Source organism: Chelmon rostratus, chromosome 19, assembly GCF_017976325.1.
Source record: "Chelmon rostratus isolate fCheRos1 chromosome 19, fCheRos1.pri, whole genome shotgun sequence".
Taxonomy (NCBI): domain Eukaryota; kingdom Metazoa; phylum Chordata; class Actinopteri; order Chaetodontiformes; family Chaetodontidae; genus Chelmon; species Chelmon rostratus.
The window spans coordinates 10,892,485-10,943,052 of record NC_055676.1 but is presented as its reverse complement, the minus strand read 5'-3'; the positions used below and the strand labels follow the sequence as shown (position 1 = coordinate 10,943,052).

Below are 50,568 nucleotides of genomic sequence, written 5' to 3'. Positions count from 1 at the left end.
CCTTTTAAAACGTTTTTTTTTTTAAATTAGATTGTTATCACGCAGTTCAGAATTAGACAGTTCAAAACAAAAGAGGCTGGAAAATTATGTCAGGCTTTGTTTGCACCTTGTTTCACGAGGGCAAGCTTCTTACAAGTGCAGTTTGTACTGCTGCCATGCTGCAATCACACACACCAAACACATGCACTTTAACATATTATTACTTCTTTTACACTGACATGATAAGAGCCTTTAGCTGAGCAGTGATGTGACTAATAAAAGCACCCTCATTATGTGATTTTGTCCAGGAGCTGATTACAGCACTTAACTGGGAAACAATCCATGTCCTGTAATATTTCTGTGCGAAATATTAGAGATAACTGCTGCTGCCATGGACTCAGGTATATACAGGTGACAATTACAGCAGATCCCACATTGGTTTATGAACGCTGAAGTGCATTACTCACAAAAGTGATTTACAGCTAAGAGGGAGAAGAGCGCAGATGACGTGAGACTGTTTTGCTTCGAAAGAACCGTCTAGTGGCTCACCAAAGCAACATTCAGAAAGAGATTCAAATCTATTCAAAATGTGTCCCACTGTCTGCAAACAATAACAGAGGAGGAGTGCTCACTGAATGCTGTAAACAAATATTAAGTAGCAGATCCATTTCATCAGAGGTTTTCTGTACTGAAAGTGTTCACACTGACTCCAAATGACAAGTTCAGCAGTTTTTCTTCACTGGAATATTGTAGAGGAAACATTAATTTCCCTTAAATGATTATGATTTGTTACCTTTAGTGGCTTAATCCAAAGACTGAGACAAAACCCATAGTGGCAGGTGATGATACTTTGAAAAGGCTTAATTTACTTCAATTTCACATTTTCATTTGTGCCACAACATTACCAAACAGTCCTGAAAATGGACTGGGAACTCAGAGGAGCATCTAATTAGACATTGTCTAAAAATAAAGTATGGCATGCACAAGGAAGGCTGCTTCCAGTGCACACACAACACGTTTAACATTACAGCAGCACCTCTTACATCAGCATGCAATTTGAACTGGAAAGAACATCCAAGCAAGGTCATTCAGATGGATGAGAGACATTTAGAGAGCTCTATAATTGAATGAAGGGACCCCCAGGTCACTGTAAAGCTCTTTCCAAACGTCCTCATGGTGCTATATTCATACTAGCCGAGAGACATTTTTGTGATATATCATTCACAGAGGATCACTAATTACAGAAATGTTGCCCAGGCAATGCAAGCACACATGAGAGGGATAAAAAAAAAACAATTCCTGTGTTCCAGCTATCGCTACACAAGAAAGCTAGTCCTTCTCTTTTCTGCATCCTGAACTCTCCCTTTTCCTCCCTGTATGACAGCCTTTGGGATTTCCCAGACAGCTTGCTCAAGGTCAGAATCTGGGGTGAGTGAAGCCGGGCGGTGCCTTTCAGTAGAGGGGAGAGGAGGGAGAGTTTTACCTGAGGCCCGCTCTGTGTTGTCATTATTCTTGGAGGTGGGTGCAGGGACATAAAGAAAGGGGAACAAAGGAAATTTTTGTGTGTGTGGTGAAATTTTATGCTGGAACAGGGAGAGCCAGGAGCCAGAGAGGGGGAATCAAGTGGTGCTGCAGTCAGGGTCAGTGCAGCCAGACAGGGTAATATTGTGACAGGGCTTAAGGAGGAATTTGCAAGCTTATTAAAAAATGTGTACTTCAGTCTATCAGTGTGGAAGATGTGGGTTTGTGAAAATTTCTTTGGGTCTATATATATTACCACTTGTATTGAGACTTAATAGATATTTAAAAAGAAATACACATAAAGTCAAAAGAATATTACACCATAGTATCATAGCTAAAGCTCATTTTCATGAATTTAACGTCTCCGTCATGTTAAAATGTTTAGTGAGCTCGTCTTCGTCCTCTTGGGGAACACTTGCACATGCGCACAGCCTTCAGCATCATTTGTGTTCTAAATTGTATCGACACACTGACATTTCATGCATATTCCAGCCTCGAAATTAGCAAATCAATTTAATTACAATTCATTAATCAGAATTAATTTCCTTCATTTAGAAGTGAAGATTGAATTTTTCAGAATTCAAGTGTTTGCCAGTGAAAACCCTCTCCTCGCCCTGCACTGTGCAGGAATGTCGAACACTTATTTCATCCGACAAAAGAGGGAATGATTTCAGTTAGTGAAGTCTTACAGGGAAGGGTCTACAATTTGGCAAATGCCCTTATTCCCTTTCTTTCAGAGAGCGTGGTAAGAAGACTGATTGATGCCACTCTCATGTCCGTGTGCCAAGTACAGAGGAATCAGGGGGCCATTGCTTAGCTTAGCATAAAGACTCAACGCTGGAAGAAACAGCTGGTCTGCCTCATTAGTGTACAAACACAAATGTAAAAATAATTTGCTTTAGGGGGATTTTCATGCTGTAGCTATTTCTTGGCAAACAGCAGTCGGGCAGTGATTTCCTGCAGTTTTGTCATCACGGTGGAGATCAGCACAGATGTGCCATGTGGACTTGATAAACGGTTAATCATGAAGAAATAGTTTGAGCATGAAACTTGCTCTGAAACCATTTCTCTTTGTTGTTGCAGGGAGCCAGGTTAGCTGCTCCCCCCTGCTTTCATTCTTTATGCTAAGCTAAGATAACCTCCTGGCTATAGTGCCACACTCACCTCTCAAATCAGAGTAAACTTGGTAATCTCATCTAGCCAGAAAGCGAATAACCACATTTCCCAAAATTTTGAACGGCTCCTTTAAAGCTGCACAGCTGCATGATGAGCACATCACAGCAGGGCAGGTTGTGCTCCAAAGAAACAGTAATGAAGTGTACAAAGTGGATCACAGTGGCACTTCATTATCTTCATGATGGTGCATATACTGCATGTATTGCACATCAGTATGGAAGTGATGGTAGAGGAGATGAATGTTGCGTAATAGAAATCTGAATTCATTTTAATTTCCTCGGCAAAAGATGACGCACACTGTAGGTGGAAGTTATGTAAGATGTGAATTATTTTGGCAAATACTAGTTGAATACCCACTGATTGCAGTTTATTAGAGGGTAGACAAAGACTAATCGAGGACAAAATGCTGCAATTCAACAGATTTTGGCACAACACTTAATGAAGCATGGGCCATTGTGCCTTCCTTTATATTAAAAGATTGGTACTCTGTTTCCTGTTTGTGAGCTTGAACTCTCCAGAAACTTTGAAGGATGTCATTCACTGAACTTTTAAGCACAGATTTTTAGTGCTGTTGGGCTTGTGTCATTTCCTTAGAGACCCATGTATGTGCGTGTGCCGTGCCTTTGTGCATGGCTGTGAATATATGTGTGAAATCACTCTTTGACAGCTACAGCTGTAATGGAGCTCATCCCATTGTTCTCGGGGTATGTTATTGTCTCCTGTGTATGACTCGAACCCGCCACCTACTGCGTGCTTCTTCCCCGTTCAGCTGAAAGCCTGTCAACAGCCATTATTCCAAGCAGGACCTCTGCTGTGATCCCTGCCATGTTTCATCAAAGCGTGCCAGTTTATTCCAAAGCCCACTGTCTGGGCATGTTAGCTAGTACTGAAATTATTGCATGTGAGTGTTTGTGTGTGTTTGTGTGTGCATGTGTCCGCTGCTATTCTTCTTCCGCCCCTAACCTCTTGTCATTCCCGTGGACGAACACCAGCAAAAGGAGCTGAGCAGACAAGTTTGCCTTTCTCCAGTACTATTTCACAATGGAGTCTGGATGGCGTGTTTGCTTGTGTGTGTGTGTGTGTGTGTGTGTGTGTGTGTGTGTGTGTGTGTGTGTGTGGTTAAATAATTAACGCTGTACGTCGCCTTGCTGCAACACATCCCTCACACACTGTTCTGATTAAGGGAGCCCTAGGAGATACACATTGCCTGCCTACCCTGCACAATGACTAATGCATGTACGTGTGTGTTTGTGTGTGTGTGCGCACATACTGGAGGATGGTTAAGAATTAAGAGTGTGTGCACAGATTTTTCCTTGCATTAGTGTGTGTGTGTTCTGAGAGGTTGTTTTGCAGCAGTAATACACAGACATCCTGTAGCGTACATGCTAAATATTATTGTGCAATGTGGCTGTTTTGTGTTGTATCTCTTCATTGCACGTGTGTGTGTGTGTGTGTGTGTGTGTTTTGTGCAATCTATTCCTATTTGTGCACTAATTGGAGAAGGGTCAGAGGTAAACGAGTAGAACCAATTTTCTACAGAAACAGCTCAATACCAAGACAGGAATTGCTGCTCATAACATGGGCAAACAGGTTTTTAGATAATATGTTTCACCTGCATGATATATGTCAACATTACACTACATCCTCGATTTGTATGTTTTATTAAAAATCAATACATGGAAGACCGTCTCATCAGCTGTATTCTTTATTTAAAGTATTATAATGATATAAATATAATAGTATAACACTGAAAAAACACTTTTTTTTCAGAAATGCCACCAAATTATACATTTTTGTTGTGTATGTAAAGCAGCAATAATGCACTTTTCTACCACTTGGGGACAGTGGAACAAGCTGCAAACATAACATTCACATAATGCGCCAGTCAGTGACAACCTTATAAAGTTGGCGTGGCCACCTTGTTAGTCAACAGCTGCCTCTTTACACCTTTAGCAGACAGTGAGTCACATTAGCATTCATGTAGTGTATTGTGTCTGACCACCTTGTGAATGTAAATCTCTCCCCTTTTAGCCCTATTTTTGTCCATACCAGCTCCTGAGGGAAATATGCAGCTCTTCAGCTGCTAAATGCTCCACTGTGCTCATCTGCTAGCTGCTAACTTCGTCCGCCCTCCGTTTGGTGCTGAGCGGGCAGCGGGTTTTTAAACGTTTGCCAATGAAAACAGCTGCCTGCTGCTGCCGGAAACAATGTTGAACCAGAACAGTAAATGTGCAGGTTGCAAAACCAAAACAATGAGCTGAAAGATGCTAAAACGCGCCATTGAGCTGAGGGGAACTGCAGACTCGGATGAAAATTCTCTGTGGGTTTGTCACCGCAGTCGACCCCTTCAATATAACATACAGTCATTTGATTCATTGTTAACATAAAATATTGATTGATTCAGGCCGTGTGCTTGTCTGTCTCACATGTCTTAATATTTAATAAAGCTTTATTTGAAACCTGTTTTAACCTGTTACATTGTTGTACATCGGGCAGACACAGAGCAACATTGGCATTCATCTGGAGTTGTGTGTCTGTCCACTTGATGAATGTAAGTCCAGTATTCACTCTCCTTTTTGCTCTGTTTTTGGTCACCACCAATCTTTGGGGAAGATATCTGTCTCTTTAGCTGCTAAATGTTTCACTTTGTTCACTGGCTAGTCGCTAATTTTGTCTGCCTGCTGTTTGGTGATGGACAGGTGGCAGACAGAGGGTTTTCAAAACACTGATTGGAGCAGTAAGAGTCAAACTAAACTGAAAAAAAAAAAACAAGACACTAAACTAAACACTCCATAGAGTTAATTCTCTGAGGGTTTGTCACTACAAGTGAGCTTTTGCACATCACACATTGTCATTTGATCCATTATTAATATGGAAAATATTGATTAGTGCAGCTTGAAGGTCATCATTAGACAGATTATTCATAGCTCTAATTTAAGTAATACATACAGACTTTATTGGAGTCCTGCAGTGCATTCCATCAACAACTCTCAGCTTCATCTAAATGTCAGACAAACTCTTCAATTTCAAACTCTGCTCCTTGATTTCTCTTTTCCTGGCATCAAAAATGTCCAAACTCCTTTGAGTCTAAAACAGTCTGTTCTTGTTGTTCCTTGATATTGATTTGGTTGGTGGCCTGCAGATTGGATTAGAGTCCAGCTGTGTTCCAGCTTCAGGGGAGAGTAGCTGTGCTGTGTTTGCAGACAGGACAGACAGCCACTGTGGAGACAGTTTGATCCATTCTAACTTTATCGAGCATCTCTGGAGAGACATATCACAATGTAATCTAATAAGGTTTAGACAAGTTACCCACAAAGGAATTCAGGGTGGTTTTCAGGTGTTTCAGGTCAGAGCTGTCAGTCACTTGGTGATAGTACTCCCTCTGTCTTACAGTACAGTGTATGTGAGTAGGCTGAGTGATGCTGATGGAGAACATTGTTTACACCAGGATGTGCAAGTGGAAGCTGGAGCACAGTCAATGTAAACTGCGCACTGTGTGAGCAGGAATTAGTGTGACTGTTTGCATTTACGTCACAATGCTCCATTATGTGTCAGCAATCCTGTTTTTTTTCCCCACTAGTTCTATTTTAGGGTGTGTCCATGTCACAGTTGAGTTAGATCTGTACAACGCAGGCCTATACTGCTGTGTGCTAGCTGCTGATAATGGCTTGCACCATTGAGTCATAGCTTAGCAACAAGCCTGCTGGCCTATTTTTGGTTTCAGGCAATTATCCACAATGTAGTGTGATGGTGTGGTCCTGTGACACTTCCAGATTGTGGATGTAATGAAGGGAAACAGGTCTGTACCCACATCTGTCAAGTATCTGCAGGGTTTTCCACAAATACACAAGGATGTTACTAAACCTGGGAACTGGGTGACGACTTTGTTATTTCTATTTTTTTATCAGTGTGTGGTGATATCTCTGCACAGACAGTACATTTTTTAATCAGTGACACATGCAAGGCACAGGAGGGCAAGAGGTCACACTATGTGCACAATTTTCTTTCTTTTTTTTTTTTTTTTTACCTTTTTTAAATATTTGCATCATTCTTGTAGCATACTAATACTCTTGGTGGTAGTTTTTGTGTTTTTATTGTTGATTTATTTTATTTGTGCCCGATTTAAGCAACACTATGTGCTATTGCATCTCAACTATCCTTTTCTTTACTGTCATATTAGGATTAGTATGCTCAAAATGACAATAATTGATTTCTTAGAATGTGCAATGCGTCATATAAATATATATATGAAACTGGAGGCCATACGAAATCAAATGAAATGCATGAAATGCAATTAAAGCATTGCAGAAACAGCTTCTCGTGGCTGTTAATGCAAATGTAATGTGGGACATTGTGCATTTTTCAAGTAAGGCTCCAGTGATTATAAAAACAACAGTAACGTCAATAAAATTCATAATTCAAATTCTGGGTTTAAGAGGCCAGTATCGTAACAGCAACCACACAACTGGGCTGAAATCCTGCTCCCTTGCTGTCGATGCTGCAAGATCTGTCATTTCATAATGTATTGTGTGATGCCACATAAGGGCTAGGTGTCATCAGAAGTACCACACCCATCTATAACTGCAGCAGACCACACATGACCACGCTCAGCTGTGATGTTGACCTACTGAGGTCAGGGCAGCGTTCCTCATGCTGTTGTTATACTGCACATTATCATACAAGTGAGTAATGTCTCAGTGCATCATTGATGGACTCTGGCTCTTGCACAGACCAAGCTCCTCGGTCATGTGACAACCTCGACTACATTTCCTGCTTTACAGTGAAGGGAAGATAGAACAAAGGAATAACTTTTTAAAATTTTGAATGACATCACTTTAAAGTAAAATGAATATTTAAATCCTCCAGGCTCGAGGCTTGTTCCGGTAATCCAGCTGCTGTAGGGACTGAGAAGAGGTAATTAAAGGGAGGCATTGATCTAATAAACTGAGAATGAGGTCAGTTCAGTCTTAAGTCAGTCGTACTCCTGCAAATGTTCTTATGATGTACTGTAGCATTCATCCCCCCGAGTCATTTCTGTCTGCACTTGATTTCCCAATGTTCAGACTGTGTCAAATGTCAATTACCTGAAATGACAAAATCAACAAATATTTAATCTCATAGACTGCGTGAAGGTAATGGCTTGGATTTTGTGACTCACACAAAAGGACAGCATGCTGAAGAAACAACTACATAACCTGGAATAGATTACATGATATAAAAATGACTTTGTATTTGCATATAACTTTTTCAAAAAGAAGTCACGCAATCACACAGAAGCAAGACAGAAGGCCAACAATAAAGGTAGATCTGCGCTGCGGTTCTGCAGAGCTTGATGAATGAGCTCCGAGCACATGGGTCAGCATCTCCATTTGTCTTTGTTGTGAGCTCAGAGTTCACAGGTCACCCACGGCTGTCCGGATGGATGTTTCCTGCTGATTGATGCAATAAAGGTCATCTTTCTTTCTGTCTGCTCTGCACAGTACCTCGCATTACTCTGTTCCTGACGTGGTTTCTTTTCTTTATCTGCTCAATGTTGGACCACTGCAAAATGATGCATATTTTACTTAATACCGCGTTCGTCAGGAGATGCATCTGGTTGAGGAAGCAATGCTCTCAAAATTCAGTTTCACTGTGACTTTGAAAGCCCTCTCATGATGACCAAGGAGGTCTCTCCACCTGTACCTGTTACACATCTACCCATAAGATCTCCAGTCAGTGTCTTGGTATACATTGTTCTATGTTATGCAGTTCATTTTTGGATTCTGACCGTTCAGCCTTTTAAACACAGATATTTTGTATATATATGTACAGCATTTTTATTTAATGCGGTTTAATCTTACTTAAAGCATTTTTTTTTCATATGGTGTTGCTGGCTTTCAAATGGTATTAATACAAATACCACATGTCGCTGTTTTGCTGTTGACTATTTGTTTGCAGCCTTCCACACATCTGTTTTGACTGTCATTCACACATGGGCTTGGCTTAACGCAAGATCTCAGCAAAATCTCTTTTCCCATTGCTTGTTCTGTTTCGTTTTATCTTTTTAGTCACACAACCACCCTGTTTTCCTTCGTCATCATCCCATCCGCTCCTCCTCATTTCCACGTACGCTCTATTTATGCGTCACCTCTCCCCATCTCTCTCTCTCTCGCACCACCTTCTTCATTCCCTCCCTTTCATATCCATTCATCAAACCCCTTTCTATGCCTGTTTTAAAGCTCATCTTGACCTCTTTCTCCCTCTCGCTCCATGTCAATTCACTGCTCGTGCCGTCTTTGTGTCTCTCACCTGCCTCAGTCGCTCCACCTCTCGTCACTCCCACCGTCCATTTATCTCTTTGCTTTCGTGTCTCATTTTTATTGCTGTTCTGCTTCTGATTGCTGCTTTCCTCTTCTCCCTCTCTCTCTCCCTCTCTCTCTCTCTCACTTCTTTTTTCTATATGTTCCGGTCTGAGATCCCGTCTGTATTATGAGCAGCGTTTGTAGGATGATTCTATTACATGTCTCCTAACTGCTGGATAATTCAATAAGCACCGCTGAGATGACACACAGTTATAATCTACTTAATGAAGCCACTGTACTCATGAATTGTGTGCTTTCTCCTCCATCATTTCTTCTTTCACTCACTTCCTACCCTCCACTCTCTCTACCCTCCCTCTACTCTTTTCCACTCTCCTCCCAACCCTCCTCTTTCTCTCTGCAGGGTGTTGATGGAGAGCCATTCGAATGACAGCCGGGACAGTGGTCATCACTGGTGGAATTCTAGCTACTGTTATATTACTCCTTATCATCGCAGTATTGTGCTACTGTAGGCTGCAGGTGAGGCCACAGCTGCTTTCAGTCTCTGTTGCATTCTGTGAATTTCCTCTGAATGATTGCAGAGCTTCAAGGAAGGGATTACAGCACTTTGTTGATGGTCACAGGATGGTGTTAAATAACAATAAGTATGGCTGCTTTAATCTGTGAAATTGTGTTTTTGACCCCAATTACCAAGGATAACAAGATCAATAATAAGAGGATGAGAGCATACTCTGTTAACTCAAGAGAAAATGTTTTTACTGCAGTTGGATTCAGAATTGCACCAAATACAGTGATAGACAGGAAATGATTGATGATTGCTGTAAACTATTTAAAATAAAATAATGTGAAAATGGCATCAGATTTTGCAAGATTGCTCAGGATACGCATCAACAAAATTTGGTTGCAAGCCAAAACATTTAGTGGTTTGCATACGGCCACATGGTGATACATTCAGCACTTAAAACAAATAATTCAGTACTTGGCTCATGGCAAAAACCTCTCACCAGATTTCTGTGAAGTGTGTTGAGTTGTTTTTGAGACTCCAGATAAACAAAGTGAAACAGAATTCAACAAAGCTGAGAGACTACAGCCATGCTACTGGCTCTGTGGGGCTGCTGATGTTATAGCAGGTAATCTTTGCAATAATCAACATCTTAATTTAGTGTTAGCATGCTAACATTTGCTCATTAGCACTAAACACAGACTAGCCTACAGCTGAGGCTGATGGGAATGTCATTCATTATGCACTTAGCATTTTTCATTAATAAAAGTACTGGACAAATGAAAATTTGGACCTGATGAAGGCGCCAGAAGGAAAGTCATGTGATCAGCAAAGTTATCACAGTTCGATCAAATTAAGGTCAGATCATTGTTGGAACTTCAGGTGAATCATCTGTTCTGCAGCCAGTAGAATCGAAAGTTTAATAGAAACTAGAAAAATAGAGGATTGATGCAACACTGCCAGGAGTGAAAGCCATTCGTATCTGCACTGACAAGAATAAGCTCCAATGCTTTTAACTTTACTCGAGTAAGGAAAAAACGTGTGTTAGCGCTTTGCTTTCAGCAGCACTTCTGCCTCATTCTGAACCCAGTCTCTTTCTACAACGTCTGAAAGTTTAGCAACTCAGTCCTTTGATTCTTATCTCACATTATTTGCAGACTTCCGTTTCATTTCTGACTAAGTAGATCACATCGTGTTCATTTTTAAAAAGTCATTATGTTCTCCATCTTTCTGTGGGGTTGTGCACTGATGTTCAGATCTGCGGTCTTGGTCAGGAGCTCTGGGCTGTGTATGAAAACAATGAAAATGGAATTAGACGAGAAGAACTGCTTTGCGTTTTCCTGCTTGACGAAGTTGAAACATCACACTAATAACACCACCAGGAGGCATTACTGCAGTTAGTGGATTGCTATTCCAGCATGTGGTTTTGTTTCTGTTTTACACTACACTGTAAACTTACAACTCAACTGTACTTGAACTAATTCCCTGTGCATTTCACAGCTTGCACTTGTGATGATGCATCAAAAACATTTTACAGAAAATGCAGCAAATTGAGTTACAATTGGACCAAGGATTATCACATTATAGTCCATTTCTTAGAGACATAGTTCAACATTTTGTGGAGTATGCTTTCTGGTCGAGTTAGATGAGAAGATTGATACCACTCAACCGACGGCTGCCGGTTAGCTTAGCATAGCACAAAGACTGGAGACATGGGGAAACAGCTAGCTTGGCTCTGGGAAACGTGACAAAATCCACCTACCAGCACCTGTAAAGCTCACTAATTCAAATGTTATATCTAGCTGATTAATTGATACAAAAACCATTTTATGGATGGTTATGTGCTGGACTGTTTCTTGGCCAAGACTGTCAACTTCCTGGAGTCTCTACTGGTTGCATGGCAACCGCTGAGAGCCAAGAATTGTCTCCTTAAAGGTCCAGTGTGTAGGATTTAGAGGGATCTATTGGTAGACAACAGAAATGGAAGGTAGAAATGGAATTTAATACTCGTAGTAATGTTTTCAATAATGTATAATGACCGGAAAATAAGATTGATGTTTTCTTTACCTTAGAAAGAGCTTTTTATATCTTCAGAGGGAGCAGGTCCTCTTTCCCAGAGTCCACCATGTTGCACTGCCATGCACAGAACAGACAGACCAAACACCGGCTCTAGAGAGCATTTCACATTTTTCGTGAGTTTCTTGGCCACCGTAACTTCTCCTAAATGCTTGGGGAGGGGTGTTGAGTTGGTTGCAATCTACAGCCTCACAGCTACATGGTACTTAATCCTGCACACTGGTCCTTTAAAATGAAAAAAAAAAAAAAATTCACATCAGCTTTTGTACGGATTAAACAAACAAGATAGAATATGTTGATTTTATAGGTGCTGGTAGAGAGATTTTGTTAGTATTTCATGCTAACTCAAGATAGCCAGCTGCTGGTTGTAGGCTTATATTTACTTTACAGACATGAGAGTGGTATCAATCTTCTTATCTAACTCTCCACCACAAATGAAATCAGCGTATTTCCCACAATGCTGAAGTTTTGCTGTAATTTATCAACTTCTACCCTGAATCTGCTTCATCTTGTACAATCTGTCTAAATGCTCTCAAAGAGAAAGCTGGAAATCACAATGCATTACACCGACTCAGGCCAAAGTGGTTTGAATTGACAAAATGACTGAGCAGCTGCACCAACCGCTCTCAGTGCTCTCAGTAGCAGAGCAAAAATCGACTTACAGTTTGCTGCTATCACACCTTTTAATACCTTTACTGAGCTATTTCTTAACACTGAAGACTGAAACTCATCCTTGGTATCAGAAAATACACGTGAGAGCAACTTAATCTCGTTATCACGTAGCTCCTAATTTGAACATCTGGGAATCACGAATTACTATCATAACTTTATCTTTAATTTTTCAGGATTTGGATCTGAATAAGTTAGTCAAGGGACATGAAAGATACATAATTTTCCTCAAGGGAACATAATAATAATTTCATCAAAGAATTCCAAATTCCTGCACAAGCTCAGTTTCAGAAGCCCCTTTGAGTATTTTTATAGATTTTGCTCCAAATGTTCAAATTTATTTAACAGGAAACATTACAAGAGCCCTGTTCAAGTATATTTGAGTCAGCCCATCTTAACTGAGGGAAGATAATGCTGTTTTTAGAAAGTAAAGTCAATATTCTCTTTTTTAAGAAATACTCTGTATATGGACTGTTTCTGCTGCCACACAGTTTATAAGGGAAAAGGGGGGAAGGGGGGTTGGGGGTTGATTATTAGTGGGAAGTCTTTTTTCACATTGCCTGGAATCATTTGGTTTTAATGTCAAAAATATGGCTTAATGGAGTTTAAAAAGAGCAGAGCAAACAAAATATGTTATGACAGTCAAGATTGGTCTGATAATCTAAGTGTACATTAGTGGATTTAAAATCTGCCTTATAACTGTAAGGCTATTCACACACGGATTCAAAAGCTCTGTAAAGGGGGTCGAGACATTTACCACCTTAAAACTTTGATGTGAAACTCCTGCCGAGAGGGGTGCCTGTGGCTCAGCAGGTAGAGCATCAACCGCAGAGTTGGCGGTTTATAACCAGCTCCTCCTAGCCATGTGTTCAAGACTCCTTGAGCAAGCCGGTTAAGATTTGTATAGGAGCTCCCTGCCTCGGCTTGTGTGAGTGTGTGTGAATGGTTGAAAATGCAGTCTATTTACTGAGATCGACTGGAAACTAAGGTAGAATTGCTGGAGTGGAAATTATATGCTTCTTTCCACTTAGACCTGATTACAGTTCTTAGGATTCTTATATTTCACAGCAAAATCAAAAGTGATCCTCAAATTGTGGCTTCAAATAAGATGGCGGGATGCCAGGAATGAATGTGAAAGCTACATTTTGTGGTCCAGAAATAGCAACCACAAATTCTCCACTGAAAAGTGGATTCTGTATACAAGTCTGTTCGAATTGTAATTGTTGAGGATTTGGCTCAACTACCGAAAAAAAACAATGTTTTTGCATCATACTGTTTATGAACATCTGGGTGATGCTGATGGAGAGCTCCTCATGGGATTAGATTATGAGAGACATATTCTCTCTAAAGAGCATGCGTCCTGTCCATAATGTGCAAACCACAGACAAATGTAGTTGTCTCATGTTGTGTAGGTACACTCATTTAGACAATATTTTATATGTAATGTTTTTTTTGCCATTTTGTTGTATTCAGTATGCACAAAACCTTTAGCTTTGTGCTGGCAAACAATGTAAAATAGAACTACATGATCATAATTATTATAATATGGAGGCTGACATAAGCTTCACTGGCTGAATAATAAACTAATTTGTCAAAACATTTATTTTACCTTGTAGCTGCTTACATTATGACCATGCAGATATTTCACTGTAATAAATGTGCTTCTTTTTCTCTTTATTGTTCTTTAACTTCCTGTGATGCCTCTTGTTAACTTCCCTCTCTCTCTTTCATCCCTCTTACATTTTACATAATTCGGTACATCTTGTCTCAATATTCTCCTTCCCTCTCCTTCCCATCCTCTTATCTCCAATCTTCATATCCCATCCTTCTTCCTCTCCTACCACCAGTATTATTGCTGCAAGAAGGAAGAGTCCGAGTCGGAGGAGGAGGAGCCGGACTTCGCCGTCACATCCCGCCTTCCACCCGTCCACTCCAATCACAACATTGTGGCGGCGACAGCCGCCGCCTCCTCCATCCCAAATGGCCCAGACCTTTTTTCCACCCCTCCGCTGGCCAGGAAACTGACACGTTCACAGACCTTCTGTCCATCCTGTACGCACTATGAGCTGCCTTTCTACCTCCAGCCCCCTCAGCCGCAGCTCCACCATCAACCAGATGGGTTGAGGAACGGAGGTGACCGGATCAGCTACCGCAGCGTCCAGCAGCAGGACCTGGAACTGCCAGTGCCTGTGAACATTTCAAACTACCGTAAACCAAACCTGGCCCGCTCGGTCACCATGAGGGACATGTTCACACGCAGCTGCAGCATCAGCACCGATGTTTAGCTGGCCGAGGTTGGACCATTTCTGCTTAAATGAACTGGGATGGCCTAGGCAGGACTGGGCTTGAGTCAGACTGTGTTTTTGTCAATCTTGACCAGTTTAGTCCAGTCTAGTATGGTCTGATCTAATCTGGTCTTGTTCTACTGGTCACCTCTTGCAGAATGAAGGACTCAGATGGCACTCAGGACAGGATTTTCAAAGGTACTATGCTCAGGTCCAAGATCCTACACTTGGGCAAACGGGGAGTTTAAAGCGTTCAAAAAAATGTTAAATTGTCGCCAACATGAACTTCTTGGTTTGTTTAGTTTTGAATGGTTCTTTTTTAACGAATGGAATTTGTTTTACGATTTGATAACGTTTGTCTAGCCCTGCTTGTTCCGGATTCTTCTACCCGTGGCCTGAAAGAAAGACAGATTCCATGTCAAAATGACATAATCGGCAGGGATTTTCTCTGCCATAGCTGCTACAAACAAAATATGATTGGGTGAAGTCCAGTTTCCCCTCCTATGATGGGATGATCTGTCTGTTCCTCCATCTGCAGATCATAGTTATAAAATATCACTAGACTAGTGCAGAAAGGGGGATGTCGTGTTTTAGCTGCCACCCACAGATATTTTACATAGACTTAACTTAGGCCATAATATTTTAAGACATAAAGGGCTCACAGAAGATGGAAATCCCCGCTTGTTTTCCACACCCTCTCATAGAGGTCTCCAGTTTGACGGGAGGCTGGTTTCTCTGAGCGTCTGGTGACAACACAAAGTGTACATACAGAATACTACACGTCAGCAGAGACAGGCCTCTGTGCTCTTGCAGGCAGAGCGGTCTATAGGTGCCAATGCATTTGTGTGCATTTGTGTGAGTGTGCTTGCATGCATGCGTGTGTGTGTGTGTGTGTGTGTGTGTGTGTGTGTGTGTATAACTGATCAATTGTTATACCAGAATTCTTATTCCATACTATTAAACACAGTCTGTCACCCCTATATGTATACTGAACCCAGTGGTGGGTTGCAATAACATTTGAAACATTTATTGTAAAGGGTGAAGGGATTGTGTTAGTTTCCATGTGCCACTTTACCTTTAAATTCATGTTAAAGCTAAGAATGACCCAACCGGGTGATACGGCGAACTCTGAGTGACTCTGTAGCTATTTTGTAAATGTTTATTTTGCTGATTAATGCTACAACACACTCTTGGTCGTAGGCGGCAGTACAGCAACGCTTATCTTTACAATGTGATATTCATTATAGTTCTTCACTGAAGTTTCATTTTGTGGACTCTTCACTGCATTCCTTGTGTTGTCTCTGATTTGTTGATATATGGATTCATGGGCTAAAGATTAATTCACCTTTAAAGGCACATCTATAAATATTTAACAGGCCATAGCATACACTTCAGTCTCTCTCTCTGTCTTCTCTCGACTCGTTGGACTATGGAGTACTTGCTCTGAGGTACTCGTAGAGTTCCTGCCTGGGATCGTTTTGATTTTCAGCGCCTGGCTGACGAGCTGATGTTCTGACTGGAGTTTTACGGACACAGGACACACATTTAATGAATGAATTTATTTACTGCTTGATTTCAAGAAGAAACGCTGGTGGTTGTGTGAGGGGCTTGAAGCTGATTGGATTGTCCCTCTCGGACCTGGCCCTCCCCTCAAAATGAATGGTAAATGCTCTTGTACCCTTCTCGCTTTGTGTCTCTGTTGATTTTCTCAGCAATCATGCTCATTTATCTTCCCAAAGGGTGAAACAGTGAGTGATTTTAAGTTTTTCCTCTTGTGACATGTGCTTCCCTGCAAATACATTACGACACACATGCACACAGACACGCACACACTTCTCAACGCTATGCTTTCCTTACTTTTTAAACAGAAATGTGACAGTTGCACAAGCAATGTAGTGCCATAAAGAATTATGAGAGAAATTTATTATTATTAGCATTATTATTACAAGTGTTTATTCAAATGCAGTGTTGCTTTTACCCTAAAGTATTTGAATTACTTGCTTTATTTTAATGATCCAGCTGGTTTTTCAGACTCAGTACAGTACAGCAGAAATGTTTCTGTCCTTGTTTCTAATGTATGACTAACAGACACATTGTTGCTAATAAAATGGTGTGAAAATCCTTCTGATCTGCTTTGATGTTGCTGTTAATTTCACCAAAACAAAATGTTTCATATTCAGATGCGTCTGGATGACAATCATTCATTCAGTCCAAGTAATTTGCACATTTAAAAAGATGTTTTCACCGTGCACTTTTATATGAAGTCAAGCCTCTTGATCTAAAGGTTTATAAATGGATCGACTGTGATGAAGAATGTGTGTTCCCTCAGCAAGACTCCACAGGACCATGTTTCTGCTTACTGCCTTAATGTTGAACAGTGGATTCAGCTAAAACCATGGTGCATCATCCTGGATTATCTTATTTTGTGAACTGCTTAATGCAGGGTTAATATCAGTTAGCTGAAAAATGTCCAAACAGCGGAGCCATACAGAGTCCTGCGGGCCATCTTGTAGAAAATGCAAGATTTATCTTTTGTCTAGACTGCAGGATTCAGGCCATTAGAATTACCCATCAAAGCAGCTTTGTTTGAAGAAAAATGAATGTGCCATCCTGAATTGAAAACAGCAATCTAATTCTGCTTTGTATGGTGCATGTGTTGGCTATTTGTTGTCGATGAAGCTAATAAGCAACATCTGTTCATCAGCTCAACTCATAAGAGGAAAATTATTGTTATTGCCCAGCAGCAGCAGCCAAAAGTTGTATTCTCTAAAAGCTTGCAGGTGTGTCTGAAAGGGAAACCGCTGAACATGTTTTTCTCATTATGTTAAAAGTCAAACGTAAAGATAAAATGTGAACATGAGAAAACGGCGAAGCCTGTCAAAGCTCCACAGCAGCGGCAGCGATGTGTGTTTGCACACAGATCCAGTCATCCCGGAGGCGACGAGGTGAGAGTCACGACAGCGAATATGTTTGAATGGAGAGGTTAAGAAACGAGAATGGGACGCTTAAACGTGACGATAAACCAACCTGACAGTTCTGGGCGAGGGGATGATAGTCACAATGAAAAGTCATCCGCACAGGAAAGCTAGAAGATGAAAATTGGAAGCTTTATTCTGACAATAAACCGAGTGACTCAGAGAGGCAAACAGACTTATCGCACAATGGAAAAAAACAACTGAAAACTATTTCAGAGAGGAAATAGAGGTAGTTATTAGAAGAATGAGTCAGAGCTAATGAATGAGAAATAGCACATACCACAGAATACACAGACAGATGGAGGCGTAGAGGAGCTGATATCAAACCGAGGCCTCCCTGGCAGAGACATGAATAGCCGTTCTGTGATGGCATTAATACAACAGCACTGCTTCAGACATGAAAACCCTTTCAGATTATGATGGATTCCCTTTGATGTGGATACATTCATACTCCCACTTATTTCTACATGAACTGCAAATACTGTAGCATGGAATTACTAGCATTGTGGGTAACAAGGCAAATTGGCAGGAAACGTATTTATGGTTCGCTTTACAGTCACTGTGATTAGCATATACTGATATTATGACCACTTGTTTGATTACACTCAGGTGTAAACTTGAAACTGCAGGGTAACCTGCTATAGCCTGCATGGCTTAGTCACACATCAAGTGTCCAGCTGAACCCACCTGATGTAGGAATGAGGTGGCCCAGTAATGCTACATTGAGATGCTGCTGTGACAGTGAGGTTTGTGAGAGTGTCTTTCAATCATGGCTGACGCTGTCCAGCTCAGGGAGAGTCTCTTAGCTGAAACAGCCAATCTGTCAGCTGCTTTCTATCTTAGAGTCCTTCACTCAGGCTCTAGATGCTAGTCTGACTAGCTAAATATTAACAAAAACCTTTCCTCCTGCCCACTGTCCAACCAAACCTCCAAAATGTGCGTGCACTTCAGTGAAAACACTGATTTCTAATGGCATGGTTGTGTCAACCTGCATTTCCCGACTGCTTTGCATGTGCACACCACAGGAGGACACGCTGTTGTGTGTTGCTTTTTGGTCAAGCGTGTGTTTGCATTTGTTTGCATAAGTGTATTTATTTGAATAAGTGTGTGTGCAGGCCATGTAAATTATTTAGAGGCATAATCGCCTCCAGTGTAAGCAGAGCTCGTATCACGGCCTTTGGAGGTGTATCGATGTTTTATGACATGCTTTGAATCATCCCCCTCATCTACCCCTCGTCCTGCAGCAGTGCACCCACTCTCTCTCGCTCTATCTGTCCACTGCATCGCGCCTGGTCTCACTGTCTTTTCCCCCCTCCATTACTCTCTAGTACTACGTGTTGTGTGTGTGGGTGTATGTGTGTGCCTGTTTTATGGTCCTTGGCCATAATTCCCCAACAGTGGAATTTAGATGCAGTACAGAGGAGTGGCTGGGATTCCATGAATTATGAACATGATAAATATGAGGCTTTCCAACTAATATTAAAAAAACTAAAGCTTCCTTTCCCTCCTTCCCCTGCTCCCCTTTTCTTCTTACTATCCTTCTGTTTCAACCTCCTGTCCTCTCGCCTCCTCTTATTCCCCGTCCTTATTCCTCTCCTGCTCACATTTTCCCTACGCCCACTCCATGACCTCCTCCCCCTTATGCCCTATTTTCAAACAATGATTCTCTATATAGCCCGAAAATGAAACTTTCTTTAGATTATCAACAGGGAAAGATCAATAGGTGGTCTTGATTTCATTTACAAAAGCTGAATGGCAAAATAACAATTTGTCAGAAATGTGATCGTTTAGCTGCTTTTTTTCATTTCTTTGTGGATTTTGTGCAATAAGACTGTAGAGCTCTGCAGTCTCTCCTCCTTTTTCCCTTTGTTCTCTTGTGTTTTTTCCCTGCTTTTGTCTGTGTTACTGCAGGGCGCGGCCAACAGGTTGGCCGCCTCCTGAGCACAGCTGCCTTTAATCAAGCAATCAAGACTCACCTGCCTACACGGTATTTAAGCACCGGGCTTTCAACCGGTATTTATCGACTCGTCTGCCTTCCTACGTGGTGAGCACAAAGACCCCCAGAGAGCGCTAAGTACCAGATTGTCAGTTTTTGCCTGTCTGCAACTTGCCTTCCTGACTCTCCCTGTTTGTCTGTGTTCAGGTGCCCAAATCCTCACCTGTTCTCGGCTGCGCCCTGTTTGTCTGCTCAATCACTCACTGCTTGGGATCTGTCGTCTTGGACTAAGCTTTGTCTGGATTTGCCTCTGCCTCATTCTCCTGAACATCCATTAAATTGTTGAACATTCCTCCAGTCTCCTGTTTTGTGTGTCTGAGCGACGAAAACTTCACAAAGAACAGTCATAATAAAAATGAAATTGAGATCAGGCCTCTCACAGTATGTTGAATATGAAAGTTCATTCTTCATCTTGGAAACAGTAGCTTGATCACCTCATCATTCATAATAAAGTGCATATGTAAGCAGTCAATATAGAAACTAATATGGTTCTTTGAACATGCAAAAGGCCTTTTTCACAGCAGACATTTTGACATGCCACAGTAGGAAAAGCACACGTGTAAATAATACAGTTGCTGAATTAATCATTACATTTCTCTGCTCCAGTTGCACGGTCCTCATTCATGCTCACCGTCACACTGTCATGACTTAATGACATAATACACCAATTCACCTGCACACTTGACTGGTTCTAATGTGATTTACATACAGCAGTCTCCAGCATAAACAAAGACTGCTGGTGAATTGCCAATATTTACGTCCTTGATTTAAGCAGGCTTGAGAGCGTGACATTTAAAACAAACGTCCCTGTCATTACTGCAGGAACTTTTGTACATTCTCACAAACGAACCACGGAGATGTACAGCACCCATTCAGAGTATGTAACGAACGCACACAGGGATGCTTAGTGCTGTGTCAGAGATGTGGAGAAATATCCTCCACAAATCTCTCCCTCTCTGTCTCACACACACATGAGTGCGTGCAGGAGCCATTACTGCCCAGTGTGTGTAATCTTGTGATTTCTAAAAGGAGAAAAGGCCGTGCCTCCTGCCTGAATTTTTCATTCTCCATCCTCTCTGTCCCTGTATAACAACTGATAAATAAGCAATGAATCCTTTGGACATAACGCAGAATGGATTTGATTTTATGTCCTCCACACCAGCTCCCCAAGATACACATTTTGTTTTCTCTTTCTGTCTCACTCTCTTCTTTTCTCTATGAACCCTGTCTCTCTTTCCACCTCATGCTCTCTCTCTCTCTCTCTCTCTCTTCCTCTCTCTGTCTCTCTCTGTGTGTTTTAAGAGTTAAATCTTTTGCTGTGTTCCTCTTCCTTCGGTACTTGCCCAGTGAACCGTACTCAGACTAAGACCCTGGCTCCAATATGTGATGGAAAAGTGGGTTTGTCTGTCTGTGTGTATATCTGCATGTGCGTGCGTGCGTGCGTGTGTCTGATTTTGTGGATTGAACGTGACCTTTCGCTTTGTTAATCCACCACAGATTTAGATTTAGAGCGTGGTGGCTTTGAATCGGTCAGAGTGGCACCTTGTTTGGAGAGTCGTTCAGCATAGCCTCGGTTTAGATTACTGCATGAATATATGCCACAACATCACTCTATGATTATGCAATATTCTTTTCAGTCAACAAGTGTGTGGGTTGTTCCAGACAGAGAGAGAGAGGGTCTGTACTTGAGTGCTGTGAGAGAGGAAGATGGGATGGAGACAGAAATACAGTCAAGTGGTACTTTGTCGCCATCTGGTGGCCCCATAGGGATAGTGGCTTTGTTGACACATACCAGCCAAACATAGTCTGGTAGTTAATTAATTAATTAACATTTGGGCAGACAAACCCTCACAATGTCCATAAGCATAGCCTTAAGAAAGAGAGAGAGAGAAATAGGTTATAAATACCCAAATGGGAACCCTCGATAACGTTGTGGTATTTGGACAGGTGTTGCCAAGACTAAATTTTCTTTTACTGTAAGTGCTTTACTCAGGAGTTCGTTTAAATTAGCCTCAGTACAGACTATCGTGTATAAAACCAAAACACAATTTTTCGTTGTTTGTGCTGAAAAAAGGAGTCATACTCGCGTTCGCCATAAGTCCCGCCTCTCGGTTAACAAGAACCAATCTGCTTTTAGGTTGAGTCTATTTACCATCAGCCGCGAAATGCGAACTTCCTACTTCTGTCTCTAAAAATGTGTTGCTCTTACTGCATTAATTTAAACACAACACAACATATTTTCACCACATTTCGGCCAGTATGAACACAGAGCAGAGCGCTGAAAGCCTCCGTAGTGCAGATAATTGTTCAGTTTCGACGCCAGAGGGGAAAGACACGAAGAAAGGAGTGCTGAAAAGGTAACTCTTTAATAGTTAGCTCTAACGCTAAGTTAGCTAGCTGAGATATATCGTCTGCTAACATTAGTTTCGTCTATTGCTGATTGATTGTAACCACTTTGAAAGCATGTAACATGTCTACACTGTTTGATGTTGCGCAAACACCCTCCTGAGACATGTGCTTTAACTAACGTCTCTCAACGTTACCGATGAATAGTGAGTGATCTAGCCACTTCAGACATTTTATTCCTCATACATTTTCTCCCCAAGTGAAACATATGCTGTCTTTAACAATAGTTTCCCTCACCTCTCTCTAGAACTCCATTCTCAAAGTTTAAGAAAGTACACTCCAGCTTCAAATCACCTGTAAGTAAACCCCTATTCAGTCTGTAATACACACATGCACACACACGCGCGCGCGTACATAAATCCTATATGTATCATCATAGTTGTCTGTTTTGCACCTCACAGCTTCAAGTATCTGAGACTGCTAAAGTTAGCCCTGCAGAGGAGGTGGCAGATCTCGAGAGGAGAAAAGAGCAGCTGGATGCTGAGATAGCACAGCTGGAGGCTGAGTGAGTACAGCTGTGTGTGTTTGACTTCCTGCAGTTCTGGCTTTGAGGTTCAACTCAAACATTTCTGCATTAAAATGTCTAAAAATGACTAGGCCTAGGTTAGAAATGTTGTTGTTTTTATACTTACATTATCCCAACTCTTTCAAACAGTATTCAAATCCAGAGACATTCGTATTCGTAGCATTAAATGATATGTTTGCGTGAAAATGGAAGTCGATGAATGACAAAACATAATGTATAAATAACATTTTAATACATTGCCTCATATCTGAACATTTCTACCTGAGTCTCATCAGATATGTTTTCATCTGCAATGGTGAATGTTTAACAATGATGACAACAACTCCCATGATCCCACGCTACTTGGTAACATGATCAAGCTAAGTCTTTTGTTTTTCTTTGTTGTGACTGAGAGACCCCTAGCGGTAGAAATGACAAACTTTGGGTTGAAATAGTATGGATTGAGGTGAAGTATGAGGATTCAGTTTAGGATTAGTGGACAGGCAATCAATAGTGTTAACTCCCACAAATAATACCCTGAAATACCTACATTGCATGTGTGTCCATTAATGCCCTTCCTGCCTGCACATTGTTTTGTCAGTATTAATCTGCTTTGCCTCTTTTTGGGATGTTTATAGATTTGTGAGTGCGCACACCTGTGTATTAGCATTGTGTGTAGCACAGAACTGCTTTTGAGTGACACCAGTTGTGTGTGTGTGTCTGTGTTTCCCCAGAGGATACCGAGTAGAGGAGCTGGAGTGTCATATTGATATGCTGCATGAATACAATGACATCAAAGACATTGGACAGTCACTCCTGGGCCGTATTGGTAAGAGAAATGCACATATAGATGCTTTAATTCACTGTATTTTAGTAGCATTTTAAAGAGCATAATAGTTGTCAAGGCTTGTAGAATTCACAAGGCGAATATTTAAATTGTAATAATTGAATATTGTGATTCAAATACATTACACTGCCAGACAGATGTGCTTGTGTAAATGTTGAGGCCTCTCCTTTATACTTGAATACTTGAATTGATGTATTATTGAAATCTCAAGTGCAGTATCCAGATTGCAGCAGCTGCATTTTTTTGATAAAGGTAAAATGTGTCACAACATGCCTTTAAACATGAAGCACTGTGTTGCTACAGAGATGCCCCCAGTCTACAAATCATATCCTCCAGACGTAAGGGAGCATGCTTGTTTGGTACAGACGACATCATTGTTTTTAGATTTTTTTCAATGAAAAAAAATGCAAAAATGATCATTCCCACTAAAATGGTGACTCATATTGCAATCACAATATCTGTCAAAATAATTGCAAAAAGATTTTTGTTTGTTTTGAATTAAACTTATGAGCGGTGAAACAAAATAGATTCTGTATGACTAGCATGAGAACGTTCATGCTTAGCCTTTTTGTTTTGTTTCATCCAACCCCATTGTGAGCTCAGTTCTTTTGTTTTATTTTAATTAGCACTGTGCCATTTTATTGAATGGGTCTAATTTTGTTTCCAAGTGGACTGAGGTGTGGAAAAACTATGGTATGAAAGCAACATGACTCATCCACCGGCCTCTTCACACCAAAAAACAAATGTAAAAACAAGTTAACAGCTAACCAAAACTGTCATTTGACTGAGTTGTCTGTCTGTGTGACTCACGTTTGCACCTCTTGACTCATTTTTAATCAGGCAGTGTGAACCCTGAACAGACTAGATGAGACATAGGACAATATGCCTTTTTCTGGTGCGATCTGGATCATAGAAAACAAACTGCACAAAGGTGTGATCACATCTTTAAAAACTATGTAAATGAAGATAAATGTAAATAGACACCCTTAAAAAACAGAGTTAAAACATATTTACCACATGGTATTTTAATGGATTAAAATATTGTATCTTAGAATGCTGTCTTTGGAGAAGATTAATGTGTGTGTGTACTCGTAAAATCTGATATACAGCCGTGCCCATCTTTATGTGTGCTAAAAATCACATTCATGTTATTAAAACATATATCACAGAAGGAAACATTTGAATAAGCTTTTATCTGATTAGGTATTGCAACTGTAGGTTGTAGGAAAAGTATAAACTATAAATCATGGGCTTTGCTTAGTCTAGTCACAATGTATTGCAATTGGTTGAGATTTGTGTTGTTCTGCAGCCAGCCATCAGGGGGCAACAGACACACTGCTCTGTTGCCCCCTCTCATGGCTGTCTCAAATCCAAAGGCAGCCGTTTCACTTGACTTTGGACAGTGTTTATACAGCGCTGATTATGTTTGCATTCAGATTGGCCTGGCTTTAAAACACTCAATCCTGTTGGATTAACACTTCGCAGAAAAAAATGTCATGGTTGAAGTGCTTCTCTTATTTTGGTCAGCTGGGTTATTCTTAGATTCACACCTGATACAGCTTAAACAAACCAGCCGCTGAAAGATCTTCAATTTTCTGGTCATGTGTTGGCTAATATTGATCAGAATTACCATTATACATCATGCGATGGCAGAAGTATTAATTTATTTGAAATAACAATACTTTTTTAGCAACATTTAGTGATCACCTAATTCAAATCCGTGATTGGACAGTAGCTGGTGCAACAGTTGCAGGCTGTTGACCCATCACTTTTCTTTTTCTGAGATCAAAAAGTTATGGAGGCATTTCACCTTCTGCCTACAACTCTTATGACCCTGCACATTGCTGTGTAAATCGGTGAAGGAGTGATGTATGTCTGGGGACACACCAGTCTGAGGAAAGCGAGTGAACGACTGCTGTAAGTATGTGTGTCTTTGAAATATATTTGTGCACATGTTCTGCAACTGCATGAGGTTGAGGAAATTTGGAGAAGTTCAAACATGTCACTCTGCTGGGGAGGTTTTGGTGTTTCACAGCCAAGTCACATTATGGTCTGTGTGTGTGTCATAACAAACATGACTTTTTACCTACTTCTACTTTTGTGTGTGTGTGTGTGTGTTCCCAGAATGCTCTAATGTCACTCATTTCCCACTTCTGCGGTGGTCTCGGTAAACTGGGCCATCTCTTGTTTTAAATCTATATTGTGAGTTAAAAGCTTGCTATCTCTTTAAATTCTCTCTCAGTACAGTGGAGAGTCAGGATGATAATGACCTCTTAGTGAATGGAGGTGGCGTTTCCCCTCTGACACAATGACAGCCTTTCACATCACTTACACACAGAAAAGTACAGTCTGTGTCTGTCATGCAGGCAGACACATGCATACACTCACACAAACACAAACTGTCAAACAGTCTCTCTCACTCCGTCACTCACACACACACACACACACTTTTAGAAAGAGTCTACACTTAAACACTGAGTTGCTGTTGTATGCTGTTATTCTGAGAGGGAGGAGCTGGGTGGGCAGGCTGTAGAATGAGAGAAGAGGAGACAAGAGGAGATGCCCTGCAGTACCCTCTAAAGACAACTGTCCCGTTGTCTCTCACCATGTCCGCCTGTCAAGATTAAGGTCATTGTTACATATCTCAAGAATTGTGCGTGTGTGTTTGTGGCACAATCATTAAACAAAACATAACAAAGAAAATACTTCAAAAGTTTACTGTGTGTATTGCCCCATTTAGTATCAATAATGCTTTGAATTAACTGCAGTATTTTGTGATAGTTGAGGCTCTTTATTTTCCTCAGGTGATAAAGCCACCCATTCTTCTTGGTAAAAAGTCTCCAGGTTCCATAAATTCTTGGGTTGACTTGTGTTAACTGCACGTTTGAGATCTTGTCAAATTGTCTCAATGATATTGAGGTCAGAGGACAGTGATGGCCACTCCAGGACCTTCACTTTCTTCTGCTGCAGCCGCTGAAGGGTCGCCTTGTTTTTGATCATTGTCATGTTGGAAAGTCAAAGTGAGTCCTACGCATAGCTTCCAGGCTGATCAATGCCTCCAGTTTTGTGACATGACATGCTGCATTCATCTTTCCATCATTCTGACCACACCCAAATTTTTAAATCTATGGATACTTTTTTAGAACCTTTTCCTGATATCAGCTACCTTTTCTCACAGCTCCTTTAGCAAAGTCAGTGCAGCCCTGCATGAAATGTGCAAGAGTCTCTCAAGAGCTTAGAAATTTACACATAGACACCTAATACAATCAAAAAAGCCACAGGTGTAGAAACTTAGACCCTTGAAAGCCATTTCAACCTTTGCGGGTATATTGTCAGGCCAGACATTTAAGGATATGTAAACTTTTGATTAGGGTCATGTCAGTGATTTCAGTTATTGTTAGGTTTTAAAAAGGGCACACACAATTGTGTGATAACAAATGGCTTCATCTAACCACTATCCCGAAGTAAGAGAACAGTTTCAGACATCCTTTCCAAAAAATGGCCAATATTTCATGCATTTGTCAAGGGTGCGTACATTTTGTAGAAATGCGATTTAAAGAAAGACGATTTGCAAAACTAAATCAAAACTCTGTTGCTCCAGGCCTTCAGAGCTCCTCGTTCCAACAGCTCTACATGTACACACCTCAGTAAAAAAACATGATTTGCATTAGGTCAGAGAAACAATTGCATCAGGAAGACTAGGCGAAGACCAGGTAAAGGTATACAGGAGGGAAAGAGGGTTATTAATCAAGAGAAAACACCAAACAGTTGCTTGTTCTTCTCCATTGTTATGTTTTGTTTGCTGTTTTCTGCTTCACGGCATTTATGTGTTAAAGTTTTGTGTCTTTTGACTGCTGATCTTTTTTTTCTTTTTCTTTTTTTTACATTTATAGACAAAAATTATCGTTGAAAGAAGTCAATGCATTGACTATCGATAAGATGTATTCTTTTTCAGCCCTTGTAGCATCCTACCAGTACAGCATATTATCATGTTGTAGCAACAAATGCTACAGCTTTGTCAGTCTTGTATACAGGAACAGTAAAGCAGCTGGTCTCTGTATCAGGCTCAGCCTGGCGCAGCTCAGCATATCTTAGGTATGCATGATGTAAAAAAGGCAGAGATCCAGCTAGCGGGACTAATTGTCAAATATGTTAGATGATGTGTAGTAATTTATACTTAATACAATTGCTAATGTGGTTAATTTATGAAAACTACTTTTTATATATAAATGCTTGTTTCATATTTATACTTACAATGACAATGACAATGGAGATGGGCTAAAATGAGAGGTCTGTTTTATTTTTCAACAGCATTGTAAGGCTACTGAATAAAATCTTTTCACCAAGTACAAGCGTTATGTTTAAAGTGATTCATTTGCTTTTGCTGGGATCTTGGTCTGTTCAATGTTTTGAGGCTTGTTTGAAAAGTAGACTGGGGGGAGTTGACCCTGTAATTTGCTGAAGGGTCCTAACCCCCACTTTTCTCTGTCTTGCAGCTGCTCTGAGGGGGACCACTACACGAGATCTCTACAGCCACTTTGGTCTGGAACTTGATGACTGAAAAAAAAAAGGAAAGGAAAACATGTATGAAAATACAGTGATGAGGCCGGCCCTCGGCCAAGGGGAGATGGGCATAAAGGGAAAAAGGAAAGACTTAGGAACCTTTTGACAGAAGAGAAGGATGGAGAACTGTGTTGACCTCAACCAGCTCCTTTAGGCAGAAGTTTGCCCTTTTTCTTCGTGGCTCTGTTTTCACCTCTGTACAGAGACATTTGATTAATGAGCATGATAAGATGAGAATGGTGTCAGTCCAGCAGGCAGGCCTGATTTAAAATAGACCACCTACTCAAGCTATTAACTTAAGGCTGTGACAGCCTATATTCTCCAGCCTATTCTCTACCTCGGCTGTGCAAGAATATAAGATGTATTAAGGCTCTAGCAACTTTGATAGGGCTTGTTTTGACATTTGAGCTTATCTAAGTGGAGTTTGCAATTCATTCATGACGGCTGCCTGAATGTGGGTTATTTTCCTGACTTTGGTGTTATTTCCAGGAATGCTGGAGCGTCAGTTTAAAGTGTAAAAGAAAATGTGCTAATATCCTTTGTACGCTGACAATAACAATGGAATAAATAAGTCACACAAACCACCACAGTCAGTATGTTCCTATTTGGTTTGCTACCTCGGAAACCACTATGGAAACTAAAAATAGTTACAGATACATTGCAGTTATAGCATTTATTTTGTGGACTGAAACAGTTGAGCTGAACTATGTCAGAGGGAGTTTCACAATTCACTGTCAATTTTTGCTATTCATTTCACACCCCCCAACCATAGTGAAGGCATTCATCTAAGTGAAAGTGTAACTGTTGCTGTAACTGAAATAGTTTAGGTCACCACCCTGCCACAAAATCGTAGTGGAAGGAAAAGGGATATTAGGCAACTGTCACACTCATTTACAGTTTCCTGTCTGTCTCAATGGGACCATCTAAAGGTTTAATCATAAACCAAAGACTGGGTACCTACTTTCTTTACTGAGGTAGTCCCCAATGTTGCTCTGCTTGCCTGAAATGTTCAATGTATGTACTGAGCAGAGGACGCAGACGAGTGGCATAATACACTGGGTGTGCCCTTATCTGTCTGAGAACCACTGATAATGGGTCCTCTCTGCCTGATAACGACGAAGGAGCTTCACGGCCCCGATGATGCTCTGTGTGTTTGTGTGTCAATGGGTGTCTGTTGTGAGAGTGTATGTTGAAGTGCGTGTAAACGACAAAGCAAAAAATGTGTGTGTGGACTTTTATCTCTCATTTGCTGGTCAAAGCTCATCCCATTTTCTTATCCTAATCTTTGCATCGCCTATCGTTAGTTTACAATCTCACATACTCGGGTCAGTGTGGTGCATAAACTGTATGTTAATGTCTAGATGATTATGGTTGCAGTGCCAAACTTTGACTTTTACTCGATTAGTCTTTGGTATTGCTGCAGATGCGCTCAGCTATGTGAAAATGGGTTACATGCAATGTATTTTGCAAGAGTTAACAAATAGATGCGTCCACATTAATTTGATCTCTCTAAATCTCTGGGGAAGTAACTTCTGTTAACCTGTCGCAGTGACCTATCGCAGTTTGTTATAGTAGACCTTTTGTAATCTTCCATGATTATGCAATGTGTTTCATAACATGCCAGATTGCTGTAATGAACACTGTGCAAAATGTCAGCCTTCTTGTGCCATTCAAAAGTAGGCTTAAGTTATTCTTTTCCTTCATTGTCGGTTAAAGTTTAACTTCATTCAGGTCTGTCCGGTCTTACATGTTTATGTATGTTTGTATATGTAAGCTACATCTACAATATTTTCATATTTAATTGTTTCCAGCCCTGTGGGTCAAAGACACCTGCAGGTTTTCAGTTGAGCACATATGCTAAGGCCGTTTAGTTCAAGCACAGGTAGGGTACGCACATCCAATCTCAGGGGCTGTATCAAAAACCAAACAACAGTCAAGTCAGACAAATCAGACAAGTGATCCCCACACTGTGCTAAAAGCTCCCAGCGATTTTAATTGAGCAGCACTTCACTGTGAGAGATCTTCGTCAGACATTGTTAAATCTGAACAAGCAATATATCTGCAAAGTCCACACATACACAGGTATTTTTGAAAACCATTTTTTTCCTCCTTTGCCCACACCAGCACTGTTTTTAAAACTGTCTGTATGAAAACGCAAAAACACCATTAAAGTGCTGGCAGGAGCATGCCAAACAGGCAGCAATATAGCTCAACCCTAAAGTTGCTAATTTTGGCCAATCAGATGCTTGAAATAAGGCTATTACTGGTAGCCTACCTGCAAATAGAAGCCCCATCACTCAATTATGAACCTTGCGATGCTGAACTCACGACCTGCCTTTGCCATAGTAGGACCAGCAACATTTGCTCCAAATCTGTGTCTTTGGATCATGTAGCAGTGACCTCCGTAGCACATTTTGATGCCTCTGTTTCTTAAATAAAGTGGAGGAGTAACTGTAAGTGTATGTGTAAGTCCTATTTTGGCCACGTCCACCACTGCACAAAATCTCACGTCAACAAAGGAGAAAATGGAGCTCACTTTGTCATCACAAGAAAAAAACTCCCTTTTTCCCTGTCTACGTGTCAACACTACAAACAGTTTCTGAATATCTTCACCCTGGAAGGAGTTTTTAAAAAGCTCAGTTTTGTTATGTTTTTTTCAGCTATAACCAGTTTAAAAAAAGTGTTTAAGATCAGAATCAAAATTTAAGCCCCTGTGTGATTAAAGGAAAAGCTACAGAATGCCTCTCTTGTGGACAAGATGCTGTTGATGTGTTCGATCCCAGTGTATCTCAGTGTGGGTGGGTCGGTTTTAATGAGTTCAAATGCACAGCTGCAGCGTTCATTTGATCGTTAGTACATACGCTACTTCTATGCTTTGAAGCACAGGTTATGTTGTTCTTTTCCTACGTTAGCTGAGCCACAGGGACATTTGATAATGTAGATTACATTCTATGCATTTCAAGTAATTATAGCCTTGATATTGAGGGTTTTTCGTACTGCAGCGCAGATGAGTAAATGAGTGACATTTCAAAGTGAAATTACATTGTGCATACTTGTATTTGCCATCTGGAATGGCTGATAAGAAGAAGTGAGCAGGTTGTTGTGGTGGAAGGTCGACTCTGACTATGAGGTGTTGCTGGACGATCGTATTGTGCTGTGCAGAGGAAGCTTCCGATCCAGTCCTTCCTTCTTTTCATCACGTAGATCTTTGGTGAAGGTGTGTGTTGTTTAGGTCTTTGTGCTCCATTGACAAAAGCCCTCCGTCTTGTTTCTTTCAGTCACCCTCAGCCTTAATCTCTCGCTTTGTGCTTCTTTTCAGGTGGGTGTGGGTCTTCCTCTGTTTCTCTTGTCTTGTGGGTTCCATGTCGGTGCCTCATTGGTGATTGATTTATTTTGTCTTGTGAGTGTGCGGTCTATCCAGTCCCACCACCTCCTGCTAAATTGAACTTCTATGGGATCTTGCTTGGTGCGCTGACCAGGAGGCGTGTGATACACATCTGACTCAAGTTCTAATGTGTTCATTTTAATGTGTGCCTGTATAATATTGATCTTGATGCTTCTAGTTGTTTTTGGCCTTTTCATAGAGGCATTCTCTGTTCCTGATGCGTTAGATTGACTCTCAATCATTTGGGCTCCAGCTAATGCTTATTTTCATTCTCAATTAGTTTCTATTTTAATCAGTTACGTGTTTGGTCTAGAAAATGTTGAAAAATTACAATCTGTGTCTGCCAGATCCCAAGATGATGTCCTAAAATGTCACTGTCACTGTCAATGACATCCCACTGTCCCAAAGAAATTCAGTTTACTGTCATAGCGGAGTAAAGAAACCAGAAGATATTCACATTTAAGGGATGGAATCACAGAATTTAGACTTTTCTTAAAAAAAACAAAAAAAATAGCTGGCGATTGATTTAATAATTGACAACTAATCAAATAATCATTGCAGCTCTACCCTTAACTGTGTAGATCATGGGAGTGATTAATATGTATGTGTCTCTATATGTCTTGTTCTGCTTTGTGATGGTGATTTGGCACAAGAAGACGTTGCTGTGAACTGTTCGAGCAGTTTTTAAGTGTGGGGTTTGGTTGCAGTGAAAACCTGCAGGATGATGACCATTAGGTTTTTAATGTAGATCATGAAAGCAGAGCCCCGGCTATTGTTTGACACCCTGTTCTTCCTCATTCCTCGCTCTTGCACGGGTCCCCTCGGTTGACAGCTGCCTATTGAAAGCTCATGTGGATGCTCTGGGTGAATGGACGGGGTGAGGCGGACTCTACGGGCAGAGACACGGCTCATCTCACGCCGCACGGTTCCGCATCACGGCCTTCTCACTGCCGGGTGGAAACTGCTGTGTGCGCTGGCTTCGTTGTCTGTCGGTGAGCAGACAGGGGGCCGCACTGCATTTCCTCTCCACCAGTGCCGCAAACCCCGCCCTTGCCGGATGGGATGTTGAACAAGTAGCCCTCCCCGATTGGCCCAGACACCCGTCGGTCAGCGCTTATTCCTGACACACTGATGGGACGCTGACGGCGGTGGGCGGGCGCAGCTAAGAAAATTATAAGGTCATTTGAATTACGCTTGCTAGCGAGCTCATCGGCTACAATGAACCCAGAAATTTTAGCAATGATTGTGACAATGAACGGATGATGATCGCGGGGTCAAAGTTGACGCGCATTTGACGTCCGACCCACCGGAGGAGAAGAGAGGAGCAGCCGCTCGTTGTGGTATTAACAACAGGAGGGGATCCCGGTGCGTGTGTCCGTGTCTCTGTGCGTTTCTGTGAGCCTCTGTCATCCAAGCCGAGCGGCAGTGAGGAGCGGAGGGGGCGACCAGGCTAGCCTATAAGCCGATCAAGGCGGAATCGCACACAACGAGTTTGACGTCTGGGATTTTCTGCGCATCTACGCGCTGTGACGGTGTGAACGAGGTGCAAGGTATGTAATGAGAGAAAAAAAAACTGATCACTCCAGCCACAGCCCAAGCTGACCGTGTGCCCCCGCGATGCTCAACTCCGCGGACGGATCCGCTTATTCGCCCGGAGAGAAGAGCCCCGGCTTGCGTCTCTGTTGTCCTCGGTCAACCTTGTGAGCGATCCACCCGCTAACGGGACTCGAGAGGTGGCTCGACACTTCAACAACAAGGCGGCTGTGGGTTCACGAGAGATAATTCATGTGAACGTGGACAGCATATTCAGCATGTCCCTTCATCCTGAAAGAGGCTGCTGTCACGCTGTCCATCCGCTTCCTCGCTTTAAGCCGATGCGCGCAATGCGCTGCGCATCCTGCCTGCCAGGCGCGCCTGTTACCATGATAACATACATCAGGCTAGCCCGATAAATGTGGTCCAACCGGACTTAAGAGTGAAGGCCCCGTCTGCAAGCGCACATGGCTGAGTAACCAACAGTGGGTTGAGCCTCTCTACAGTACCCACATCCACTACCGCAATATGATGCGCGGCGCCTTTTAAATTTCCGGGTGTAGCAGCAGCAGCAGCAGCGAATGATGAAGCTTTTTCCCCCTCCTGCTGTGAAGTTGCCACTTAATGCATGTTTTTCCGTGACGTGTAACACATCCCATTCTGTCGGTCATTCAGAGTAATTGCATCGTCCGTAACCAGCTGTCTTGGAGCACAGAGAGTCGGCCTGTGTCTAAAATAGCGGCAGACTTGTTGAACTGCTATAATACAGACATCATCACCATCACAGGCACAGGCAGGGAGACAGAGAAATGCGTAGTCAGCACCTTGGCTCTAGAAAACGGGCTAAAAACAAATATTGTCCCAAAAAAAGCCTAGTTGATAATAGTAAACAAAAGGCAACCCTGCAGTGTTTTTCCTCTTTGAGCTAATAAATAGATAATAAGCAGTCATGTAAACCTATCCTCTACTGCTTTAGGGTCATCTTCCTGGCTATCTGGTGCCACTGAACACCGGCATCAACACAGGCTGTCCTCTGCTGCACTCAGCTGATTTGCCTCCAGTTAGGGTTTCCCCAAGGTCCCAGCCGCCTGTGGCTTTATTCTGCTGCAAGAGAGAAGAAAACTCAAGAATTTCCTCAGTTACTAGTGTAAAAATCTATTATACTTATATGTGTGGTTGCGTATTAGCAAATTATTTGTGCATGTTGTGCTCATGACCACTTACACATTTCATACAGGATGTTAACATACACTGTATGAGTGGCTGTGTGACCTCTTTCTCATTTATTACAAGCTTGCAGGGCAGCAGAGCTGAGTCATAAAAACGGGCACAGGATGTGTAAACAAAATCATCGTGGATAACATTCTTAAGTGGCTTGTGTACCCTTGTGAAGCTGCAGCTACGAGATCTTTTGTTTTCTTACTTAAACCACACATAACCTTTCTTCCTGCTGAAGTCATGTTTGGTCTGAAATGTTTGTGCTTAGTCGCCGCAGTCCGCAGCCACTATCTGTACCTATTTATGTGTGTGTGTGCTTTCTTTCAGGATGATGCGTCTAGCGTGTTGCACGGCCCTGCTGTTCGTGCTGAGGCTGCTGGTGGGCTTGCCCTGGTACCAGGTTCTCCCCGCCATCCTGATCTTCTACCTGGGAAGCGGAGGATGGAGCTTCTTGCAGATCTTTGCCCGAACAGTTGGCAGAGACTTACAGTAAGCACGGGGATGTTCTGTTTGTGTTTGCATGGTTCCGGTGTTAATCCTAGAAAAAAGGTCTTGTGAACTGAATATTTTTCAAGCCCTTCCAAGCAAAAGTATTCCTTTTGATTAGTTTCTATTTTTTCAGTTGCTATTTTTCAACCAGAGAGGTCTTTTGTTATTGTCTGCTGTCAAAGGGAGATACCACTAAAATGTACTGCAGTCTGCAAGTGCTTTGAAAGTGACAGATTTTCTATGGTTTTCACTCCACACTTCAGATCAGTGGACCTGATGTGAAACAGTGACCATGAGGGTAAAGGGCTGACTTTCTGCTGTAATCTAAGTGTGTTAACACCCAGATTGGGTGAACGTATTAGAACTGTAGCCCTATCCTTGTCTCACTATGCTGTTAAAGAACTGGAGGAATTGCACCCCTGTTGATGTGCAAAAAGGCTGTGATTGCTACAGTCCTCATTCAGCTAAAAGTCTCCCTATCAAATCCACTGGAAACACAGCCAAAGCCATGCAAAATGTCCCCGTCCAAACACTGACAGGCATCTCAACAATCACAGTGTTATTTGAAGTCAGCTAAAACGAGACTTTTGACATAAAGTAATACAAATTTGCCTTTTGAACACGAGGTAGTTCCTGATCAGTGGTGGACATGAAAAGGCAGAGTGGGACAAAGGCAAAGACATTAGTGTTGGCAGGCAGGGATATAAATCAGAATGATCCTTTATCACCTCTTAATGACATGTGATGAAACAACAATATTGACTCATAGTGATACCCATTAATGTCTAAGTTAATTATTAAAAGCATGCATCAGCTCAGGTTTCACACCAACTACCATCAGAATAACTAACTGTAAAATCTGAGTCCCATTACCCATCAGGAGGACGTCATGCAGTTCACTTCAGTAATGCATCAGTGTGATTATTGAACATTATTCTTGTGCCATGCTGCTAAATTGTAGCTTGTCACCTTTGAAATATGCTTTGAAGAATTCACCACAAGAACCGAGGCTCTTCCTCCACAAGCGTAGTTTTACCGCCAGCGCTAGCAGCCGGCTGCAAACTTTGTGACATGGCATGTAGTATTTCAGACAAAAGACAATAGAGAGAATGGGGGAGGTGAAGAACTTTTAACTGCCTTATCTAAAGCCACTATTTACAGTTGGGGGTTACCATGGTAATTGGTCTGGGGCTAACTTCCTTTTTTCCTCAATGGCCAATAACAGCATGCCGTAACTGGGTTTTGTTCTTCTTTAGACTCGTTACTACTTGCGCTCTAGTTCTGATAATGCTTTCTTTATTTGTCTTTGTATTAACTGTGTGAAGCCTCAAGGTTAAAAATTCACTTTATCTGACTCTGTCAAAGCATGCCTTTTCCACAGTGACTCATAAATTCCTATTGTGTAATACACTGTGACAAGACTTAGATATTTATGCTGCAGGAAGCACGATGGTTCACATCTTAATGCCTTTCTAAACTAACCAAACCTCCACTATACACATTTGGTCCCTGCAAATACCAGAGATAGTTGCTGGGTGGTTTCGTAGGCGTAAAGCATCCGTGTTTGCTAGAATAGGTTGTAAACATTTCTTTCTTCTTCCTCTTAATGGTGCAGTGCAGTTTGCTGCCAACATGAAATTCATCTAATGAACATTAACAAAGATTTCAAATGGTAGAATTTAACAACATCAGATTCGTTGTGGACCTTTCTAACAGTCACTTTGCTGACAGTGGGTCAGCTCAGTAAAAAGTGTTTTGACTGAAGGAATGAATGACATAGTGTAAAGTTCATGGAGCTCTTCTGTTGCAACAGAATGACCTCCAAGCAGCTTTAATGTGGTTAAGCATAATTATGAAATGACAGAAACAACTGTGCAACAATAAATACTGGTTTTGTGGACCAACATGAAAATAATCCCATGTGTAATGATGCAAGATATCATCACTTTAATATAGCCATGAAGTAACTTGATTCAATAGAATTTTCTAATGCTTTATTAATGAGCAACTACCTCTGCCTAACCCTTACCTGGGCTGCCACTCATTCACCACAGCCACGCTGCTGCACACTCACCTGCACTACTTATGCTCTCACATACCAATACATATTTATACAACTGTCCACAGTGTATATATCTGCCCCACAATGTATTCATATTCATACTACTGTCTCCACTGTACATATCTGACGTATAGTCTATACACCATGTTCATATCCAGCCGTTTATTCTAGAATGATCTACTATTAGCATTACTCATAACTGCTGCACAGACTGTATGCATTCATTTCACTCTGCTCATAATAATCTTCACACTGAACATATCTTAGGATATTCATATCTACCCCTCACTATTATTTATATATCTCTATACATGCACTTCTGTTCTGCACTTAAATTTTTTTGCACTGCTGGTTAGATGCTAAACTGTATTTTGTTGTCTCGGTACTCCGTGCAATGACAACAGGTAGAATCTGAACTCTAATCTGATCATACAGCGCTCGGGAGAATGGCCTTTATCTGTATTTTTGCACTATAAATGTAAATGATCAAGTGACATCCTTGTATTTAGTAGACTTTGCCCTTGGACCCACCCAGCCATGTCTGTCGTAATGTTTTAAGCATAGTGTAGGTAATAAATGACCCAAGTCGGTCAAATAAAGGTGAGCTTTGACTATCAATTTAGCTGCACATAATGCACTATCCAAAGGATGTCAGGATGTGCAGAAAGGTGACTGGTTTTCATACATGTCACTACAGTGTAAAAATCACCGTCAGAGACATCCTGAGACGAGTGCTATAACTGTCACAAAATAGAAAATTCAGTTGGCTTTATACTTTTGTGAAAGTCCTGTTGTTGCTGCATGGAAACAGTTGTGAAAAATGACTGTTTTTAAAACTTTGCTGCCAAACAGGAAAGTTCTTGAACTTGAAAAACAAGAAAAACTAGGGAATCAACCCAAGAGTTTGTGTTCCTTAGAAAATGGCAAGCAGTAATGAAAGTATATGCTATTTGTAGTTAATGGACTAAAACATGCGAAACAAATGCCTTGGTGTTTTAGGTGAGGTAGATTGGCTTTTACATCAAAGGGTAAATGGCCTTTTAGAGTCATTCCAAGGAAAGCTCACTGGCTGTTTTTCCCTTTTTGAAAATATTTTCTCTTGCTCCTTCAGTGCGGCATTTGTGCTGCTGCGGGTGAAGATGAATGTCAGACGACACCTCAGAGAGAAGAACACTATTCCCAAGATCTTTGCTGAGACGGTCCACCGCTACGGGGACAAAACGGCGCTGATCTTCGAGGGCACTGGCGAGAGGTGGACCTTCCGACAGCTGGATGAGTACTCCAACCGAGTGGCTAACCTGCTGCTGAAACGGGGTTTCAAGGTAGGTCTGCAAACGAAATATTTTATAAAGATATAGGAAAAAACATGTTAGAGATGATCAACGTAATAGCCTTACTTTCCAGACAGTCTTTAAGTAGAACTGATTACTCATAATTGTTTAAACTCTCTCAGATGTCGCTTTCTTTCAGGAGGAGGCATGCTCTGACCCCTTTATAGAGACTCACATTAAATAGAAGTAAACTGCAGTTGATGGTAATCAGTCTGACAAGCCCCTCCTCTGGTTGTCTCTCTCTTCAGGACGGCGATGTGGTGGCCATTTTCATGGACAACAGGTCCCAGTACGTGGGCCTCTGGCTGGGCATGGCCAAGATCGGAGTAGAGGCCGCTCTTATCAACTTTAATCTGAGACTAGAGGCCCTGGTCCACTGTGTCACCATCTCCAATGCCAAGGCTGTGGTGTTTGGCTCGGAGCTGACTGATGGTAAGAGCAGAGCAGATGGAGGACGAGTAGAGGTTAGAAGCATCTGAAAGATATTTGGCAGGTATTGTTCGTTATAGTCAAAAACCAGAAGTTTGTCTCGGCCGGCTTTACAGCCTGCACAGCTTTGGCTTGTGCTGATGAGTGTTGTTATGCTTCCACTGCGATGAGAGCAGTAAGTGATGCGGGGAGAAAGCAACAGAGGTCATAAAAGTTAGATGGGTTTTGGAGGAGGTGCCTCCTGGACGTCAGTCAGTGGAGCTCTAAATGGCTGATGGATGGAAAGAAGAGAAGAAGTGATGAAGGGGAGTAGAGAAACATCTCTGTGATCAATCTGCAGTGTTCAGGGTGTGAGTTGGTCCTGGAGTTGACTCATTAACAATAATCCACAGGAACAAAACTAAAGCAACACAGCAGAGGTAAAATCAGCCCTGCTCACATACTGCTTTTATGAATCAGCAATATTGTTAATTAAATCTTAACTTTTTGTGGCTAATAATTCTAGCATACAAAATAATTAAGTATCTCTAGTACCAATATAATGTCCCGGTATTAATGGGAAGAATGCATATTAACTAATAGATAAAACAAATTAGTTGCCAAGCAACTGCTCATTTGTGATTTTACTTGGCAGACAATAAGAAGATTTAAATCAACTATTGCATGATCACATGTGTGCTTAGGATGATATTGAAGAGCTAAATCTAAATAATTACCTATTATAATGTCTAATTCGGTAACCCACAGTGTATTATTAAACATGCTTCATACTGCTTAGACTCGGGAGGCGGGAATAATCTAAAATTGCAGCAGCTCAGTAGAATGGTCAAACATAAATTAGGGATCTATTTCAATCTCCTCATGACCCTCTTCTGGGTCCCTGCCCAATCTGAAAAGCCCTGATCTCAACAGCTATAAAGAGTGAGTGAGTTTTGAGCCATTCGTCCTGGGACTGATGGAACAGTCTTGGTATTGGATCCCAGACTTGCTTTATGTCACGTGCTTTATGCCTTAAAGTAATTGGAAACACAGCCTCTTTGCCACTGAGCAGGCCAAAGTCGAGCCAGAAGCCTTTTGTCCTGAGCCAGCATGACATCAGGCTTTTGAATTAAGATACACTGTCTTTTTTTTTTTTTTAATGGAAAATATGAGATGTTTCAATTTGTTGTTCCCCGTCTCCTGTCTGCCTCCCTCACAGTCACGTACAGATACTTTCTAGCTGTTTTGTCATACTGCGCCTCCTCTCTTTGTGTCAAGATATTCCTCTTTTCTCTCTCACTCCCTCACTTCCCACCTGACACCCAAAGTTATTTTAACCTACTTTGTCCCCTATTTCCCAGCCCCGTACCTCCTTTCTTCCTCGTCTGTAATTGCACCATTGTTTCTTTTTCTTGCTGTCCTTAATGCTGCCAAATATTCCAGTTTTCTTGCCACATGAAAGCCCTCTTGCAATTTGAGATAGTGGAATTAATCAAATGCACTGTTATGTGCTTCTCTTACTCTCATAGCGATATGTGAGGTCCACAGTTCAATGGGGACGGCAGTGCAGATGTTTTGTTGTGGAGACTGGGACCCCAAACGAGTTCCAAAGGGAACTGAGTGCCTAGAACCCCTGCTGGATGCTGCCCCGTCTCATCAGCCAAACCCGCCACAACGCAGCTTCACAGGTGAGGACGCCGTGCCCGAGATCAGTTTCCCAACAATCTGAACAGCTCCATGCTGTTCATTTAACAAACAGCCGATTAACAGACGCTTTTGGGAGTCTTTTCAAGGGATATTTTCTGCAGTGTAATAAGAAATCGGCAAACAATATTTCAGCACCGACTCGAACAAAAGCAGCATCAGAGTTTCAAAAAGTATTTTGTTTGCATTGACTGATCTGTCTGGCAGCATAGAACAGCTGACAAGTGGGGAGTAACAGTTTAGGAGGCCAGCAATGACTCACAGGCAAATAAAGCACATGGCTCAGTCGTGTTGAAAAATGAAATGCTTATACTGAACTGAAAGTCACGAATAATATCTCCATTTTAAATCTGATTATTTTAATGCTTTTAATACATTTTGACTGCAAAGAAGTACAGACACTTGAATTAATTACTTTTATGACGTAAAATTTAGTTACTCATATAATGCTGATTAGCTAAGTGAGAGAAATGATAATTAACCAGAATTCTACACTCTCTTTACTGAATTTCCAACGATTCATCACCAGAGATTATCTGGGTTGCTTGTTTCTCAGGCAGCCTGTATGCAGCACATGGGTCAAAGGGAGAACACTGTGAATCCACAATATTAACCATCAAGTCATGTAATTTTTATCCATATCGATCAAGTTTGCTTTTAAGGGCTTTGTGATCTGCACAGCTTACAACACCCTCTGTCATAAGAGCCTCGGTTCAGATGAGGTAAACTAGCTGCAGAAAAGTTCATTGCTTTTTTTGGTGTTGTTGTGTTTGTTATTGGTTGTGTTTTTGTTATTTTGTCCATTATTTAGCAGTTCGTATTTTTCAGAGCTAACCGGCAAAATCAGCTCTTATTCCGAATCCTACCTGCTCACTCACTTTTGCTTTTCATCACTGCGTGTAATCACTGACGGCCGTGCAGGCTGTTGTAGCAATAAAACCTGCGACCTTTGCTCATGTTCACACTTGGCACAATGCGTCTCTGGTTATCTGGACAGATGGCGACCAAACCGCATCAGGTGTGTGTATACACATACAGTTTGTTGTGCAGAGTGAATGTCAGTGAGCACCTTTGTGCTGCTGCCTAGGCAACTTTGCACACGCAGCATGCACACAGCTGATTTGTTTATGCCAGTTGAGGTAGCACATAGCCACCAGGATGCAGTTCTCAGCTGTATGACAGAGCTCTGAAGTGTATTTTTCCTGTTAAGCAGTGGTTGGAGTGTATTACAGATAAAATCAGTTGCGAGCAGGAAAGACAAATCTGAACACAAGTGGTTGATTGGGACCTCTCAACTGGATCTAAAGCTAATTTGTATACATCTGGATGCCACTTTGCTTACAGATCACACTGTATCCATGAGAAAAACGGGAGTTAATGGTCCAATTTTTGCAATCTTTGAAAACGGACTTTGCTTTATTTTGCCTCCATTCTTCAGTGCTCAAACTCAAAATGAGCTTGCAATCAAAACTGTGAGTAGGCCTGTAATTAGGTCTCAAAGCCGAGCATTTACGCTCCCGCACAGCTGATCAGAAGTGAGCGTTCAGCAACATGTTTATTTCAAAAGGACTAAACTGAAACTGCACACTTTGACATGGCAGAGCCTTGTTTTAATGCCCTCAAACACATGCCGGTCACAGTCACAGCACATTTAGCTGTTGATGTGTGTGTGTGTGTGTGTGTTATCTCACGCCGCTGTCTGTTTCAGATCGCCTGTTCTACATCTACACGTCAGGAACCACTGGGATGCCTAAAGCTGCTATTGTTGTGCACAGCAGGTAGGAAGGAGACGTGCCGCTAACTAACAGACACACAGGAATCGCAGCTGCTTGCTTTGTTGATCCCTGTAGCTTTCAAGTGTAGCATGAATGCTGTTCGAAGAGAATGGAAGAGAAATACATGACTTACTTTCTCCTCCCGTCCTGCCTGGTTTTCAGGTACTACCGCATGGCAGCCTTGGTATATTATGGCTTTAGGATGACGTCCGATGATGTGTTGTATGATTGCCTTCCACTCTACCACTCTGCAGGTAAAACTAGAACTGTGTGTGTGATTTAAAGTTGCTTTAAAGTTACAATATGTGACTTTTCCTCTTGTCGGGATGTCCAAAAAGTCCCTTCAGTCAGTTAAGTTCCTCATAATGATCGATTCTAGCTTGAAACATCATTTAGCCTAAGATAGTGTATTAAACCATTGAAAGAGAAAAAATGGTGCTAATGGGCCTTTTCTGGCACACACTAGTGCGCAAACAACATGTCTAAAAAGCCAAGTTCAGATTAATGAAGGGCGTGTGCTCATAATGCCACAAACAAGATCAGGTACATTGTGTGTTATTTTAAAGGAAGAAGAGGTTGCATGTTGTTGCTTTAAATTATTTGCATATTTCCATGTCGAGGCTAGCCTTCTATGACCCTGACGACTCTGATTTCTTTGTCTACAGGTAACATTGTGGGAGTGGGCCAGTGTATAATACACGGCATGACTGTCGTAATCAGAAAGAAGTTCTCTGCCTCGCGTTTCTGGGATGACTGTGTCAAATACAACTGCACCGTAAGCACAATGTAGATTATAAATCACTGCCACAGACTTAGTGGGCAGAGTAGCACACCACAATCTCACAGCACTGCTGAAACGATATCTCTGCTGTCACCTCCTACAAAAAATAATCTCAAGATTTAGTGTTATTCCCTAGTTAAACTCTTCGAATCCCTTTTTTCATGATTTTAAGACTGATATTAAATCAGTAATTAGTCTTTTCTCAACTCTGTTCTGCCTCACAAATTTCCTTTCTCCCTATGCTCCGTTCTCCTCCAGATCGTGCAGTATATCGGTGAGATCTGCAGATACCTGCTGAACCAGCCGGTTCGCCACACAGAGCAACAGCATCGGGTGCGCATGGCGCTGGGCAACGGCCTGCGTCAGTCCATATGGGAGGAGTTCATGAAACGCTTCAACATCCCGCAGATCGCGGAGTTCTACGGAGCCACAGAGTGCAACTGCAGCCTTGGCAACTTCGACAACAAGGTGAGAACGTGCTCAGTTTTTGGTGTTTTTTATCTAGATCGTTTGAACTGGCGTCATTTTGGTGAAATTCCCTCTTCTGAAATCCCCCGGACTACCACCGCCCACTCAAGTCCTTTCACCTGAGGGAGTTTCACATCATGATCGAAGGCTTTTATTTCCTGTGCGGCTCTAAAACCTTGTTCGTGTTAAGCACTGTGTGATTCTATAAATGTGTTGTTTTCTCAGTTTTGGTCGGTTCTCATCAAAACAACACAGCACGCAGCACTGCAGCTTTTTGGCCTGTTGGAACTGGTCTGACTTTCATTTTCCTCACCAATCTTAAAGCCTTGTGGTGTTTTTTGTTTTTTGTTTTTTGTTTTTTTGGTAGGTTGGAGCGTGTGGCTTCAACAGCCAGATTCTCCCCTTCATCTACCCCATCAGACTGGTGAGGGTTGATGAGGAGACTATGGAGCTCATTAGGGGACCTGATGGCGTCTGTATTCCCTGTAAACCCGGTAGGTTTAATGTGTACATATATTAAATGTCTACTTTACTCTTGGTAGGCCTAAATGTGCAGACAGAGTGGTGGCGTTAAGCACACACAGCTGCTCATATAATACTATCCCCATCATATGTTTGATTATCAACAAAGTTGGACATGTCCATGATTTTTATTGTACATATTTTTCTTTCAGCCTACTGGTAATATTAAATTAGCCGGCTAGCTAAGACTGCCACATGAACAGATATATTCATTAATGTCCTTAGAACTAAAGAAGACTAAATGAAAGGACACAGCACTACATGTTAATAGGAATATACATTTTGAAGACTCATCATCCAGCTACTGTACCTACAGCTCATACATTTATCAGACAGCACCGCTCTGGACATACTGCAGCTGTTTTTCTGGATATTTTAACATCAGATGTTACTGGCTGAACACTCAGCTAATAGGCTCACAACAAGGCTTTAATAAACCTCCTCAAAGTCATTGCGTAGCCTCGAGTTTATGATATCATACAGAAAGGCACAGACTCACTTAGACTTTCTGAAACCTCTAATGGAGCTCAAACAATCCACTTTGCATGTGTGAAAATGGTAATTTGAGTTCATGGAAATGCAAATATGCCAGTTATACATTCATAAATTCGACTGTTCTTTCAACCTCTCTCTCTCTCTCTCTCTCTCTCTCTCTCTCTCTCTCTCTCTCTCTCTCTCTCTCTCTCTGTTTCTCTCTCTTTAGGCGAGCCTGGCCAGCTTGTTGGAAGGATCATTCAGAACGACCCTCTTCGCAGGTTTGATGGTTATGTCAACCAATCAGCAACCAGCAAGAAGATTGCTCATAGTGTCTTCAAGAAGGGAGACAGTGCCTATCTCTCTGGTTGGAGTCACACACACACACACATATATGTTATTCACTGTATTCCTCGCTGACTAGCTAAATGATGTGATCTGTCGTCCTGCTGTCACCAGGTGATGTGTTGATCATGGATGAGAACGGCCACATGTACTTCAAGGACCGCACAGGGGACACTTTCCGCTGGAAAGGAGAGAACGTCTCCACGACTGAGGTGGAGGGAACTCTCAGCAGGCTGTTAGACATGAAAGATGTAGTAGTTTATGGAGTGGAGGTACCAGGTAAATATATACATGCTTGAATATATGAGAATAAAGGGTCACCATGCTGTGTTTAATGCTGTAGTTGTTCCAGCTGCAGTATCTCCATTTACTCTTGACTTGTAGTGACATGAAATGAATTACTTGAATTTGAAATGTCATCCCTTATAAGGCTGAGTTGTCGCTGAGGCTCTCCAGGCTGGGGCGAATCACAGATGTCACTTTCCAGTTGCTGTGATTAGATTAGATAACTTTATTAATCCCCAATTGGGGAAACTAATTCCTCATTACAGTGGCAATTTGGCAAATAACAAAAGATACACAAGTCTGACAGCTCACAGCGGACAATTTATGAAAGAGGTTTTCTGCCACAGTGTTATAACTGCATGTGATACTGTGTAAAGATATAAGGAAGGTTCTGCACAACATTCGTGGCCTGTTGCACAAACAAAAGCGTCTGATGTTAAACCTCCATGGAGTGAATCCTCTGACATGCCCGTTTCTGTGTGCACAGGAGCAGAGGGAAAGGCTGGAATGGCAGCCATCGCTGATCCGTCTCACTCCACTGACCTGGAGAAGTTTGCGAAGGACATGGAGAAGGCGCTTCCTCCGTACGCCAGACCTGTGTTTCTCCGCTTCCTTCCGGAGGTCAACAAGACAGGTAACATGCTCTGTTGATTTAAAGAATCAATCAAAAACTGAGATGTTCAGGAGTTTTATTTCTGTGCAGTTTGAGAAAAATACAACAAAGGACCTCTGTAGTCATTCTAAAACAGCTGAATGGCAGCTGACCTGGCACAATGAAATACCTACAAAATCTCCCTGTCTCTTTCTCAGGAACGTTTAAGTTTCAGAAGACGGATCTGCGTCGGGACGGCTTTGACCCCAGCGCAGTGTCAGACAGACTGTACTTCCTGGATTCCAGCAGAGGGCGCTATACACAGCTGGACGAGGAGCTTCACCGCTCCATACTGTCAGGGAAACACAAATTGTGATGAGCAGGCTGACCACTACATGTACACAGACACACACACGCACACACACACACAGGCACACACACACATACATGTACACACATACAGATACAGAAAAGAAGACAATGTTGTGTGACCAGGATAGCAGAATGCAGGACCTTGTCCCCGTATACACAAATGCATATAAAGTAATAGCCATACACACTCCAATGCATCCAGACCCAAATGCCAACACATGCACACATTGTATTCCCAAAACCACTTTGCTCTCTGAAATCCCTAAAACAGACTTATGCACGCCACACACACACACACACACACACACACACACACACACACGGCACAACTCCATCCATCCCTCCTGCGATCTCCCCGGCAACTCCTCTCGCTACCTCAGCAAACACAGAGAGGCACAAACCCAGCAACCAGGTCTATTTGGAAACTTGAAAGCACCCTTCATCGCCACACAAGCCCTGCCCACACAGGTCTCTCAAACAACCACGCCTGTCCATCCTGGTCCGTCAAGCCAGATGTGTCGCTGGGGGACACAACTGGGTGGGACACGGAGAACAGGCTGCCTGGCATCCAGAATGCAAAAACTTGAATACCTACAGATAACCACAGACTTCAAGGATGCTGAGAGGGAGCATGGATTCAGTACAAAGAGGTGCGTGGGACAGAGGAGGGACTCATGAGGACCTAAACCGTCTTTCGGTTCGTTGTTTCGTCAGCAAGGCCGTTCTGTGAAAGACTGGTGCCTCTACCGTAGACTTCACCTGCACAATTAGCCAGCAGTGACAAACCTGTGTGACAACTCCAGCCTTCCTCTATCTGAGGTTCAGCATTTGCTTGACCTCTCCGGTCTCCTTGTCTCCATTTCCGTCCTTGTGATGAAAATGAAGAAAGGACGCCAACGTTTTTGTTTTGTTTTGTTTTTGAAAAGGGAACAACAGAAGGCTGTGAGGGATTTTGGAAAGCCTTTCACGTGACGCCCACAGTTCCAGAAGTTAGATTAGTCCAGTGGTTGAAGCTGAAAGATTCACTCAAGTGCAATAGGGCTCCAGCGTTGCAGTGCAATAATCAGCCGCACCACACGAGCGCTGATATAAAACAAAGCTTTGTATTTAAATATGTCTGCATCACACCAAATATATTTAAGTTGTAGTTGTTTTTTTTTACCTATTTAAGAAAAATATGAAGGTTTTAGTAATTTATGTTGTTGTAAAAGCTTTCTCTTTTTGTCATAGTGCAAATGTATCAGGTTGATTTTGCTTTATGTGTGTTCAAACCCATGCTTCAGCAACTCTCTCGAGTCCTGAAAAATGAAGCTGCAGTTTGCATTTTATATCAGCTGCTGGAACACAAAGTCAAGTGATCTGACTGATTCAACCCTGGGCTAAACACATGGGGCGATTTCCATCCACAGGAGTTGTCCCCATACTGGCACGCAGTGTGTTTGTGCGGCTGTATTGTGCAGGTTTTGTCCTAAGAGGTAGACTTTGTCTGTCCTATGGTTAGTGTGTGTGTGTGTATATTCTTTTAAAACATGCGAAGAGGACTTGACTGAAGAAATAGAAGCACCAAATCTATCGGCGAGGACTTCTGTTTTCAACAATATTCTGGTGCTGAATAGGGATTTTCTGCCAGGTTCAAGAGAGTCGAAAGATCCAAAGATTCAAAGGCGGGAGTCGGGACATTGTTGCAGAGGGGGCGCGTCGAAATAGAACGGTAGAGGAAGAGAAAATATGCTTTGTCATCGATGTTTTGTCTGTTGTTTGCGGTAGCCGTCGTCAGAGGTTGTAGCACCATGAATGAGCATCATCAACCACAAGCAGAGCACTGTGCCTTACTGTGAGTTCACCTCCCAGATTCACAGGCCCTGGCCCGCACATAGCCTCTCATATGGTTCCCTATGTCGTTCCGCTTCTACCTACCAGAATCTGTCTCTAAGTTTCCTGGCGTAGTAGCCTGGCAAAGATGGCCTAAATCCTGGGAGCTCATATTTTATAAAATCATCTGCTAAGAATCCTTAGCAGCCCAGCGACTGGCACCTTCATCCTGCCAGGTGCAGGAAGAGCTTGTGTTGACTTCTCGCTGGATGAAAGTCCAAAATTTTGCAAGGCTGCTGTCAGAGCATTTTCAAGGACTTTATCCTCCTTACTTCCTGTCCTTTGGGTCTCCTCCGGTCTTTCCTTAGTCCGCACTGTAACCTTAATTTGTCTTTTAGCTGTCTTACTTTTCTGTTTCTTGGGTTGTCTTAGAGATATTGTTCTCCCAAGTTTCCATACGCTCAGCACCTTTACACCAAGCCTTTATCATCTTTCTGCCAAGCACCCCAATCCTTTCCCCTGATCCACCTCTAACTTCTTCCCCCTCTCTCTCTGTCCATGGCCCTCCATCCCTCTGAGCTGGCACCTGTGTTTGGTCCTCTCTGTCTCCGTCAGGTACCGAGCCTCATTCTCTGCCATGTCTGCGTCATCTCGCTGTGCTCGCATTGATTCAGACATTTGAATTTAGATATTTCCTAATTGGAGTTTTGATTAGTGTTTGATGGAGGGTTTTTTTGTTGTCTGCTTTTGTTCTGGAGGTCTGGTGAATCAAAGCTCCACCTACACACTCAAAACTGTTTTCAGGTGTCTTTTGCAGGTGTGTGTTGTGTGTAGTCTGCCACTGACCCTGTGACTTTTTGTCTTACCTTTGCAACTGACCACATCCCGAGTCACCTGCAGTGCAGCACAGCCAAGCTGGCCGTCACCAGCATCGGCTGTGTGGCGAGTCATGTGGAGACTGGCTGCTGTGCGGAAGACTCATTATTCTTCACGAGCTTTAGGCTGCTTTGTTTTCTGTCTGAGTCTCTACGTTCAAATGGCTTTTCTTAGTTCATACTTTGTACTGACTGACTGACACAGTTGACCTTGACGGCTGCAGTCTGCTGACAGTGATCGTCAAAGTCAGTTTCCTTGTTTGTTTCCCCTGTGGTCTTCGGTTCAAAGAGTGTCTCCCTCACTTGTATTTATTCTTTAATGATGAGTGTGAAATGTTCTCATGAATGTCTGAAAAAGCAAATGAGTGATGACCAATGATGACGACGATGTCGTGAAGTAAAATGTGATTTGCGTATCCAAGGGAACAGTCTGGCTGTTATGATGCTTGTGACTGAGGGTCGAGCTCGTCACCCCTGACTGAACAGCCTCACAGCTGATCACTCTGAATAAGATGTTTCCATTTTTCACTTTTTAAAAAAAAAATGATTTTAAATGATTATTTTCAAAGGAACTGTTAAATTATATTTGATTGTTTCACTGTTAAATGTGTTTGCTTTTGTTTCCTCTGCGTAAAATCATAGCTTTGTGATTTTGGTTTAAAAAAAACAGGATTCGTGCTTGAGTGTATGACAATCGACTGGCGGTTGTTTCTTTGTTTTGTTTTATTTTTCTACCTTTTATAAAAGGCACTAGGAACAGCCAGGGAGCAACCTTTTCTGGGTAACAGTGGTTGTACATGTTGACCAGGAGCCACCTTATAGAAATTGTTTTTGAAAAGCAGCTGGCAAACCAGATAAGTCAGGTGGAAAACCTAAAAACCACTGAAGGCCAGCAGGGACCTCTGTGTCCGTGGGACAGTGTGTGTTGAGGTTTGGAGACACCTGTTTGACCAGAGGAGGGCACTGTGTGACCATCATTTTATCATGCAGCCTCTGGATGACTAATGAAAGGATCTAATAACTGCAGCTGCTGTAGGAATTTATTGGTTAAAAACGAAACATTACATTATCTATGTGGGATACTTTCCTCGGTCTGTAAACCAAATTTGAAACCAATTTTAATGTTTCACTTGGCCTGTGGATAATAACGGCTAAAATTACTTGTTTAAAACAGGTTTCCATTTAAGAGACAAATTGCAATTCTTCCTGCTCTGCATATTTTTGCATTGTTATTTGACTGACTAAACCGATTTAATGCCAGCACCTGATACACATAGACTGACGTGTGAGTCCACGGCGACTGATGTCTATTTAAGTTTTGTCAAATTGAGTCCTCCCAGCTCATCAAGAGATCAGTCAAGATCATTTGATTGAAAAAGTGCCGCAAAAAATGACCATTCACCTTTAAGATCATTAGGAGATCATTGCGCGCCAGGCAGGACGTGACCCTGGCTGATCAGCTGTGTCTCACTGTCCCTCATGCCTCTGATCAACATTTCTCACTCAGCTTTCTGCACTTTTTTTTTTCCCTGTCGTGGTCCTCAGGAACATCAAGCAGTGCTGCAGAAGGAAACGAGTCAGTGCACGTCTGTGTTTGTGTGTGAAAGGTTTTTTTTTTTTTTGGTTGTTTGTTTCATTGCACAGGCGGCAGCTCTCAGTTTGTGCAGAGTGTGTAGGGGAGGTCTGTGAGGTGTGCTGTGTGTGCGAGACACACACACTGATGTCCTCTTGTCCACTGAAGGCTAGCTGTATACATCAAGCATTTCAAGAAAATGAGATCAAAGCAGTGCTGCAAATGGAAAATCATTATTAATAAAAACTATTTAAATTGTTCACTTGGGCGCCGATTGTTGGTCCACTTTCTTTCTTTTCAGATTTAATACTTTGATGCCTGACTGCTGTGTTTAGCTAATCCTGAAAAGACTGACTGATAAAAAAACCTAAAACATGCTGTAATATTGCAACAGTTTCAACACTAACAGCACGGCCATTTACCCTGAAAACAGTGTTTTCAATGTACCAAAAAGTGGGTCAAGCAGTTCACTTTGGGGCACACTCGGATGGTTTCTGTTAGATCACCTCCAGGTTTAAAATGCTATATTTCTCTAAATGGCTTTGTAGGATAAATTATGGATTCATAACAATTTGGTTCATGCAATCTTTTGACTGCTGTTAGACAGAAAACGGCCCCTTTAAGGCAGTCTAGCTGCCAAACTTTTCTTTTTAATTTATATGATCTGATCTAATTCAATAAGGCTGTCTAATTTTCACACACACACATTCACATTTAATTTAATACTTTATCAAATCACCCAATATTTCCAGTGCAGGTGCATCA

At 41.9% G+C, this 50,568-nt stretch overlaps 3 protein-coding genes across 4 annotated transcripts; all 3 read left to right on the top strand.

Moving 5' to 3' along the window:
- The first annotated feature begins 9,401 nt into the window (after window positions 1-9,401).
- fam163ba (family with sequence similarity 163 member B, genome duplicate a) lies at window positions 9,402-14,507 on the top strand. Its single transcript, XM_041960860.1, has 2 exons — window positions 9,402-9,494; window positions 14,070-14,507. The coding sequence occupies exons 1-2, from the start codon at window positions 9,402-9,404 to the stop codon at window positions 14,505-14,507; spliced, it is 531 nt and encodes a 176-aa protein (XP_041816794.1).
- Window positions 14,508-21,651: 7,144 nt separating this feature from the next.
- Window positions 21,652-28,375, top strand: swi5 (SWI5 homologous recombination repair protein). 2 transcript variants are annotated; one of them, XR_006007817.1, is made up of 6 exons: window positions 21,652-21,835; window positions 22,132-22,180; window positions 22,286-22,389; window positions 23,124-23,218; window positions 25,021-25,153; window positions 27,733-28,375. XR_006007817.1 is itself a non-coding variant. In XM_041960598.1 (5 exons), the coding sequence occupies exons 1-5, from the start codon at window positions 21,738-21,740 to the stop codon at window positions 27,795-27,797; spliced, it is 411 nt and encodes a 136-aa protein (XP_041816532.1). In that variant the 5' UTR covers window positions 21,652-21,737; the 3' UTR covers window positions 27,798-28,375. The 2 variants fall into 2 exon arrangements, 1 of the variants encoding a protein (XP_041816532.1); XM_041960598.1 differs by lacking the exon at window positions 25,021-25,153.
- A 4,025-nt stretch (window positions 28,376-32,400) lies between these two features.
- On the top strand, window positions 32,401-50,051 carry slc27a4 (solute carrier family 27 member 4). The gene is made up of 14 exons (XM_041960330.1): window positions 32,401-32,734; window positions 34,263-34,424; window positions 37,598-37,808; window positions 38,066-38,249; window positions 39,755-39,913; window positions 41,638-41,707; window positions 41,867-41,958; window positions 42,370-42,479; window positions 42,744-42,953; window positions 43,321-43,447; window positions 44,179-44,316; window positions 44,409-44,573; window positions 45,067-45,213; window positions 45,390-50,051. Exons 2-14 carry the CDS (start codon window positions 34,264-34,266, stop codon window positions 45,545-45,547), a joined length of 1,932 nt encoding a protein of 643 aa, XP_041816264.1. The 5' UTR covers window positions 32,401-32,734; window position 34,263; the 3' UTR covers window positions 45,548-50,051.
- The last annotated feature ends 517 nt before the right edge of the window (window positions 50,052-50,568 follow it).

What these genes read in the sequence shown, in the direction of transcription:
- fam163ba (XM_041960860.1), top strand. Translation starts at nt 9,402, where the DNA reads ATGACAGCCGGGACAGTGGTCATCACTGGTGGAATTCTAGCTACTGTT. An exon ending in TGTGCTACTGTAGGCTGCAG is followed by an intron (nt 9,495 to 14,069) that starts GTGAGGCCACAG and finishes TCCTACCACCAG; the next exon opens with TATTATTGCTGCAAGAAGGA.
- swi5 (XM_041960598.1), top strand. Translation starts at nt 21,738, where the DNA reads ATGAACACAGAGCAGAGCGCTGAAAGCCTCCGTAGTGCAGATAATTGT. An exon ending in AAGAAAGGAGTGCTGAAAAG is followed by an intron (nt 21,836 to 22,131) that starts GTAACTCTTTAA and finishes ACCTCTCTCTAG; the next exon opens with AACTCCATTCTCAAAGTTTA. An exon ending in ACTCCAGCTTCAAATCACCT is followed by an intron (nt 22,181 to 22,285) that starts GTAAGTAAACCC and finishes TGCACCTCACAG; the next exon opens with CTTCAAGTATCTGAGACTGC.
- slc27a4 (XM_041960330.1), top strand. Translation starts at nt 34,264, where the DNA reads ATGATGCGTCTAGCGTGTTGCACGGCCCTGCTGTTCGTGCTGAGGCTG. An exon ending in GCTATTGTTGTGCACAGCAG is followed by an intron (nt 41,708 to 41,866) that starts GTAGGAAGGAGA and finishes CCTGGTTTTCAG; the next exon opens with GTACTACCGCATGGCAGCCT. An exon ending in CTGTATTCCCTGTAAACCCG is followed by an intron (nt 43,448 to 44,178) that starts GTAGGTTTAATG and finishes CTCTCTCTTTAG; the next exon opens with GCGAGCCTGGCCAGCTTGTT.